The sequence below is a fragment of the Callospermophilus lateralis genome, chromosome 6, assembly GCF_048772815.1.
Source record: "Callospermophilus lateralis isolate mCalLat2 chromosome 6, mCalLat2.hap1, whole genome shotgun sequence".
Taxonomy (NCBI): Eukaryota; Metazoa; Chordata; class Mammalia; order Rodentia; family Sciuridae; genus Callospermophilus; species Callospermophilus lateralis.
The window spans coordinates 118,153,331-118,214,278 of NC_135310.1; the positions used below are offsets into that span (position 1 = coordinate 118,153,331).

Sequence of the window (60,948 nt, forward strand, 5' to 3'; positions counted from 1 at the left end):
TGGGCTGGGGTACTTAATGAGGGTGGGAGGAGGGACGCCTTGGGATAAGGATCACGATGAGCTCCTTACAGAGGAGGGAAATGGTGAGGGGCGCAGAGTCACAGGGTGAAAGGCTCCGCTCCGCTGTCTACAGGCAGTGGGATCCGTCTGATTCTCCACGCCTGGTTTTCCTAGTCTGCTAAGGACACAATAATTCCTGTGCTCCATGGTAGTAAAGCGGAAAGATAATGGCTGTGAATGCCTGGCAGGTGGTGTGCCTGTCATCAGAGAGTAGTAAAGTCCAGAGCCTCTGGAACCGATGGACCTGGAGATAAGGTGGAATAACAGATTGAAAGAGGAAAGCTGTGTCCAGGAGCCACACGCAGGGGGAGCCTGGAGCCTCCTGGGACAGAGGTGAGAGCAGGGCTGCAGAAGGAAGGAGGACCGCGGCAGCCAGGCCTGGGTGGCAGCTGAAGGAAGACCAGTTAGTGAAGCCATTGCCACAGAAGACTCCCGGGAGCCGGGAGGCTGGGTGGCTGGGCAGGGTGAGTCACAGTTGATGCTGCGATTTGGGGATTTGTGCCCGAAGGTAGGGAGGGGCAGGCAGCCTTTGTCAGATCTGGAGAAACTGGGGGTGGGGAGTGGGGGGTGGGGGTGATTTTACTTATAAGACTGTCCAAATTTGGCAGCCAGAGGTGTCAGGGATGGCTCCAGAGTGAGGGACAGGGACACTGCCATTAAGCGGGTGGAGAGGCAGGTGGAGGTGAGCACGAGGTCCCATTGAAGGCAAGATGGCTATGGACAAACATCTCTGCCGCAGTCTGGCTGGGCACAATTCAGGAGCCACTTGTCAAAAGAAACAAACTTTATTTTTAGAACCACACACTCCAAACAAAACAGCTCCTCAGGAAAAAACCCTCAGAGCCCAATTGCCACCACTGGCTTCCCACAAGCCACTCCCCCAACCACCAGCCTCTCCACCTCCCACAATCCTCCTGCTCTTGAGGCCGATTGGCTGGGTCGTGTGGGCGGAGCCAAAAAAGTCCCCCAATGAGCAGCTCTGTGGCCTGAAAGGGCAGGGAAACAGCCCAATGAGCATCACCGCAGAGGAGCCAATCAGCTAGATGTTGCTGGGGCAGCTGTGAGCCAATCATCAGCTGGCAGTCTGAAAGTTTGCTGGGGCCCCTTTGGCTGTGGCTCTCAACACATCTCCTTCCATGTCCTCCTGACAGTCCCAGTGAACCAGAAGCAAGGCCACCTGCTCTACCCGGGCTGCGGTGGCCTGTGTTCAACACTGCTGCAGGGAAGCATGGCCTCTTGCCAGCAAACCAGGAACCCACGACTGTACCCATGAGAAGGCCCCCGGGCTGTTAACCTGGACCCTCAGGGTTTCACGAGGGCTGCTGAGCAACAGGCCTCAGTGTGAGACCATTGAGAATGTTCAGCTCACTTCCCCTTGTTCCTGGTGTCACACTCAAAGCCCTCAGAACTTCGAGGGAATGGACATCGAGGAAGAATCACTTCCTGACACTTCTGCATTTGATTTGAAGAGTTGTGTTGTGATCTTCTCAGGTGTTTCTTAAAACCAAGTTTTCACTTCTCATATGACTCATCGGTCACATTCAAGAAACAAGACTGCTTATTGCATATAATTCCAACAAGACAACCCAAAATCAATGCACAGAGGCTGCAGCTGCCATAAATATGAGACTTATGCATAAGGTCTGCGAAGACTCGCGGGATTGCTCTTGGGAAGGAGGGTGTGTTTAGATTCCAGGTTGGCTTTTCAAAGATGGTACATCACCTCTGCTCACATCTTGAAAACAGAAATTTAGTGGAGAACCTGGTTGCTACTTGATACAAGAGTGTGAATGGCACAGCATCACCAATCAATATTATTAACAAAAATATTTAACCTGAATCTGAGGCTTAACTTCCTGTTCCCAATATATACCAAGTATGAAGGTACAAGTTAAATGCTTCTGGGTTCCAATAATTGGACAAATTGAGACTGTGGGGAGGACTGGCAGAAACCATGGCTGGCTACACAGCAGCTGCCTCCTGCCCACTTGTTCCTTGTCTGAATCTCTGTAGAGCAACTGAGAAGGCTGAGACCCAATTCCCCAGCCTCCTTTGCAGCTAAGGGTGCTGTTTTAGTCAGTTTTTTTCACTACTGTGACTAAAGGATCTAACCAGAACAAGGTAGAGGAGGAAAAGTTTATTTGAGGGCTCACAGTTTCAGAGGTCCATAAAAGGCTGGCTCCATTTCTCAAGGCTCTAAATGAAGCTAAACATCATGGCTGGAGAGTGTGGCACAGGGAAGCAGCTCATATCATGGTGATCAAGAAGCAGAGAGTCCAATGTCCTCCGATGATCCCAGCATCGATCAAGAACCATTCAAGAAGAATCAAGCTTGCATATGTGCTTGCTTTCTTGTTCCAACTTTTGGTCCATCCAAGCCATCATCCTAATGGTCAGTGCTGCCCACACTTAGGGAGGGTCTCCCTTTCAATTGGCTATCCCACGTGCCAATCATTCCTAGACATACCCTCATTGACACACCCATAAGCCTCTTAATCCTTGGTATCTCTTAATCCGATCAAGTTGACAATTCAAATTGACCATTACCAGTGCTGAAGAGATCCACTTTTAGGAGGAAACCTCTGGATGGTGCCTCAGGAAGATTTTCCTTATTTTCTCTTTCCTCCCCTATCTGAAAAATGAAATTCGGTTATCACAATTAATTGAATGGCCCTCTAAAACTGTGTAACTTGCCTTTTGAGGTGTGCAAATTAATTTTTGAATACTTGATCAACAAACATACAGGTGTATCCTCTGTGAGGTGCGAGTGTTCAAAAACTTTTCTAAAAGTCGGGAATTTTAAAATGTACAACTTAAGGGGCTGGGTCTGCAGCTCAGTGGCAAAGCGCCTACCTAGCATGCTGAGGCACTGGGTTCAATCCTCAGTACCATATAAAAATAAACAAATAAAATAAAGGCATTCTGTCCATCTACAACTACAAAATAAAAAAATTAAAAATGTACGACTTAAGGAGGGAGAGAGGGGCAAACTTTGGCCCTGTTGAGATCAGGACACAGCTTGCTGACTAAAATCGGAACATTTTACTACATTTTGACCAAATATTTATTTGGTTTTAAAGAAATGAAACATCACAGATGGAGGCAAAACCTCCTTGGAACTCTTTGCTGATCTCAATCTCACCTCTTCCTCCATGGGAAACCAGGTTCCAGATTAGTGAGTGAATCTTTCTCGTCCATGTTTTCACACTTTTCTTTTTCAAGTACAAGAGATGGAACCCAGTACCCACTGAGTCACATCCTCAGCCCATTTTATTTTTTTTAATTTTTCATACAGAGTCTTGCTAATTTGCTTAAGTTCTGGTTAACTTGCTGAGGCTGGCTTTGAATTTGTGATCTTCCTGTCTCAGCCTCCCAAGCTGCTGGGATTATAGGTATGTGCTACATGTTTTCATACTTTTATTACATGACTGTTTTATAGCAGCTCAGGAGGCTGAGACAGGAGGATCAAGAGTTTGAGCAACTTAGCAAGGTCCTAAGCAACTTAGTAAGACCTTGTCTCAAAAAAATAAAATAAAATAAAAAGGGCTGGGGTTGTTCTCAGTGGTTAGGTACCCCTGGGTTCAATCCCCAGTATCAAAAAAAAAAAAACATAAATATTTTATAAACAACATATAGTATTGTTTTATAAATATTTTTACATTCACAAAAACAGACTACATTGCATTTATTTTGCATCTCTGTTTTCATTTAGCCTTATGATATGTGGTTTGGTCTTTTTTCTGTAGTCCTGCCTTTTGAGACCCTGGGATAATATATTTATCATTCTCCTACTGATAGATGCTTGGGTTGTCTCCAATGCTTTGCTACAACCAACGACACCAGAGAGAACATATTTTGCACTGTATGGGAATTTCTCTGGTCCCAGTGTGGGTGTATCAGTTGTACCCCTGGGGTTTCAACTTACAGAGGTGACTGGGTTACACCACGGAGAGGCTAACGCCATTGATAAAACATCTTGTTGTTTACATTTTCACCAAGTTTGATCAGGAGGCAGAAGGGGTGAGCACAGCCCAGAAGAATCTGTTGAGGAAGGCCTGGAGGGGCAGAGAGCAGTTTAGGACTGGCTAGTGGGAATGACTGGGCGAGCTTAGGCCACAGGGGTTCTAGGGCAGAGGCAGAGGGTGATTGGTTAGTTTCCCAGGGGAGAACTTTGATTGGTTAGTTCATGGAGGGCTTGTCGTGAGCCCTTTGCCAGCTCCAAGAATTGGCAAGCCTTGGGAGGGGCAGTCTCTTCCCCAGTCTGGGAGGCCGCACGTGCCAGAGCATGCAGAACGCAGAATAAGAAACTCTAGTTCATATCCCGGCCCTTCGGTTTGACAGGGCGTTGCCCTGTGGCTGTCTACACTGGCTGCACCAGTTCCCCCGAGTGTCTAGCTGAGGTTGAATTGCCTCACTGCTCTTGATAATACTCGGTGAAAAACAATTTGCGAATCTGAGGGGTGTGAAACACTACCTCCTGGGTGTTTAATGTGTATTTCCCACAAATAACCATATTTGTGAGGCCAGGCATCATTCCACGTGGTCACTCTTATTTCATTCTGCTCTTCTTGTCGCTTGCTAACCTCTTCCCATTTGGGTGGGAAGCCAATTGGTCTTTGTTAATAACGTGTAAACTTTGAAACTGATATTGGCTCCATTCAATGCACTGCAAATATCCTCTCCCACTTTGTGGCTTCTCTTTTAACTTTGTGATGTTGTCTTCCGTGGTCCAAAACGTTTTAATTTTCATTTTTGCAATATTAGGAACTGAAACCAGGGCCTTGCACAAGCTAGGCAAGCACTCTACCACGGAGCTGTGTCCCCATCCCTTAAAGTTTTTTTTTTTTTTTTTTTTTTTTTTTAAATATTTTCTTAGTTGTAGTTGAACACAATATCTTTATTTTATTTATTTATTTTTATGTGATGCTGAGGATAGAACCCAGCACCTTGCACATGCTAGGCGAGTGCTCTACCGCTGAGCCCCAGCCCCAGCCCCTCCCCCAGCCCTTAAAGTTTTAAATTTTAATATAATAAAATATATCAGTCTTTTCTTTCATGGTTTATGGAAGGCATTAAGATGCTCTCCCGTATAAAATAAAATCCCAGTTACTTTAAATAATTTAACCATCAAAGTCTAAGCTATTTGTTCTGTCACCATAGGAAAGCAGCAGTTTGGTGGGCAATTTGGCACCGTTTATTTAAAAATCAATACTTGAAGGAATTTATACGGCAGAAACATTCACAGGAGCCCCCCCACACACCCCATCACCAAATGTATGCACAAGATTGTTAAATAACATCATTTGTAACAGCAAAGATCTAGAAGGAATCCGAGTTTCAGTGGAAAGCTGGTTAAATGAATTATGGAATAGCCGCATAATGTAATTTTCTGCTGCTACGGAAAAGAATAAGGCTGATTTGGATGTGCTCATAGGGAAAGTTCTCCAAGATGTATTGGTAAGTAGGGAAGGAAATAAAAGGACCCAAGCAGTAAGTATAATATGCTACCATTTATGTCTAAAAGGGAAACTTTTTTCCTTTATGTATATGCATGTAAAATTTCAAAAATAAAACTGCTGAGAGAAGGAGGCTACAAGAGGACAGGGCTTGAGGGTGGCGGGAAACCCATTTCCACTGCCAAAATCATGGGTGGTTTTCATTGTGGCTTGCATTCTGGCAAACAAAGAAGAACCTCTGGATGATCACATTCGCTATTGGTTCTGGCATTTGCAATAGTCGGGGGTGAAGGGGGCCTTTTGTTCCAACAGCTAAGAAGAAATTGAATCATTAGAAACAGGCGGGGGAGTGGGCGTCTCCTAGACAGTGTCATTACAGGTGCATTGTGGCCAGTCCCAAGGCATTAAGGGCAGGGCTGGTCGAGACCCTGCTGATGAGGTTTGGGCTTGCTGATGTCTGGGAAGGGCGGGAAGGGTGGACAGCCTCCCTCTGTGGAGTCGGAATGGGGGTTGTCTGTGACACAGAGGTGGGTAGGATGGAGTGGGGCACAGGGGGTCGTGGATTGAAGGTCTGAGCTGAGAGCATCCACCTGGGCCCTTGGGGTCCGGGCTGCCTCTAGGATGGGGGTCTCTTCGCAGTGTGTGGCTGTGTGGAGGGAAGAAGCTGTGCACCCCTCTCCCTGTGGAGGAGGAGAGCCCAACCTCGGAGGTTCTGGCCGGCAATTCTCCGGAGAGGAAGAAAAGTGGTGCTCAACCCGGGAAACTGCTCACCCAGTGAGTGAGCAGCAAGCCATCTGAGGTCACCCCGCTGACACTGAAGGAGGAAGAGGGACCGGGCGGCCTCATGGAGCAAAAACAAGACATGCAGTTGAGTCCTGCTGGCTTTTCCAGGGCAGCACAGGGTCACCAGTCAGGGAACTGGGCTGTCTGAGCTCAAGCCATAGCCGTGTGAGTGGCACACCTGGCAAGATAGTTAAATGCAAGTTTTTGCTATTAAAAAATGGGAGAATAATAATACCTCTGTAAAAGCACCTACTCATAGGGACTTGTCCTGGTACACATTAATTGTTAACTTGTTTTTACTTATTTATTTGTAAATTCAGCCCAGCTGGGGGCTTGGACAGTGGTATGATCAGCACATAGAGACTGAATCTGTGTCTGAGGTGGATGCACGTTAACCAAACCCACAAACCCAATAAATGAGCTGTCCGTAGTGTCGCTAAGTCCATTGAGATCCCTGCTCTGCAGAGCACAGACCGTGCTCAGAGGCCCCTTGCAGGACAGGATCACGTCTGCATTCTTGCTTATGTCCAGGGCCATTCCTGCTACTCGCCTCTAAGACGCATTGGTCCAGCAGGATCCCAGTTCATGAATATTTGCCGAATGAGAAAATGGTTACTGTGGTGCTCTTTGCAATGGCAAGACTGGAAACAATCTAAATGTGGAACAGCAGAGAGCATGTTATTAGATTGTGGTTCCATCACCTCACAAAACAGAAGAATCACGGCAAAGGACAATTAAAATGGTGATATAGGAAGGTGGAGAAATGCTTGTGATGTAATTTTAGAAAAACAGAAGAAATCAAAATGGTCGGGCCGTGAGATGGATCTCTGTTTATGACATTTTGAGTGATAAAGCAAAGTTCAGAGGAGGGTGTGTGATGTCACCATCTGTGTAAAAGAGAGCAAAGGATTTAAGAATCCACTTGCAGCTATAAGCATACGCCACCTCTGACAGATTCACAAAAGACCAAAAATGTTGGTGTCCTCTAGGCAGGGGACAGGGTGGTGACAGCAGGAAGACACATCCCTGACAATACTTCTGCCTTCTCAATGTTGAACCAAGCAGATGTGTTTCTGATTTTAAAATTAAATAATTTAAAATGCCTTCTGGTTTTAAAACAAATGTTTCTTTCTACTCTGTTCCTTAAGTCTAAGGGACATGTCCTGCCCCCACCCTCAAATTTTAAGGTTTCTTGCTGTCAATAGTCATTCTTAATAGGTTGCGGTAGTGTTTGGAGTTTTTCCTCCCCCTAAAACGCTTTTTCTAAATTGAGGCTGAGTCTTCAAATAGGTGGCATTTTATTTTTTTATTTTAATATTTATTTTTTAGTTTTCAGCAGACACAACATCTTTGTTTGTATGTGGTGCTGAGGATCGAAACCAGGCAGCACGCATACCAGGCAGCACGCATGCCAAGCGAGCGCGCTACCGCTTGAGCCACACCCCAGCCATGATCCGTGGTATTTTAGAATCAAGGAAACATCGTAGATAAAAAACAAAACAAAACAAAACAAAAAGTGGGCATGTGAAAACCACTGTGTGGGGCAACTGGGCCATCTTTCTTTTTCAAAATGATCTTCACTGTTATGTTTGTATCATTTCTTCAGTTTTTCCTTGAAATGTAACTTAGACCATTCTCAGGGGTCCATCAACAGTTTGGGAAGAGTTCCCTAGCCCCAGAGAACAGATGATTGGCAACGCAGTAACCCTATGAAAGTCCCCATTTCCTCAGCTTAGTTTAGCTTAAATAATTGACCCCAAAGGCCCTGGCTCTATGTTTTGTTGTGTTACAAGGAAAGACTCCATGACCTTGGGTTTTTCAAGAGATACCATCTTCTAGGAGTTGACTGACCCAAAATAAAGAAATACGTGGCCACCAGGGAGTCTGTTCCAGCCATTGGTTCACACCTGAGTTTGGTAGGAATTCTTACTCTGATGCACAAAACAAGTATTGAGTTGGAAATATTGGTTCAGACAAGAGGCTGCTAGTCAGATTGTCATGAGGGAAGCCCACCGAATATTGTGACCAAAAGGTAGCTTTGGAACATTGACTGTGGCTTCCAGAAGTTCAGACGGTTCTGCATAAGCTCTGTGGATAAAGGACCTATTGGTCAAAAGAATACAGTTCAGAAATATGCAGATGAAGTTGGCCCATGGTGGAGCATGCCCACAATCCAGTGACCTGCACATGGGAGGCTGAGACAGGAGGGCTGCAAATTCAAGGCTAGCCAGGACAACTCACCAAGGCCGTTTCTCAAAATTAAAAAAGAAAAAAAAGTAAAAGGTCTGGAAATGTAGCTCAGTGGTAGAGTGCTTGCCTAGCATCATGTGAGATGCCCTGGGTTTGATTCCCAGGAAAACACACACACACACACACACACACACACACACACACACACACAAGAGCTAGGGAAAGAAAGACAAGCCTTTGGAGAGTCACCATGCCATCCTCCATATTAAAGGCACTAAAAAGTTCTGTGTGGCAGTTTGCCTTTGTTTCTGGCTTATCCTTTCTCCTTTTTCCTGGTTAAACAAATCTTAATTCTGTTTACATTCTTGGGGCAGCTATGTCCTTTAGGGAAAGCAGGCCCTGGAACAAGGGAGATTAAAAAAGAGCAGATAAACACAATTCGGCCAATAAGAGAAGAAATCTGCTGGGGGATTATGAGAAAGTTGTCTTTGTTCTTTGAAAACAGACTCACAAAAATTCTGCATCCAGTGATGGCTGAGTAGCTCCCATTGGGCCAAAACCTCCCACATGACAAAATTATAAAATGCAATTATGAAAACACTTGAGAAAGATCCAAACAGCATGGATACTGGGGAGCAGTCAACACTTGGAGGAAGGGAATAGCACTGGGTGTTTGTTTTTATTTTCTTGGAGCTTTTTGCCTAAGGAAAGCCACCAGTAAAGGTTATGTGAATGTTTAAAACTTGGATATAAGCCCACAGAAGTCCTGGCATGAAAAACCAGAGGACAGAATTCTAGTGACTACAACGCTGGACAGTGAGACAGGAAACCCTGCAAAGATGAAGCCACAAACAGGTAACTCCAGATTCTGTGTCTAGACCCTGTACATCACTGAACCCCACCTGTGTGGTATAGACTCCAAGCAGCACAGCCAAGTCTAGAAGATCTAAATTAAGATTTCAGCTCCTATCCAACAGAGGGGAGGCAGCGTTTCCAGTTTGAGAATTCAGCCAAGTTAACTGTCTGATAAAACAAACACAAAAAGCAGTATATTCATTGGGAAAATGAAAGGAATCCAGAGTCCCTGCACTATATAGTCACAATGCTCAGGACACCATCCAGAGGTAGTTGACATGAAAAGAAACAGGAAAATGGGACCCACAGAAAAGAGAAGCAGAAGTCAATGGAAACCAAGTTCAAGATGGTCCAGATGTAAGAATTAAAGACAAAGACTTTAAAGCAACCATTATAACCATGTTCAAGAACATAAATGAAAGTATGTTCATAATGAATGAAAAGATAGGAAATCCAAGGGGAGAATCAGCAACTATAAAAAGATCACAATGGAAATTCTGGAACTAAGAATGTGACAACTGAAAAAAAGAAACCAACAAGAAAAAATAGCCCTTTTTTTCTTTGCCTTTACCACCATCAGGATGTGGTGCTTGTTTCACCACAGTTACCTTCTGGTCATGAGGACAGCTGGCCTAACAAGGCCCAGGTACTATGCCATACATGGCACAGCAAGACAATGAACAGGACCTGTGTCCTTAATGATGTCATCAAGCCACTAGATTAACTGCCCGAGGGACTTCTCTGCTACCAGATTTCTTGTATTGGGAGAAAAAGAAAATGTTTTTATTTAAGCCATTTCTGTTTGGGTTCTATGTTACTTATATAAGAAAGAAAGCATCATAACACTTATCCCAAAGTTCACTAAATGTATGTCACCACATCTTCTCCAAGTAATATCTATTGACACACCCAGCATTCTTAGTTCTGGTGTAGACCCTCATTTCTGTCTTCTAAATCTGCATCATTCAAGTTTATCACCTGTAGAACAGCAAAGGCTACAGTCTATTTTGACCAAATTGGTGACTTGAAGTCTGCTGGGAATGTATTACCAGAAAGTTCAGGTTTGCAAATTGTCGTTACTCAAAGTGTGATGTGGGCAGCATCAGCGTCTCAGCCCATCCCAGCCTACTGAATCAGGGTCTGCACTTCAGCAAGAGCCCGGTGGAGCTTGAGAAGACTCCTGAGAACTACAAGCGACAATACAGGTGTTAGCTGTGTGTCGCTAATTAACAAAAAACTTCTTAATCTGTTCTCAGAGACCTTCACAGAATCATTTCATTTGGTTTTCAGAGCAATACTGAGAGATTGTAAAAAATCCATTTATAGATGAGGAAATGAGATTCAGAGAAGTAAAATGACATTTACATGATTATGGAAAGACAGTGCTCTTCTTTGTTCTGATACTGTGTCGTGGTTTTCAGTGATTCAGACCTTCGGTGTCCAAACTGGGAGGTAAGTTCTTAGCACCCGATCTTCTTTTTGTATTCTCTGTTAGGACTGTGCCCTTCTGTCCCTGAGGAGCACATGAGCAGCCCCTTCTGTCTGCTCACCAAGGGCCTCAGCCCCTGTGACGGGCCAAGTTCACAACTATGTCTAATGATATACCTAATGATACAGCTAGTGACACAGTAAGTAGCCATATTTTAAATGTTTGCACTCAAAGTATATTTGGTATTGAATGCCTTTCCACTCAACAGATGAAAAATGTTGAAACAAAGTTAAAAGTGAAAATTGCAAGACAAGATTATCTGTGATGTACCAGCTATAAAAATTGGCCTCGGCTACATTAGGAAGGGTGAACCTGGACTAGTATGATCTTTTCCATCCATCCAGAGAGCCCAGCCATTCTTCAACTCTGGCCTCCTCCACCGGGCCTCCTTGACTCCACTGGGCCTCTTGACTCCACCCTCCTTTCCCTTCTCCCTGCTCCTACTGAACACTCTGATCCTTGGACAGGGCTGATTTTCTTTTAAGCACCTGTCCCTTCCACAGGGCCCCCCACATACATGCGTCGGTGTCTGGGTTTTACATATCTTTGTTCTGCGCTCCACAATGCCCAGCCCCTGTTCCAAATCACTCACCAGGCCCTTTGGTTCTGCTTCCCAGCTTTCCTCAGCTCTCCCGAACTCCCTGTCCCTTCAGGGCCTCTGACCAGGGCTTCCTTGTCTCCCTCAGGGACCCTGCACCATTGCAGCTATCAGTGCTGAATCTTTTACTTGCAGACGTAAGTAAAAGAAAACCCAACATGGAGTGGCTTGTGCTGTGAGGAAAGTCTACACTTTCTATTTAGGAAGCATCCTGTCTAGAAAGTCTTGGAGAAGACTTTCCCTCAGGGTTTGCCAGTTGGGAGGGGCTCATGTGTCCATGCCTTAGCTGCAGTGGAGGCTGGGACAGCCACCATAGCGGGACACAGACTCTTCCAGAAGAAGGGAGAGAGGTCAAGGGGCAGCTTCTACTGCAGATCCAACTCTATCTGCCTCAAACATCCCTGCCTTGGCACCGCCCCCCATGCCAGCCCTTTCATACATTCCTGACACTGCCACTATTCATTCATTTAATGAAGCACTCACTCATTACATTAGGTTCAGCCAGGTTATATTGCAGAAACAATTAATCTTCTGCAACCAAATAGTTTGACAATGATGTGTTTTTATGGCCAGGGCATCAACTGAACTTTCTGTGCCGTGGCAGCAGCAGAAAGAGAGCATAGAGATCTACAGTAACTCTTTAATGCCCCCACCTGAAATTGACATGTGTCAGTTCTGCTCACATCATACCGGCTAAAGCAAGTCACATGGCCACTCTGAACTTTAAAAAGGACACAGGCACACAATCATCTTTTGCTTAGGGCAGGCAGCAGTATCGGTCTCCAGATTCACCAAGCATTGATTGAGCATCTACTGTAAGCAAAGCTAGTGCTGGAAAAGTGCTAAAAGTCTTTCCAGTCTAGAAGGAGGAGTCTGCCATCTGCTTTGTGCCCTTGTGCTAACGTGAAGCCTTCCGATGGACCACTTCCTACATTTTTGTTGCAATAAAACAACAAGGATCTGGCTGTCTCCCTGAATAGACGACAAAATCTGAAAGATGTCTCATCCCTTCTCGCAAACCTAATGCTTAGAATAGTGCTTTGCACTAGTGGAAACTTAATGTTTGTTTGTTTGTTTGAGTGGTCCATGAGATAGGGTGAACTCACCTACCAGGAACAAGAAGCTGACCCTGATTTAAACAAATGTGGTTTGTATTTCCACAGAGTGAGAAATCCAGCAGCCACTACAGCTGGGCTTGTTGTCTGTTCAGCAAATTCATCCAGGACCCAGGCTCTTTCTAGCCTTAGGAGATCCTCAGCTTTTGGGTTTTTCTCCTTGTGATTGTGCCTCATGGTCATAAGACTGCTGCCCCAGCTCCAAATAGCATATTCACACTTAAGGTAAGAAGCAGCAGAAGAGGCTGCAAGGCCTTTCCTCCTGTGATTGTCCATTTTAGCAGGTAACAAAAATCTTCCCCGAAGCACCCACTAGCTTACATTTCATAGCCAAAACGTGGTTCACATGGCAGAAAAAGGCTGGGGGAGAAGACATCTGGGTTTCAATCTCTGTGTTATGCAATGGCAAAGAAGGGCCTGGGAATAGTTTTGGAGCCAACTGATGTATTCATCCCAAATGAAGAATATGTGCTCAGTAACTATCTGTGGAGGGTCTGATTCTTGTGATCTCATTCTTTATTTATTTTCAGTACCATATAAAGAGCTCTCTCATCGATGCAATGACTAACCAGTTTTGAACACATCTTGAGTTTGTGCTGGGCCCCGGGCCAAGCAAGTTACATGAATTTTCTCATTCTATCTTTGCAACTCTATGACAGACTTATTATTGATCTCTGATTTACATATGAAGAAATTAAATCCCAGAGTAGTTAAGCAACCTGTCTAACTTGCTCATTTACTAGCCGGTAAGTGATGAAACAGGGCTTTGAACATCAGTGATCTCAGTCCCAGAACCCGTGTTCCTATCCTAGACTTTCAGATCTAGAGGGGACCTCAGGACTCATCAGACCTTGCCCTTTATTTCCAGGGTGCTTAAACAGAGGGCCATGGAAAGAAGGTGACTCTGCTCAAGATGTGCTCAAAACTGGTTAGTCATTGCAACCTGCTAAAGGTCACACAGCAAGCCGAAGTCAGAGCCAGACCCTGAACTCAAGAGCCCTCACCCCTAGGTGATCCTTCGGTTCACACTGGCCTGCCTCTATCTGGACACCTCACACTAATCTACTAATCTTTGAGAAAAACAAAACGTCTAGCGTGGCATACTGTAGACAATTTGGTTTTTAAGAATTGAATTTGAGGGCTGGAGATATAGCTCAGTTGGTAGAACGCCTGCCTCGCATGTACAGGCCGTGGGTTCAATCCCCAGCACCACAAACACACACACAAAAAAAATGTATTTGACTTAAGGCTTGGCAAAGTAGTTGTCTTCTTTTTTTGGAGTCAAAAATTGGTGCCGGGGTACAGTGACACATGCTTATACTCTCAGAGGTTCTGGAGGCTGAAGCAGGAGGATCATAAGTTCAAAGCCAGCCTCAGCAACAGTGAGGCACTAAGCAAATCAGTGAGACCCTGCCTCCAAATAAATTTCAAAATAGGGCTGGGGATGTGGCTCAGTGGTTGAGTGCCCCTGAGTTCAGTCCCTGGTACAAAAAAAAAAAAAATTGGTGATAATTTGGTTCAAATTCTGTTACCCATCTCAGTGGAAACGCCAGTCTACATGACTTTTTTTCTGTTCTCAAGGAGTAAGAGGAAGAGTATAAGAACCTCAGCTGGAACATACTGAGATGACTTTGAGGCCCAGGCTCACGACCCAGAAACACTGTTCAGTCACATCCTGTTTGACAGAAGCCTTGGGGGAGTCTCTTGAGTAGAAAAGTGTGGCTTCAAGTCCTACTTCTGCCACCTGTTAGCTCTGAGATCCTAGGTCCTAGGCCCATTGTGGAAATTGAGGAGAACAAACATACAGAAGCACCTGGCACTAACTGGGACAGGGTCAGCGTTTGTCCCCTTCCACGGCTGCCTCCCTTGGGACTTCTAGGACGGATATGTAGCCAGCACCCAATTCCTCGAGCAGAACGCCTCATCCTGTGTCAGAGGAGGACGGGGGCCGGGGGCTGTAGCTCAGTGGTAGAGGGCTGGCCTAGCATGTGGGAAGCTCCGGGTACTTCCCTGCACCGCAAAATAAATAAATTAATTAAAGTTACAGAAGGATTGAATTCTTCCAGGCTGACTCCAACTGTCTGGAAGAGCCACTTGGTGTGGAATGTAAGACAGAGAGTAAAGACGCAGGTAGGGGCTCTGGAGCCCAGTGGGGTTTGGATTTAGGCTCTGTCACTTCCTATAGTGTGTGTGGGTATGTGACCTCTTGTGCCCCAATACAAGGGAGGTAACAGTGACGGTGCCCTCCTCTGGCGTTGGCACAGGATTCAACAAGGTGCCACATGTAGAGCACCAAGAACTGTGTTGCCACATCCCTTGGGTACCCTGGGGCTGGATTAGATCTGTCAACCTCTTCAGCAGCACATTTCAGTGTGAGCTGTGCTACACATTTTCTCTGTCTCTTTTAGGGGTGAGGATATTTGGGCAAATGACTGCATGTGGCAGCAGGGTGAGGCAGCATAGCTTGTGTCGAAGACACGATTGATTGCAGGGCAGGAGGCCTGGACTGAAGGCCAGCCTCTACCCCACAGCACCCCATCCAGGCTTCAGTTCTCTGCTTGCAAAATGCAGGGGTTGGAAGAGGTGATACGTTGGGTCACCCCTGGCTTTAGATTTAGGAGGTGACGGGGCAGGGGAGGGTGCCATCCAATCATCTTCTTAGAAACCTTAGGTAACTGAGACAGGAGGAAGCAACCATTTAGCAAAGGCAAATCATGTAATTTGGGTTCAAGAATGAAGAACACTCCCAAAATCATCTCCAAAGCCAAGAACAGCTAATTAGTCTCTTCTCCTTGGGCAAAGAGCTGGAGCCTGTCCTCCTCATCCTGGCACCACCCCCCACACACACAACCCTCCTCCAGCCTCTTGGATGGAAAGTGACTTCGCCTTCCACTTCTTTCCTGGTACTAGTGTAAACTTGGCTCGCAGAGCCTTCTCCACACTCAGAAAGAAATGCATTCAACAAATGTGCACCTCCTGCGTACCAGGTACTCCTCTAGGTGCTGAAAAGAGCAGTGGATATAGTCCTTGTCCTTGTGGAGCTCATGTGCTAGGGGGGCGGACAGAGGTAAGCAAAATAGGAAGTCAAATACACAGTGAACCCTAGTCAAATACATGCCATAAACCCAGTGGCTCAGGAAGCTGAGGCAGGAGGATTGCAAGCTTAGCAACTTAGTGAGGCCCTAGGCAACATCTCAAAATAAAAAGGGCTGGGAATGTTGCTCAGTGTTTAAGCACCATGGGTTCAATCTCTGGTAAAAACAAAACAAAACAAATCAACAAACAACAACAACAAACAAACAAAAAAAAAAAACCCTCTGGAGCTAGCAGACAGCAGGATCTAACTCGAAAGAGGTTTAACACTGGCTTCTTTGGACAGCTCCGGCTTGACTGAGGATGGAGTGGGGAGACGGGGAAAGCCGAGTACTGGAGGTCAAAGAAGCAGGTGGCCAGGGCCACACCCACTGGGGAGGTAAGTGGATAGAGAACCACTGAGGACCCAGGCAGGACTAACCACCATGAGGTGGCAGCTCAAAGTCACAGGGACACCAAGAGCACCACCCCAGGGGCTGGGATATAGTTCAGTTGGTAGAGTGCACGTGTGCAAGGCTTAGGTTCAATCCCCAGCACACACACTTCCCGCCCCCCCCCCATAAAAAACAAGGCAGAGCCCTGCAGGCGGGGAGCCTGGCCTGCCATGTGGGGCTGCGCTCCTGTGCAGCTCGGTTTTCCATCTGGGGAAAGCTCTTTCATTTTTATAATATCAGGCAGGAGAGAGCCGCCTGCGTCCTGAGACGATGCCTGGGCACCAACACGCTGAGAAACGCCGGGAAGGACCCTGTGGGCACCGGGATCTAAGCCAGAGGCTCAGAGCGCCAATGGTGCCTGTCGCACTCACGGCACTGAGCTGCAGGTGGCGGCTCCTTTTCTATGCGTGAGAACGAGAGGACTTTCTGGAATAATGGCAACTCGGCCACCAGAGCAGCGGTGATCTGTCAGCTGCCCTGCATCGAGGGCCGCGCGGGGACACGTCGAGGGGGGCTCCGCTCCTCCTGCGCCCTCACCCGCGCCCCACCCCGGGTGGCCCCTGCCGGTGGGAGGAGCGGAGGAGCTCAGAACACCCGCAGGGCTGCGCGGACCCCAAACGTTGCCATTGCCACCCCGTTCCATCTCTCTGATCTTTGTTGGCAGACAAACAGATTTCAAAGCCTGTGACTGAGGAATGACAAACAAGGCTGAGGAGCCGTCCTGCCTGGGCTGTTTGCTGCCCAGCTGCCACTGGGAGGCGGTGTGGCCCCAGGGCAGGGGCTGTGCCGCTCTGGAGGCCCTGGGATTCCTCCTCCGCCTCGAGGCCGGGGGGGGGGGGGGGGGGGGGGGGGGGGGGTCAGGTTATTCCGGAGCCTCGGCTTGCCCACCTGTAAAGTGGGCATGGTCATCCTTTCCAGGCTCATACAAGGCTGTTTGAGGACCAATTAAGGAAATGGTGACACATCAGGAAGGTGGGTGCTGCTCACCATGCTGAGTGACCTCCTACTGTGCTGGGCACACGGCTGGGGAGTGCCACCTGTCCCCTCCCTGCAGAGTCCAGAAGAAGGGACCTGAGCCCAGAGAGCCTCAGTGTGTAGGAGAAAGGACAGTCAGGGGAACACGTAGGGGAGTCCCTTTGTAGAAGGAAGAATCATTTTTCTGGTGAAGTCTATGGACAGATTTGGGGAGAAGGTAATGAATGGCACCAAGTGTGCCCAGCGGTTCCCCTTCCAGAGTATCCCGTAACAGACACACCTGCTCATGCAAATGACCTGAGTGCAAGGCTGTTCACCCAGAAGGGTGTGTAATTGTGCAGGTCAGAAGCCCCCAAATATCTGCTAGTTAGAGGGGGGTTGAATAAACAGGCTACATGAAGAATAAGGAAAAGATCTTTGTGAACCAATGTGGAAAGATTACCAAGAGATACTAAGTGAAGGAAAAAACTGGCCAAAACAGTATAAAAAAAGCAAGGAAGACTATCTATAGAACATACCTATTTATATGTGAGAGAATGTTCTAAAACTAGTTATCACAGACTAGCACCCTTAGTTGTCTCCAAGGAAGGAAAACTGGGAAATAGGGGTAGGAATATCATTGCAAATCCTTTGTGTCCTTTGATTTTAGGGCCATTTAAATGCAATATCTATGAAAGAGAGAGAGAATAAATAAAAAGGAGGAAGAGGGAGAGAGTGGGACTCCAGAATCAGACATAAGAATTCCAGCTGTTCACCCACAAGGGTGTGTAATTGTGCAGGTCCACCACTTCCCAGCTATGTGACCTTGCCCGAGTTACTTAACCTCTCTGAGACTCAGCCTGGGCCTGAAAGAGGCATGATAATATCATAATGCCTCCAATCTACCTGGTCTGTTGGGAGTTAGAGACTAAAGAGTTTCAAGCACTAAGTTGAACTTGATTGTTGTAGCAGTCATGGCTTCCCACTCTCCAGATCAGCTTCCAGACTCCCTGAAGGACATGCTGCTTAGTCACAGGCAATGTCACTGGCACCCAGCCCTTGGGAATCCCATGCTGCAGGTTACCAGGTCACAGCTGAGTTGGGAAGGGGCACTGGTCTGAGTCACGTGCCACCCCCCAACATACTCTCTCCCAGAGCAAACACCCCAGACTAGCTACTGAGCTCTCTGGTAGGGGGTCCAGTTCTGCTGAACCCCACAGCCCTTTGTCCTGGGCTGCACCTCCCCAGGCAGATGAAAACAGCAGTTGTCAAGTATGGCTGTCAAGTTCAGGTAGGAGCGGGCATCTGAACTGCTGGCACCATGGCGAAGCCTGGGCCCACCCTGGACCCCATTCTGCCCACGGAGCTCTCCAAGAGGGAGCCCCAGAGGCACTCAGGGCTCTAAGTCCCACATCCTTTACCCAATACATCTTCCCAGTTTCTCAGCGGCCCCCAAGCACATCCCAACCTTTCCACCCTCACTCTCCTGAGTCTGGCTGCCTGGTGTCTTGTCCAAGGATCCTCCCTTCCCAACCCATCAATGCCCTTTCTCATACTTGCCTCAGTGATGCCTGACTTGACAGAAGCAGCTCAAATATCCCCTCCCCGAGGAACCCTCCATCTGGGGCTCTGCTGGGCCTCCTCCAGAAGCCCTAGACCCTCGAGCTTCATCATGGCTTCCTAGAACTAGACCGGTCCTGGATGACAAGGGAGCCAGCGCATGAACAGAGTGGTTCAGTAACATTGGTCTGGTCCTCTCCCAGCCCCAGAAAAGTAAGTGCTGTTGTCCTTTTCATGGTGGGGAGAAGCTGAGACTCAGGGAGGGCAGAGAATTCAGCCAAGGTGGCACAGCACATAGGTGGGAGGCCAGGGTGTGTCCTACATTTGGTTGTTTCTGCGCATGTGCTGCCCCGGCCCCTTTGAGACTCATCATCTGAGAGAAAGGGGTGGGGGTGCAGGGCAAATGGGACAGGGTAGACCTGCAGAGAGCAGGTGGATGAGGCTCCGATCCTCGGCTCCAGGAACGAAGGAAATTTGCTGAAAATAAGCAGGCACAGGCCTTAGAAGAAAGCAAACTGTCTTCCATCTAAACTGCTCAAGAGGTTCCCCGTGTCTAGACCTGCCCACCCACACCTCCAGTGCAGATGCACTTTGTTCTCCACACCCTCAGTCACGTGCTGCCCAATGGTTAAAGATTGGAGGCCACTCGGTGTCCATTCATAAGGAATGGTGCAATCAGTCAGGAGAATGTCATATGATGGCACACTCTGCAGCCAAGATGGGAGGATGAAGTCCTCACGGCTCTGATCAGGAATCGTTGCCAACATGCATTTGAAGTAAAAGAAAATGCCAGGTGTGTAATTGGGGAAATGAAAACCAAATCTGCACTTAATGACAATTGACCTGAATTTGTCTGGCAGTTTTAAAAGGTGATTAAAGGGAACTCTTACTGCGGGCGAGTGTGTGGAAAGTCACCACCACTTTAGAAAACTGATTGGCAGCATCTACTGAAGTCACCTGTGCATTCATTCCCTAGGACCCTGCCCAGGACCCCGAGAAGTTCTGACTCAACCCTCACAAACACCAAGAGAGACAACTAGGCTCATGCACACCACAACTCCGCTAGAAATAAAAGCTCGAAAGAACTCAAATATGTTCCCACAAGATGATGGGAATGAACCCCAGTGTCTCCATACCATGGAATTCTGTGCAACAGTGAAGATGGGCTGGGCTGGGGCTCAGTGGTGGAGCGCTCGCCTGGCACGTGTGAGGCGCTGGGTTCCATCCTCAGCACCAAATACAAGTAAATAAATAAAACAAAGGCATTGCATCCATCCACAACTAAAAAAAAGAAAGAAAGAAAATGACCAGTCTGCAGCTTCCTCTCAGCACCTTGAGTCTGGGGACTACAGTCATGATTGGGATAAAAGTCAGAGAGGACTATTCAAAACCCCAAAAGGTTGAGGAAGTATGCAGTATGTATTTGCTGCATTTTATTATATTTATTATATACAGTGCTTATGTTTATTATATCTACTGTATACACTACTTTTTATGATTATTTGATTATAGTAAATACATATTTATTATAATATATTATAAATAAGTGTCAAGATTACAAAGGAAAAAGGCATAATAGGCATAAAACTGGGGAGGTGTTCAGGGGAAGACCAGTGGGGCTGGGGAAGGGCACAGAGAGCATTTTAAAGGCCAGGCTGGGCAACATAGGCTGTACAAGAAAAGGAAAGAAGGAGTAAAAGGAAGGAAGGAGAAAGAGAGGAAGAAAGAGAAAGGAAAAAAGAAGAAAGAAGGAAAGAGAAAGAGAAGAGAAACAAGGAAAGTTGGCCCTCTTTGTCTAAAACAGATTGCAGATACCAGGTGGGTTCACTGTATCATGGGTGTCTTTTAAATTTATATATATCTTATGGGCTGGGGTTGTGGCTCAGCGGTAGAGTGCTTGTCTAGCATGTATGAGGCCCTGAGTTCGATCCTCAGCACCACATAAAAATAAATACACAAAATAAAGGTATTGTGTCCAACTCAAAAAATATACATTAAAAAAAAAAAAAATAAATTTCTATATATCTTATAACTGTGATATCTGCTTAATACTTAATGAGACCAATGTTTAAAAATGAGGTTCAAAACTGTGTGTGCAATATGCCATAATACGTATACAAAACAGAGACGTGCACATGCGTATGCCTACACACACGCACACACGTTCTTATACTAAAGGATCTCTGGAAGGTTGCATCTGTGGCTGGCAAAATCCTCTGGCTGAGGACAGTGAGAGGAGTTTTGGAATTCTGAATCCTATAACAAATGGAAATAAAAAGTCATAAGGAGAGAAGATTGAGACAACGGGGAGGGCGAGACGGAGGGTGGAGGGGAGGCACCCAGTCCAGGTCCCAGGCTGGGGGCAGGAAAAGGGGAACTGGCCTTGTGGCTCTGGCTGCCGTTCCTGTGTATGTCCAGAGCCCTGTATCCAGCTCAGGAAAGCCTGTGGCCTCACCCGCCTCTGAGGACCCACCCCCTGCCCCCAGTCCTAGATGATACTCTTGAGCCTGAGGACAAGGCCAGCTTCAGATCGTTGCTCAAGTCAACCCTGGATCCACTGTCCTGTGTGTCCAGAGCTTGGCTCCCTCATGAGGCTGCCCAGTCTCTTCCCCTGACCCGCCTTCTTATCTCCAACGACCTTCCCCCCACCAGAGATCTGAGTGAGTCCTTTGAAGTCACTTCAGAGTCTTCTGCGCCTTCTCCTGCCTGACTCTGAACACTGTCAGCCAAGGGCACATGGGCCCTTCTCCTCTCCTTTTAATCCTCCCTCAAGGTCTGAGTGTCCTTGTCAATGGCCTCATGTAGACCTTTGTTCATCCAGGGTCACCAACCCTTTAAAGGGAAATGGACTCACTCTGACCAGGGTCTAGCCAGTGGGTCATGGCCTTGAGAGGTAAAAGCATGGAGTGCTAATGGTGGAACTGGGGACATCAGCCTGTGGGCAAGGAAGGATTTGGACATGATGTGCTGGGGGTAGACCGATGTGCTGGGGGTAGACTGAAGTGCTGGAGGCTGGTGTCCTTTGGAGCCCCGTGGGCAGAGGTGAGGAGGAGAGCCAGGGAAGGGCTGTATACTCTGAGCCAGGGACCGTCCAGCATGACTCACTTTGCAAAGAGCCAGTGCAGAGATGGCATGGTGCAAGGCGGGTGCCAAGGGTAGAGGGCAGCACAGTCGGGTGGGCACATGCGTCTGTAGACTGCACCGGCCCAGATCCCCTCCTCCCTAGTCCCTTCAGTTGGGGGTTCCCCAGTTGAAAACACCCTGGAGCAGGGTAGCACTTTAAAGGAAGAAGAATTGCTGCCTGCTGGAGCTCAGTGGAAACCATTCAACAACGAGGTCCAGAGCAAATGCCCTGGGCGAGGAGCCATGTATGACGTGGATGGGGAACACCTGTACTTGCGCCTCTGCTGCGGACCTGTGTCACTGGGGAGTGTAAACCAAACAACCAATGGAAATCCGGCAGAATGGACTAAAGCTAAACATGAATCTGCCCCACTCCTGGGGAAACGAGTGCTCATGTCCACCAAAGACACATACAAAAATGTTTCTAGCAATGTCGGCCGTAACAGCCCCCAAATGGAAACACCCCAGTGTCCATCAGCAGGAGAACACACAGACAGACTGCAGGGTGTCTGAACAATGAAATGCTGCTCAGAAATAGCAAAAAACAAACTAAAGCTACAGGCCAAACAGGAGGGAGAGCTCAGAATCATGATGCTGAGTGGAAGAAGCTAGACACAAGCAGCGCTTTCTGTGTGATGCCATTTACACCAAGTTCAAGAATAGGCAGTCACCTTTGGAGCAGGGGTACTGACTGGGAAGGGCCATGAGGAAACTTCTGGGGCCCTGGAAATATTCTGCATTTTGACCTGCACATGTATAAATTCATGGGACTGAAGGTAAAGTTACTTCAAAAAAAAAAAAAAAAAGCTTCAAAGTTTAGAGCCCAGTTGCTCCTGCTCCCAACCCACCCACTCAAGCCCCAGGTCTTGCCCTCGGAAGAGCATCGTGTCCACCTGAGAATGACCTTCCATTCTTGATGCTGGTGGCTGTACTAAAGGGCAGAGTGAGAGTTTCTTGAATCAGAGGATGATGTGGTCTTGTGATACCTCCTTGTTCATGGACTTTTGGAAATGGGGCACAATTTAGTCTAGGACTTATTCCCACGGAAATGTGCAAAGTTGTTGGGACAGAGATGTGTTGCAACCGTCTGATTTCCGATGCTATGGAGACTTCCGGTATTTTAACAAAATGAAGGAAAACAACGACAGGCAGTGTCTGGGGTGTATGGTTTTAGTAGAAGGCGAATGAGGAGGAGGCGCGTGTGGGCAGAGGAGGCTGGGAGGCTCGCATCCTAGTCATATGGAGAATGGGGCGATGATTTCTCAGCCACCAAGTACAAGAAACTAAAACACATGCTTACCCAGAGAAAACAAGAGACTCTCAGGAATCATGTTAAAATGGTTATTGCTGAGGATAGTTCTTACTTTCTCCTTAGTACTTTCTTTTTTTCTTTTTTCTGTCCACTTCAATTACCAGCTGAGGCCCTTGAAGGGGAAGGGCAAGCAGGACACCCCAAGTGCCAAGATGGAGCCAGCTCCCTGCTGCTCTGGCCCAGCACACACACACCTCCCTGGCCCCTGCAGTCATTTAGAAATTTCTACCCCTTGTTTTAAAGAAACTATTCCCTGCTCTTGACTCCGGTAAAGGCCAGATTGGCTGCAGTTGGCAGGACCAGAGATGCGCATGATTGATGCTTGTCCACAGGCATTGATGGAGGCCTGCAGCCCCGGGGCTCATGAAGGCCTCGCTGTCCATGTCCCCCTCAGCACCCTCTTGCATAGCCTGGCAGTCAAGGCTGAGCCAAGCCAGGTCAGGCAAGCCCTTCTGAGAGGCAAACTCACACTCAAGTGGTAAGGCCAACACAGTGACGGAAGTGGCCAAGCCAACCATGTTTGCTGTTGTTTTTATTTTTTTCTTTTAATATTTTTTTTAGTTGTCAATAGAACTTTTTTTAATTTTTTTTATATGTGGTGCTGAGAATCAAACCCAGGGCCTCACACACGCTAGGCAAGCGCTCTACCACTGAGCCACAATCCCAGCCCCCCACCCTCACCACGATTATCTGGCAAATGCTTTTAGTGATATTTTAATTTTTTTTTTTTTTTCTCCGTACCAGGAATTGAACCCAGGGGAGTTTTACCACTGAGCTACATTCCCCAGTCCTTTTTATTTTTTGAGACAGGGTGCTCAGGGTCTCGCTAAGTTGCTGAGGCTGGCCTTGAACTTGCAGTCCTCCTGCCCCAGCAGCCGGTCACTGGGGTTACAGGTGTAGGTGTGCACCATCACGCCCAGCTTCATGGTATTTTTAAACTTCTAAAACGGGATTCTCTGTTGCAAGTCAGACCTCCCCTGCTGCATGCTCCAAAGTTTAAATACCGTGTTAGACTTGAGTCCATGAAGTCCAATCACACCATGAACAGAACTTACTAAGGACATGTTTGTTCCCCTGGAAGGCTCTGAGGGGTGGGTCTGTGGAGTAGGTGATGCTGGGTTCTGGGCTCTGCTCGGGCACCACCTTTTCTTGCCTTGTGATGCTGAGCACACCTGGCTGTCTTCCCCCCCTCCCCACCTGTGGTATGATCCCTAGGGCTTGCCAATTCTCCACAGGGACCCCTGGGGACCAGGGCCCTCTGAGGATGCTGTCTCCATCCTCTCCCTGCCATCTATACACACAAGGGACTTTCCTCAAGTCTTTTGTCACCTCCGCTTTCCTTGGCCGTTCTGCTACCTGCCCACCTCCTCGTCATCCATTCCTTTTCTTGAACTCCAGGTCCAACTCCCACTTGCATACTAGAGGTTTTTCTCAGAAGCTCCATAGGCAACAAAATGCATCCTCCAACTCCCCAGGCTCCCTGATCCCCGCAGTTAACCAGCAACCCTGTCTCAAACACCTGTTTCTTTTCCTTTCTGATCATCTCTTCCCTGTTCAAGTCCTTAGCGGATGCTGCCACTTCCTGTGTACTGATGCCTTGCCCTGGGGGTCCTCCACTACACCAGTCTCAGAGAGGCTGAGATGTTGACTGTCATGCTTGAGGTCACACAGCCAGTGAGTGACAGGGTTTTTAAGCCTGATGCACTGCCTCACCACCTTACTGGCTTCCAGTCAAAAGGGGTTTTTAGTCAGTCACTAGTCAGTATATGCACAATTCCTTCCTTAGCCAGGACAAGTTGCTTCATCTATCTTTAGGTGTGCCTATTAAATCCCACCCACTTGGCCATTTTTCCTTATTTCTAAAATATTTTATAGGCTTCATAATTTCATTACACTATTTCATAATTCAAAATTCAATTCATAAATAAGGACTTTTTGACAATTTTTCAAGGCTTGAATTGCTTATTTCTTCTGAAAGTTTTCATTATTCTTCAACCAAAAAAGTCTCCCAAACTTCTCCAGGCTCCTGGGACTCTGGTACTGACCTCGTTCAGAGATTTCTGTGACATCTTATCATCAGGTTGTGAGAACCTTGAGACCCAGGGTCTTTGCAACACAAGGATCATCAGCACAAAGGAGGAACCTCTTCAGTGTTAAGCTGAACTGACTTTCACACATTAGTAACCTCAATATCAAGAATGTCACAGGCCTGGGTAGAAGATAGTCAGGAGACCCATGTCCTCTGCCACACTAGACAGGCACAGGCGCTGGGCAGGCCCAGAGAGGCGGTGGGATGGGAAAAGCAATTTGAGGCCCAGCAACCAAGCAGTTTGTTCCTGGGCATCTTCCTGCTGCTTCCGTTCTTCTCAATGCCCTTTCCAGAAAAGCTGTGGCCACAACCACCAAGAATGGGGAGCATGGTGTACAAGAAGCCACTGCAGCCTTGAAATGCTGTGGAGCCCACGGGGCTCTCTGGCCAGATCCTCCTCCCAGGACTCTGCCACCATTCCTTAGCTCATGGACCTTGGTCAAGCCTTTCACTCCTGCTGGCCTTGTTCCTTGTTTCTGTGAATTGGGGGCCAGGAAGGTTCAAGGATCCCTTCCAAATCTAAGAAGCGCTGGGCTCTGTCTGGTCAGCTGCCCATCTATAGAACAGACCAGCAATAATGGCAAAAGGAGAGAGCATCTTAAAAGTTTTGAGGTGCTGTGGGTGTCCGGATCGCCACTCCTCCCACTGAAGAGGAGCAGAGCTCCTACGGGAACATGGCCACAGAGAATCTGAGGTACAGGAAGGTGGGCTGGCCCTTCCGTGGGTCCCAGGTGGCACTATCTGGGAGGGAAACAAGGTCAGCACCCATCTTCATGCCTACCCAAAAGTTCAAGAGACAGAGCTCTCTCCAGCCAGGGGCCTGCAACAGCCAGACAACCCCATTCTTAAGGGCTCTGGCCTTCTGAGGAGCAACTGAGTAGGTCTTAGGAAGAGGGGCCCCCACTGACCACATCAAACACAGCAATTGCTGCCCATTAGAACATTTATTTCTCAGAGAGAAAATAAGTTTCCGACAGTCATATTATAGTAGGTAAAATTAACTTTTGTATTCTTTACAGGCATAGATTTTCTCTGTTTATTACCTCTCTTATACCATCTGTTATAAACAATTCTAGAAAGCAAATAAAGTCACTTTCTACAATAAATAGAGCATCATGTGCTTCACAGCAGACGCGACAGAGACACATAGGCCCCATGCCACAGCAGGATCTGAGCCGTTTCGCGTTCTAAAAGAGCATTTTTAAAAATGAGACTCAGAGAGACTGAAGGATTCAGAGGTTGAAAAATAGACTAAGAAAAGAAAGTGCTAGGGGAAGAGAAGAGAGAGACAGACATGGAGTGGGGGAGTGGGGAGAGAGCTCCAAGATCTTACAACACAGGTTTAGACAAAGGTCACAGAGTCCACAGTTGACCAACTACCTGGGGAGAGGGGACGCGTAGGCTCCTTTAAATAAACCACACTGTGTGGCCACACAATGGAGGACTCCAGTAATGGACAGTATAGGCCTGAATAATTTAGAACAGTATTTTACAATTATATACACCATGTCCTTCCCCAGCCATATGCTGAATTGTTTTTTGTTTTTTTGTTTTTATTGTACAAAATCCAAAATCCCATCCTTTATGTTATTGAGTTTAGTTGGTTCCCTTTTAAACTCTGGCTCATGTCCCAAATGTATAAGAAGTCGGTGTGTGGTTGGCTGTATTTTTAAAAAGTTGAGTGTGTACAAATGGCAGTGATCTCCCCAGTGACTTTGTTTTGTCCAAAACTCCCCTATGAAAAATTTAAAACAATTAAAAAGAACGTCAAGTTAAAAATCAACATGGCGGTCAGTGGCCTGCAAGCTGGCCTGCGACTTTGGTGCTTAAGAGGAGGAAAAAAGAAATGTCCAGAGAACAAACATAGAAGCCTCTGAAAGCTGCGTTGGTTTGTCAGTCAGCATTCCCCATTCACAGTTTTGTTTTGTTTTTTCCCTTCCATTTTTTGAGAAGGTGGTGGAGAGGAGGTTAAAGAGAAAGAGGGAAGGAGACAGGGGATGAAATTCAAGGGCTATGTTCCCTGGTTTGGGAGGAGGGAGCAGCAGAGCCATGGGGCAGAGCCATGGGGCAGAGTGCAGGCAGGGGGATGTGCGAGGGCAGCGCCATGCTGTCCACGGTGGTGAGAGCTTTAAGGCTGCAGTTACAGAACAAAAAAGCCCATGAGAAGGGAGGAGGGAGAGGGCACACCCAGCTGATGGGCACTGCTCCATCCCAACTGCCCATGGCATCTCAGGGGACAGATGGATACTCTCACAATCAGCCTGGTCTGCTGATAGGGGCCCACTCCAGCCTGGGCCCATGACACAGCAAGACAGGGAGAGGGCAGGAGGGCCACTTCATCCTGGGGCATGCTCAGATGGCCAGGCTCAGCCCTATTAGCAGCAGCAGAGGTCAGTGGGATGGGGAGGTGTGCTGGTGGGTGGGGTTCTCACGGGTGGGCTGGCCCCTGCCTGGACCCTGAGGGGCCTGGCAGAGACATCCACCCAGCATAGCAGCTGGCCAGGAAGGGAATGAGACTTTAAAGAAAAAGACAAGTTTGGTGATGTTTCTGTCAGTTTGGCACAAGAGAGAAAGGAAGGAAAGGAATAGGGAAAGAGAGTGAAGACAAGATAGGTTGAGAATGGGTTGGCGAGGGGGAGAAGGGGAGCTCGGTGGGATTCCCCAAGGGACCCTGGCGCATCCACAGCATCTCTGGGATCAGTGTCAGAACCTCGCCTGCCCTGAGGTGTAGTTAGCTGGGAAGGGGCTGGAGGAGCCAGGCAGCCCCTTGAGAAGGAGCCTAGCACCTCTCGGCTTCTGGGCCAGGTCCATCTCCTTGTTGGGCCCAAGCCCCACAGCTGTTTCTACTTCTAAGTGGTTCTTCAGTGGAATAGCCCTGATGGACCTCAGGTGGGAGTTTTTGGCACACAGCAGGCCCTCCAGGGAAACCATGTTATTGGTCAAAACTGAGGCCTTGCCCTAAGTGAGGACACAGTCCAATCCCTGGCCTGCCATGAGTGGGAACTGCCGGCCATACATCTGGCTAGGCAGAAGAGGCTTCTCTGTGCCCCATGGGACGGAGGCAGGCAGGGCAGCCAGAAGCAAACCCAGCCTCATCCTTACAGGTAGCTGGAGGTGACGAAGGAGTGGGGTCCCCGGACTCGGCTCAGGTGGATCATTGCACGGTCATAGGCCACCTGCACTGACTTGCGGATGCTGGTCTTGCGGCCTTCCAGCATCTTGAGCTTGTCCACAGTATCTTCTACACCCAAGGGAAGAACTTTGTCCCTTGGAAGCCACTGCCTGAAATACAAGCACAGTTAAAAAGCTGGGCTGTGATGGGTCCAGGGGCTCCTCTGGGCCCACTTGCCCAGAATAGGCAAGGCTGGAGAGAGGTTACAGGGCAGAGTAGGTTAGATTGGTACAAATTCATGCAAGAGCCACCAAGAACCAGGTGGGACAGGGCAGCAAGTATGCAGGGGTGGGAAGGAGAGTATAGGATCTGTTTGGCAGCCAGGTCCTTCCCTGGGCCCTCACTCTGCTCTGAGGGTTGTCAGGGCCCTAGAGCCATTAGAGGCCCATCTGCTGTCCCAGAGGGCAGGCTGAGTGACCCTGGAGGACTCTAATCCTCACATGCTTTGGGGAATTAGGGAGTTATGGCTAGGAAATGGAGCTGTGGTTGGGAAGTAGAGGCAATGCCAGGAATTTATGGACCTCCTTGGTGTCTACATTGTGTTTGTGTGTGTGTGTGTGTGTGTGTGTGTGTTATCCCCCTACCCCATCCCCACTTCCCTAGTTGGATCTAATGTGTGGCTGAGAGCACAGCCTTCAGATCTTGGTTTCTGTGTCAGTTCTGGTCAAGGTGTCTTTTATTTTTTGGTACTAGGGATTGAACCCAGGGCACTTAACCACTGAGCCACATCCCCAGTTCTTTTTTTTTGGTGGGGGGGCAGGTACCAAGGATTGAACTCAGAGGCACTCAACCACTGAGCCACACCCCCAGAACTATTTTGTATTTTATTTAGAGATAGGTCTCACTGAGTTTGCTTACTGCTTAGCTTTTGCTAAGGCTGGTTTTGAACTCACGATCCTTCTGCCTCAGCCTCCTAAGCCTCAGGATTACAGGTGTGTGCCACCGTGCTCAGCATCCCCAGTCTTTTTTATATTTTATTTAGAGACAGGGTCTCGCCAAGTTGCTTAGGGCATCACTAAGTTGCTGAAACTGGCTTTGAACTTGCAATCTTCCTGCCTCAGCCCCGGGAGTCATTGGTATTACAGGTGTGAGACAACATGCCCAGCGGGGGTATTGTCTGAGTCTCAGCCTCCTCATATAAAAAAATGAATTGTGAGGGGACTGGAATTTAAATGAGAATAAATGAGATCATGTTTGTAAAGCAATTAGCATAAGAACATGGAGTAAGCACTCAATAAACAGCAGCTATTGCTATCATTATTTTTACCAACCAGTTCCACCTCCTTGTTCTACAAAAGCAGAGGTGACAACACTCTCCTGCTAGTGTTAAGAAGAACCTTAAGGTGTTCATAAACCATGGCAAGTGATTCCCTTGTGGAGGGTTCACATCACCCAGATGTTCTCCAGGACGGAGATGCGTGTTCCCACAGCTACAGAGAGTGCTGGCAGCCAACAGGCTCTCAGCTGAGTCTCTCTCTCCAGGAACCATCCACCAAGGGAGCTGCCTGGCCCAAGGTCATGCCCTCTCCTGGGACAGCTGGCATTCAGGGACAAATTGGCATGAAGGTACAAAGACACAGTGCCAATTCCCAACAGCCCTCCCAAGCTCCTCAGAGGATGAGCTGAGGCCTCCATTTCAAGGTTTTTGCACTTTGATTTCTTCCTCTGCCCAGTGCTGTGTCCCTCACCCCACAGTTCTCTCTATAGTCTGCCTCCTGATGCAAAGCTTCACCTCGGAGTGCTTCCCAGAGAGTCCCATCTGTGACCCCCTCAGTTACTACTAATGCTAGTAGCCAGTTATCATTAACACAGCAATGCAGGACAGCTGCTGATAGGTAACGCCTCTCCCTTCACCTGATGGCCCCAAGTGGTGCCATCACTCACCAGGTGCGCTTGTTGTCAAAGAAGAGGACAAGGAAGAGCTTCTCTCCAGCCTCTGCCTGTTTCTGCTCTCCCAGCTTCAGCACGTCCAGTGGGGGGACAGGGATGGGGACACCATTGTGCAGGAGGCCCTCCCGGGGCATCTTGGGATCGATGATCTGGAGGCAGAAAGGAAAATGGGCACTCAGTGGGGGAGGATAGGCTGAACAGGAACCCCTGGTGCAGGACCAGTTGCCAAAACACCCTATACCTAAGCCATGCAAGGGCTCAGCTCTGCCCACAACTGAGGAATGGAGAGGCCAGCGTCATCCATGACCTGCAACACTTCAAAACAGAAACCATGACTCTGTCTAATCCTCCAGCTCTGCCCAATCAATCCAGATGACAGAACTTGTTTTATGGACTATCAGGCCTTGGAGTTGAAATAAGAAATGGGAAGTTCATGCAGGGATGGTACTGAATGGGGTATCTTTGATGTCCTGACCAGGTAGGTAAACCCCTTCTTCCCAATGTCCTTTACAAGGTAAGAGTAGAGGTCATTTCTCCCCTCAATTTCCCTTTAGAACCTTTGTAATTCACCTTGAATGCTCAAGGGAATTGCCTAGCACCATGGCTACCAAAAAGGCTCAGTATCAGCAAGTAGGACATCCTTTCAGTTCTATGGAAAAGAACCTGGTCACCCAACATCTTTTTTTTTTTTTTTTTGCAGTGCTGGGGATTGAACCCAGGGCGTTATGCATGCAAGCACTCTACCAACTGAGCTCTATCCCTAGCCCACCCAATACCTTCTTGCCCAACTATAACCCCTCCTGAGGTAAGGGTCAGATACACATCACACTTCCATGATAAAATCAGAAGAGGTTCAGTGTATAGGTAGAAGACTGAGCTTGGAGGGTCAGTGGAGAAGGGAGAATGAGATTGTTGGAAACAAGGATCACTGGTGGAACTAATGCTTGAGGCAGAAGCACCAGAGGTGCAGGAGCTGGGCCTGCCTCGTTCGGGTTTGTTTCCAGCACCTAGCATCCCCGGCCTAACTTAGAGCAGGTTCACAGCAAAATGCCCGGCAGCGTCAACAAAACAATAATTTTCTAGGCCTATGGAGCACTCTCAAAGTTTCCAAAGCTTCTAATTATTTACACATCATCTCATTTCAATCTCTTGCTGATGCTGGGAAGTCTGAAAGGTGTCACCTGACAGACAAAAAGACCAAGCAAGTAGATGTAGTTGGCTGAAGCCATGGCTGGGACGACAACCAGATACCTGGACAAGGCCTGGGCCTCTGCTGCCAGCAGCCTCCTGCACAGCTCGTTTCCAGAGGAGTGAGCTGATAGTCTCTGCGCACAAAGGCCAGAGAGACTTGGAAACTTATTGAGGAAGCAGTCTTCTCTAGAGACAGAGTAATCTTAATTCCTATACCATGTCCCAGGGGCCTCTTCTTCATAATAAATGGCTCTCATTATTTACCTTTGGGTGTCTGCCAACTTCCCTACATCCCTTTCAAGATAAGCAGCTGAAAGCAGGTGCTCTGTTTAAGAGTTTACTCCAAGGAAGAACCACCTCTACCCTACCCGCCAGCTGTGTAATTTGGTCAAAAGTCTACCTCCCTGCACGAGTCCCTTCTGGAACTGAAGCTAAGGGTCCTAATAAGAACAACTATACAAGCCCTTCTAAGCTTCCTCAATTACCAAAGGAGGCAGTGGGGCTACTATGGCATGCTGGTTCCTGAGAATAGATTGTGAAAAACTTTTTGAGGGCAAAAGCAAAGTAGGTAAGCCTGCCATCTGAGAATAGCTTTTATGTCCCAAAATAATAAATAATGGTCCATTCACTCAATGAATGCTATACAGATGTAAAACAAGATGGAAACAAAGCTTGTGATAAAATTTAACATTATACAATAAAGTGTACCTTCTCTATTATCACAACTACAATAAGTAAACAACAAATAAAAGTATATAAAATATTTAAGAGCAACATGTTAGAATGGTAGGGTTTATGTTGCTTTTTTTCTGTTTTCCCAAAACTTCTACATTTTAGCACACTAAAAAAAAAAAAAAAAAAAAAAAAAAAAAAAACCACATTTGTATAAAAGACAAGGAATTAAAATAAGATTAAAGTACAATATAATATGCAAATATGTACTGAAATGTGCACAGGAAAAAGACTGGGAAAGCATGCACCAAAATAAAAACACAGGTTGTGTTCAGATGGTGGCTGAATTTCTTTTTAAAAGACTAGTTTGGGACTAGGTCTTTTGCATGTGAGGCTTAAAACAAAAAACCATCAAACCTGCACAGCCGAAATAAATCATTTCCTTAATGACTTAAGCTGGGAGTGGGGGGTGGGGGCGGCCCTACAGTCTCACAGCTGGCAGAGCCCTAGGCTTGTGAAATCGGGAGCCCCTGGTCCAATGTCTACAGCTGCGAGACACAGGGTGGATCTTCCCAGCTGCCACTACTAGGAGAGAAGGAGGTAGGTAAGGCGGGTTCCCATTATGGCTGCAGCAAACTGTATAACCTCTTTGAGATAGTCTCCTTATCTGTCCAAACAGGATTGTGTTCCTGCCCTCTTTATCTTAAGATGCTGTTGTTAGGCTCAAAAGAAGCACAGATAGTAAAGGGCTTGGGGAAGCAAAAGCCCAGAGATGTGTGCACATGAGAGACTAGCAGGTGGCTCCCATCTTGGCTACAGAGCACTCAGGAAGTTTTTGAAAAAATTATCCATGCTTTAGTCTGGGTTTAAGAGAGTCTAATTTGGCGGTTGTAAGGTGGAGTTGACTCAGTGTATGTGCTGTTTTAAAATCCTCCCCACCCCCAAATGATTCTGACACGGCCCAAAGGTTTAGGATCAGTGGTATCTTCCAGAATCAGGTGGACTTTTCCTCCCCAACTGAGAAAGAGCTCTAAGAAATAAGACTCAAGGCGGTAAAAATGGAATTCTTAGCTACTGTACTATGGAAGAAATGGAAATTTTAGCTACTGTTGGTGGAAATATAAACTGGAACTCATTTTCAGGCAACTTGGGAACTTGTACCAGAATTGTACAGACTTTGCCCCAGGAAGGCATTCCTCAGAATTCATTGTAAAGAAATAACAAAGATACACAGAAAAGTAAAGATACAGTGATCTCTATTGCCAACTGTTTATCATGGTGAAAAATTCGAACAATCTAAATGGTCAACTAGGGACTGATTAAAATATGGTACATGAAAACAACTGAAGATGATACAGTCATTAAAGGTGATGCTGATGAAGAGTGTTTAATGGCATAAGAGCTGCATATTCACAGTATGCTTTTTAAGTGAAAGGGAGGTTAAAAACAGTATGCTTTCATATATATGCATATTTATGCATTTAAAAAAAGGCTGAGTGAGGTATACACCAATTTATCCCTGAATACAGGACTGTGGATGATTTTGAACTCAATGGCTCAGAACCAGGGCTTTGGCATCACACATTTTGATCCCTGGACTCAAATTCCAACACATATGCATAAGTAAATAAATAAATGCTATCAAAACCCTAAGAACCCTAATTTCTGTCTGCCTGTGCTTAGCCTATTTCATATGCTCCCAGCTGGAAGTCTTACTGGCCTGCTCCATCCAGGCAGGGGTAAAACTCCGCTTCCCTCTACAGTTACAGGCACCCTGACTCCCACCACACTCTGCTGGCTTGACCCACTCAGATAAGCCCCCAAGGCAAGGCAACAGGCGGAGGTAGGTGGGTGGTGTCTGGGGCAGACTCACCAAGGCAGGGTAGGAGGGGTAGCCTCGGCACTTGGCCCACACCAGCTCCAGGGGCTCCAGGTCTCCGCGGTCTTCAAAGGGCATCAGGAGGCTTCTGCCTGGGGGTGGGGGAGGGGAGGAGACAGCGCCCGAAGGGGACTTGGAATGGTGCCCCCAAAGCCCTGCCTGTGGCCTCCACTTGTCTGGGGCAGCCCAGAAATGAGTCAGCAACATCCCCTCCACCCTTCCTTTACCCTGCCCTTTCCTTAGGAGAAATTCTTAGTGGATCAGGGGTCGGCAAACTAGTTCTACAAACTGCCAAACAGTAAATATCTTAGGTACTTAAGGACTACATGGTCTCTGTCCCAAGTATTCAACTCTGCAGTTGTCCAATGAAAGCTACCACAGATGATCTGTGAGTGAATAAGTGTGGCTGTGTACCAATTTTTGTTCTGGACACTGAGATTTGAATTTCAAGTAATTTTCACATTATAAAATATTCTTCTTTTGATTTTCTTCTTAATAGTTTAAAAATGTAAAAACCATTCATAGCTCACAAGCCATATAAAAACAGGCAGAAGACTATAGTTTACCGACCTCTGAACTTGAACCCTAAGATGGTTTTCCCAGGGAAACCTGCTTCATCCCCAGGGTCTCAGGGAGAAGGGCAATACCCTAGCTTGGGCAGAAAGAGCCACATATCACTGTCTGGCCCCGCTAAGTAGGGAATCCTCATGATGGAAGCTTTGAGGGAAAAAGTATCTGGGAAGGACATTGCAGTAAAACCACTTGCAAAGTGAGTTCTTTTCTGACCAGGCCACACTGGGTCATCCAGGTCACCTGGCTGTGCAGCACTCAGCAGAGCCAAGTAGGTCTGCAGGTATTTCACATCTGTTTTTATCAGACTTTTCTCTGGGTGTCTGGCCCTAGGCAGGCACCCTATCTCCTCAGCTTACTTCATTCTACACTCGGGCCCCACCTAGCACACATGCACAGGTGCTTCACAAATGCTTCCAAACACCAGAGAAAGCTCTTTCTCTCCCCATATTTACAAACTGGGAACAAGGAGGCAATTGCACTCAACAAAGGAAAAGGGTCCAAAGCTCAACGTGGCTAATTATATTTCTAAGGAAATACTACACTCTCATTTACGGTTTAAAAAAAAAAAAAATGTACCCAAATAATGAGGTACTGTTTTGATTCTACTGAATCAACAGTAATAACAATGAAAAGATAAAAGACACTAGTGAAGAGGCAGTTTAAGTGGGAACTGGTACAGTGATACACTGCTGATACAACTACAATTCTTTTAGAATGTAATTTGGGGTTATGTCTCAGGAGCCATCAAAAAAGTATATGAACCATCTGCTCCTTGGCTACTTATTCTAAGAAAAATAACTTTAAAGATGAATAAAAGGATTCTGAACAAAAATGTTCACTACATTATATAATGTTAATGTATAATGTATGTTAAAAGTTGTAGATGTCTAACAATAGACCAGTTCATTATAATGCATTGATTATATTCAATACATTTTACAATAAGAGATATATAAAGATTATGTCAACATGAAAGAAGTATGAGATAATATTAAAAAAAATAACAGAAGACAAAAGTGTATATGTTTTGGATTAGCACTTTGTTAAAAACATGCCTAAAATAAACAGAAGGCAACACAGAGAAATGAAGACAATAGTGTTAAGATGATAGAAGTATGAGAGGTCAATTTCCTTTGGCATCATTTTAAGTATGTGGATTTTAAAAATAAGAATAAAATGTCACCACCAGAAGCACAAAGTGTGCCAATTCACTCTTGGTTTTGATATTTGATGCTACACAAATTCATCTAGACATGACCCTGCCTTCTGGGTGTTGACAGTCACAGAAAGTAATGAAACACGCGGGCATGCATTCATCAACACACATACCAGAAACTGATGCTAAGGGAAAAGGAAAGGGGCAGAGAAGTGCTGCAGAGACTGCATGGGGATGAACAAGGGTGAGCTCAGCCTGCTCTACCTGCTGCATCTGAGCCCCAGCCCAAGTTTCTCCTCTTGGCCAGGCCCTGCCCTTTAGTCCACTGATCCAAAGAGTAAGACCCATAAAACAACAGAGTTTTGTGAGATTCAGTGACACACTCTATCACTGATTAATGAGCATAGACAGGCAATATCCATCCAAATTACAAATGCATATTTCCTTCAACTCAACAATTTACTTCTATAGATATATCGCCCTGGATATAAAATGGTCTATACACACATAAGGATACTCAATGCAATACTGATTATAACAAATAAGTGAAAACAATCTACACTTCTACCTTTAGATGGCTAAGCAAATGAAGGCGCTCCATGTATTGGGAACAAGGCAACCAATACAAAGCACAGAGAGATCTCCAAGCTCTACTATTAGATGAAAAAGAGAAATGGTTTAGAGGAATATGTATACACTAGCTTCTTTGCTCATTCAAATAGACACACAAGTTTTGGCTTGTACATACATGGATTACCTCTGGAAAAACACAAAAGAAAATGCTAACAGATGTTCCAGGGAGGGGAGCACTGGCTGTCATTATATACCCTTTGGCACCTTCTCTCTCTTCTTTGGTACCATGGCATAGCATGCATTATATATACAAATTTAAGATGAAAAAAATGTTTAAAAGCACGAATGGCCTACAAGTGAGGGACACTTCCTTGGCCAGTGTCTGAGAGTTTGGGGAGCTCCAGGACTGGCTGCTTGATTCTGTGCCCCAGTGGTGAAGCTGCCTGAAGAGCTGGCTGCTCAGAAGACCTGCCCCCCACCCACCAGCACTGCCTCGACACCACTCCTCACCTGAACCACTGTAGTCGGTGTCTCCGTTCACACCTTCCAGGAAGGGCACTCGAGACAGGGCTGGCTTCCCACGACTGCGTTTGGGGGGCGTTAGACCACTGCATACAGAGTAAGGAGAGGGGTGAAGAGCAGTTTAGATGACTAACACACCCACTTCTGCTCTCCTATCTCTGACACAGTGGAGCTGCAGAAGCCCACAGGGAGGAAGTGTTCACAGACAGCTTCGCTAAAGCCCACACTGGTCCACAGCACTCTTCTGACCTCAAAGTTCCCACCAGGTTTTTGGGAACCACTGCTTCTATGTAGAAGGATTGAACACGAACAGAGAGGGCCCTGTCCAGGGACTTTGGACTTCATCCAGAGGACAGGTCACCCTAGTCTCTTGTCAGTCCTTTCACAGTCTCAGCAGCTTTGCCATGAGGGAGGGCCACTTCATATCTGCCCAGAATCCCTTGCTGTGTGGTTCACATGCTGCTTCTTTAGAAATCAGTTTATTTTAGAAGTACAAAAATTTGCCTCTTTTCCAAATTTTCTATAATGGACACATCTTACTTCTAGAATTAGAAAAGACATTTTTAAATGGAAAAAAAAAATCTACTTCTTACTTCCAAATGGTTTATGTGTGAAGTTTTTCTTGGATAGAGAGAAATTTTTTTTTTTAAACTAAAAAGTAGATTGACTTTTTTTTTTCAAACATGGCTTGTGCAAAGAGGTAAAATATATATCTATATTAGACAAAGACTAGAAGATAATAAGCAAAACTAAGAATAGCAATACCAGAACAATAGTATAATGGAGGCCACCCAGGAGTCAGTATTTTAAATAGCTCCCCATGCAATTCTAATGCACAACCAAGCTGAGAGCCTCTAGCAAGAATGATGTGGCAAGGGCTCTTTTTTCACCCAAATTTTAAAAAATATTACTGCTATATATTTTTTTCCAATAAAACAATGCTTAAAAGACAGGTCAACAATCTGAAGAAAAATATATGTATTTAGGAAATCCTGGTGGGAAGAGCAGCAGCCAGGGGTAGAAATGGTTAGAGAGCAGAGAGCTATTTTACTGAGTCAGAACTCTCATGATCTTATACTTTTTATACAATCCTCCTTTGGTACTAGGGATTGAACCAGGGGCACTCTGCCGCAGACCTACATCTCCAGCCCTTTTAACTTTATTTTGAGACGGGCTCGCTAAATTGCTGAGGCTGGTCTCCAACTTGCAATCCACCTGCCTCAGCCTCCCATAGTAACAAGGTTTTGCTTAACCAAAACCCATGAGGGCTAAAATCCTTTAGTAAACAGTAGTTACACCGGAATGTTTTTCTTCCTAGTCAAATTAGTAGCTTTTTTTTTTTTTTTTTTTTTTTTTTTGTTGGGGGGAACCCAGTTCACATTAAGGATTCAGTCCTTACCCTACAAAAATCTATCCATGGGCTTAGAGCCTTTACAGTCTTATACAAATGTTAAGTGCTAATAATTTTATTAGGAAAACCCCTCAAAGTTCATATCCTGAGTCTGGAAAGGCATCTTCAAATATGACAGGAGAGAGCACAGCAAAGGGGTTAAAATATTAAACTTGGAGCCAGGTTCTCTCTGTTCAAAACCCAGCTCTTCTCCTCATTAGTTGTGCAACCTCAAGTGAGTTATTTAACTTCTCTGAGGTTTGTGTTCCCTGTGTGATGTTATGGGGATTTAATGGTTTAATACACACAAACCACTCATTATAGCACATACCATGAAATGAATAAACAGCAGCTGTAGTCATGTGAAGGGCTGTAAATTTCAATGTCTTATTTAAAAAAGTATTCCAAACTACTAATTTTACACTATGGAATGATGAGCTCTGAGAAGGATGAGCTCAATATAATAGGACGCAATACTAACATGAGGCCTTGGGTTTCTGATTCCTAGAAACTGCAATGGCCTGCAAAGCAGCCCTCTGTTAAGGGACCTTCTGGAAGATAAGTCCATGAGAACAGATACCCCATCAGTGTCTAGAACAGGGTCTGGCATACAGTAGGTGTTCAATTATCAATAGGTGAATGAGTGATCTATTCAAAGAGGACACAGCCCCAACCTGCTAAGAAAACCACCAGAGAAGATCATCCCAGGGGTGGGTGGGGAAGAGGGAGTCAATGATGGGCTAGTGACCCGTTCTTTCAAGGTTACTTATAGTTCTGGGATTATGTGATTCCAGTCTAATAAGACCTTCTTTTCTGTACTTACTACCATAATGGAGGGAAAAGAAAAAAGAACTGCAGTTGGAGCCCCTCAATCTCCTATTTTAAGCCCGGAAATCCCACTGATAATCACTGAGTTAAAGAGGAAATGCCTTCCAAGAGCACTGTTCCTATATCAAGTCAGTGCCCCAAAGCAATTGGTGACATTGGTCTGGAGTTCCTCCTAGACCAGCAGGCTGAGCTGAGCCTGGCTTGCTCCTCATGACTCATAGCTGGGAAGAATGCCTTCACAAAAGGAGACCAGCACACCTTCCACCTTTAGTCAAGGGCTAGAAGGGAAGGTTGGATGACCTTGCTCCTTTTCCAACCTCAATGAACTAGGTTTCCAGGTACTTTAACTTTGAAGGAAGCCAGGAACTCTAACCTGGGCCCAGATTAGAAGCACCTTCTAAGATTCTGAACTCTCTGTTTCTGGTATTTCTCCTGGTATTTTATCTACTTCCCTTATCCATCTGGAGACTGCAACAAAGAGGGAGACAACTAGGGCAGTTTTGAGGCACTGTGGGAAGAAAAATCTCAAAGGAACCAAAGTGGGACACCAGTCTAGCACCAAAGGCTAAGTAGAGGTCCGGATGGTCCTCCCTGGAGCCCAGCAGCCAGGGTAGAGAAGGTACCTACCAAACTATACACAACCCTGCCTTGGAAGCACTGAAAACACAGACATCTAGTCTTCTGGTGCTGCCCTGGGACCTTTCCTCCCCAACTCTGAAACTCAGCAGCTGTGGTAAGACCAAGCCATCAGCCTTTAGGACTAGTCATTTTCTTTCTTTCTTTCTTTTTTAAATGGACACAATACCTTTATTGTATTTATTTTTATAAACAACCCAGTGCCTTACATGTGCTAGATAAGCTCTACCACTGAGCCACAACCCCAGCCCCAGAACTAGTCATTTTCTTTAGTGGCACCGAGGTTCTCTCAGTTTCTAAGAGTTTCATTGTTTCTGGGTTTTGCAGAACACAGAACACAGAGCAGAGGTTCAATAAACTCAGACCTCTGAAGAAACTTTTAAGGTTCTGGTCCCAAAAATCCTCCCTTCAGGTTAAAGAATGACAAAAGAGACCCATCCCTTCCCAGCTCAAGGATGACAGATGAGCTGGGGCTTTTATTTGAATAAAAAGCAATTTCAAATTTCCTATTTGCTCATTCCTTATTCCATACAGCGCCTCTAAAGAGGTAGTTGCTTGAAACCCCAACAGGCCTGGGGCAAAACTAAGTCTGTAACAAGCTGGGTTGCCTGGGGGTGTGTGTGTGCACACGTGCGAGTGCGCAGGGGTCTGGCTTAAACATTAGCTTCATTGGGCAATAGGAGATTCTGCTGTCCCCATCCTCTAGAGTCCAACTTCAGTCCCACAGACCGCATAAAGCATCAGAACCACACTCTTCTCTTAGAGCACATGGTAGAGTCAAGGATCACCCTATTTCTTAGGAGCACCCCGGCTCCGCCCCACCAAGTTAAAGACTAGAAGCCTCAGAAAGTAGTAGGGGTTAGAATCAAGATAAGTTCAAACCACTACTGAATGGAGAATAAAGGGAGAGGTGGTGGAGCTGCTGACAAAGTTTTGGGGACAAGTATCCTTACCTGCAAGCTTCAAATGCCAGTCCACCACTGAGACCCAAACTACATTCCGAGTCAGACCCGCTTTCAGTGTGTTTTCCAAAGCCATTGGTCACGCCTGCCAAGGACACACAGAGTGAGCCTGTGAGCACAGAAACTCCCAGCCCCTGACACATGCCACAGCATGAGGCAGCCACCTCGGGAGGGGTCAGTGAGGAGGGTGGAGAGGATGGCTGCTCTTCACTGTGGAAATGGGTCTTGGATGGTAGAGAGAACCTCACAGAAATAAAGGTTTGGGGAGAACACTCTTGGCTTGGGCAATAAGCTGACACTGCATTTTCCTTCCCCTTTAAGGAAAACAGCACACAGTTGACTTCTGCTATGTATCTGAATGACAATCCGAATGACAATTTGGATACAAAGGAAAACACTAAGACTTTCCCACCCTGGCAGGCTCACCCTGGATCTACTTCTAGTTTCAAACCTCAATTATCAGGGAGTCTCCTCTGTTTCTTGAGGAGCCCACCCACCTTGCCTCTTTAGATAAACATTCACACCCTGCACATCACACAGCTGGCAACAGCTTGCTTCATTCTGTGGACATGATGTCAGGAGGGGCTGAGGCGAGGATAAGAGCTCCGTGCCAACGGCCCCTGAGATATCTAGCAGATATATCAGGATTAAGAATGGGAGACTTTCCAGGAGATCTACAGCAGCCCAGATATTGCCAAGACAGAACTCGGGATTCTAGACTGGGCTCTGAAATATTGGGTCCCTTTTCCTTGTTAAGCCTTGGCCTTTCCTTTCGTGAAGATAATGCCTTCTTACTTGTAGAAGATGCTACTCAGCAAGATTTAGGGGTCTATTTACTGCAAGGAGCCTTCAGAAGCAGATGAGGATTGTCTGGTCATCTCAGGGGCATGATCTTGCTGTGAAGGCTTCCACTCTATCTATCCAATTTCTAACCACATTCCGGAGTCCTGCAACTGACACAGCTGGATCCAGATAGGCAAGGAGGTGAGCCAGGCACCTGATTTGAGAGGTGTAACAGACACCTTGGCCAGAAAACTGTGAGGCAAGTCACATCTGTAAGAGCAGGTATCTGAGCCAAGATGTCTATACCCTGACCTTATCTTGCCTCTAACATTAGGACCTCAATTTAAATCACCGAATCCAGCTGTGCCTCAGGTGCCTCACTTGTAAAGGATCAATACCTGTTGTTATGAAATTCAACTAAGGTTGTACATAAGTATTCCTGGGTGTCAGGCCACCCGGAATCATGGGACTGAAATGTATTTTCTCAGTATCTCCAGGCAGGGGGCCTCATCTGATTGGATGGTGCCGATGTCCAGACCTAGTTCCCAAGAGCAAGAGGTTTCATTTTTAGTGTACAATGTTCTCAGTGCTATTTGGCAGAGCCAGAAAGAGCAAAAAGATGACAATAACTGCTCTCAACTACTGAGTATATTAAGTGCTTTACACAGCTTATTTCCAATCCTGAGAGTCTTCCAAGATAAGTATCCTAGCTCCATATCAGAAAGAAGGAAACAGTTCAGAGAGGTTAGTTTCCCCAGGTTACACATCTGTAAGAAGCTGGAATATGAACTCAGGTACGCCTGACTCTGCTCTTGCCCCTACATACCAACGTTCTTCCCCAACACAGGGAAACTTAGGACAGATAGGAAGAAAAAATAATGTTGGAAACAAAACGTTAGGTTGGAAGGGAGAAAAGCAAGTGCTGGTTACACATTTCAAAGGTATCACATAAAAGAACATGAGAGCGACACAGGAACAAAAGACAAGAGCAGCCCCTCCCTGCCAGCAAGCTAGCCTTCACTATCCAAGACTAAACTACTTTACCCAGCATTCCTTGACCCTCCACGTCTAGGCCCACCTTACTCAAGTAGGCTCCCTCTAACTGTCCCTTAGAGACTGTCTTTCTCCTTATTTCCACACACCTGGGCCTAAGCCCTTCACCCCCATGTATTCGTTTCCATCCTACCCTCACCCCTTAAGGCCAGCTCAGACACCACCAGACTGGGAAGCCTTCCTAACTCTTTCACCTCCAATTACAACAGCTCTGGCGGTGCCACCTGTCACCCTACACTTAACCACATACTGTTGGGTTCTGTGATTTCTCTGAACCTTGGGAGACTACTTTGTTTCCCTACTGAACTGTAAATTCTTCCAGAGCTGGGAGTGAATCAGCTTATTGTCCCCACAGGGACCAGTTCATTCTGGACACGTAATAAGAATTTCTCAGTGATCTAGCCTCACAGCCTACCTCTGGGCCTCATTTCCTCCACCAACCTCTGCTGCAGCCACACTGGTTCCCTTGCTGTTCCTCAGACATGCAAGTATGTTCCCACCTCCAGGGCCAGTGCAGCTGCTAGTCTCTCTTTTGGGAATATTACTCCTCTGGATACACAAACAGGTCTTGCCTCAACTCCTTCAAATCTTTACTCAATTGTCACTTCCTCAGAAGATCTCCCTGGCCATCCTTTACAATACCACTCGCCTTCCCTATCCCCCTTCCCTGCTGGATTTTTCTTCAAAATTTCTAATACAGGATACCTCATTTTCTTTTGATTGATTTCCCTTATAAAAGAGGAGATTTTTATCTGTTTTGTTCACTGATTTTTTTCCCTCAGTCCCTAAGATAGTGCCTGATATAAATATCTGATGAACAAATTAAAATGAAGATAAAAACTACATTAGCATATACAAGCCTGCATCCCCTCAGGGCCAAGAAAAGCTCAGACATAACTTGGCCTTCTGAAATGCCACTCAAAGCCTGTTTCCCTGGGTTGCTACTCATGTTGGTCCCACTGTGAGCTATAGAGCCCTCCATGCTACTAATAGCATGCAGAGGCCTTAGGGAGATAGCCAACTAGGGAAGGTGCTGGCTGGCAAGGCAAAGCAGAAAAGCAACGAGAGAAGTCTCAGGCAGGGTCACCTGTCTCTTCCTCCTGCTGAGGGGACCTCTCCCCTTCGCTTTCACTACAGCTCCTGCTCCTTGGCCGCTTCCGGGAATGGTGCTCCTCTTCAATGCTGGCTGGAGAGTCAGGAGAGCCTGCCATACCATGGTCCTCACCATTCTCTGGAGCCCGGTCTGGGCTCCTCTGTAACTTAGCCCCATTCTTGGCCTTCTTGAAGAGGACTGATGTGCGGCGACCCACGCCACTTAGAGAGGCACCAGTAGGGGTGTCAGGAGCCATGACAGACAGTCTGTTGATGCCATTGTCACTGAGCAAGTGATGCAAGGGCTCACTCCCTAGCTGTAGAGATGATTTTTCCAAGAGCTCATCTTCTTCCACCTTTTTGGGCTTTGGGAATCGGCTTGGAGGTTTACTATCATTGATGGGTTTCAGAGTGGGGGGATCTGGGGGAGATTCTTGCTCAGACAAGGAAGGTGCAGGCCCAGTAGGCTCCAGGGTTGGTGGGGGAGGCAGTCTGGAGTCATCTGTTAGAGAAAAAGGGAACCTGCTTGAACATTTTAGAATGAGTCTGACCCTACAAGCCAGATACTGACACTGAAAACCAGGAACCAAAGGTATGGGGCTGGCAAATGTAGAAAGTTTCTTAAAAATTCCAATGCTCAGGTCCCACCCCAGAGCAACTAAACCCAAATCTCTAAAAAATGTGTTTTTTTTTTTTTTTAAAGCTTAACAGGTGAGTCTAAGAAGTGAGGGTTACAAACTGTTACTCTACACCTGAGAAAGCCACCTGCATAGTCAATACTTAGGTTAAGTCCCAGCTTGGCAGATCAGAGGTCTAAAATTCAAGTGTTTTCTGTCTGTCACTGATTTCCTTTCATATCACCCAGGTTAGATCAAGTAGAGCAGGCGGCAAGAATGAGTTTATGGATGTGGAAAATGAGAGCAAGTAAATCAAATCAGTGCTTCCCAAACATGTCTACTCACTTACCACCTTGCATCTTTTAAACATTGAGATTTTCAAGTCACAGCCCAGACTTCCCTTTCTGAACCTCTAGAAAGTGAGGCTGGGAATTTGTTTTTGTCTTTTAAACCCTAGGAGATGCTGTGGCATCTAGTCTATGGGGCATGACACTGCCCTGCCAGAGTCCAGAATGGGATTCAATGGCACGCACACGCCACACAGGGAGTTGTTAAGAGTCACATTGAACCCTCTAATGCCAAATGTGACCTTTCAGCCATCTTCCCATTCTCTGCCAACTTAAAATAAAATGGACCACTCCCTCTAATTTGGGCCCCTATTTATTGAAGATAAGTCCCAGTCTTTTGGACAGTGTGGGTAAAAGGCCCTCCCAAGCCCTAGGCTCAGATCCCAGGGCAGGTGTGAGAGAGACAATTCTATCCTCAGCAAAGGGGAAGGATTGGGAGCAACTTAGTTTATAGGGGAATCACTTCCCCAGCTGCCTTTTATAGCCAGATGCCTCTGCTTAGGAGGGGCCTGCAGACCTGACTCAAGAGCCCAAGCCATATGTAGGGTCATTACTGCTCTGCTATCTCCTCATACCCTCCTAACCTGCTTGAAGACTCTCTCTTCATGGTGGAAGAATCTAGACTGATATTTAGCTGAAATACACAATATGGTCATATCAAGCGCAAAATATTGTGATATTTCTCAATTTAGGTTAGTCAATAGCTACTGCTCCAACACCTGAAACTCCTAACTAAACCTCCCCCAAATCAAGCAACTAACCATCCACATCCAGGGCCCCCAGGAGCCCAGTCCCAAACAAAAGCCTACATCTACTATGACAGATAAATTTTGGTCTCTACAGGTTATTATATTTTGAATATCATCCCCTGAACATGATATGGAAGGGTGATTCCTCCATGGGCTTCTGCTTGCTCAGAGGGTCAGACCTAACCTGAAATTTCCAAAAAATTTCAGCTTAGATTATGCCCGTTCCATCCCTCCCACCCAACACACCAGCACCCTGCCTGCCTGTGACTCACTCTCACCTCTGTCCCCATCATCTTCTGGCTCCTCTTGCAGGGCCTGCTCCAACACAGCTGTATCCCCCGGGGGCCCTGCTGACAGCTCCCCATTGGACATTGTCTTGTTCAATGATGGCAGCTGTGGTGGTGGTGGTGGTTGTGCCAGCTTCTGCCGAAGGGCATTGATCTCCCGGCGCAGCAGGCGGACACGGCGGGTGCGGGCCCCACTGGACCGCATGGCACTCACCAGATCCAGTTTCTCCAGCAGCTCCTTCAGCTGCACCTCTGGAGACAAATGGGCCCGGTTCTCTGGGATGAGGATGTTGTCCACTGCCAGGGAGAAGAAAGGACAGAAGGTGCTGAAGAACCTGCCCAGCCCAGGACAAGGGAAAGGGGCTGAATCCCTCAGATGTGAAATGCTCTCCTGGAATGCCTGAGCCAGTGGCTTCCAGCAACATCACTGCCCAAAGGCAGCCACGGGGATAAAGTCAGAATGTGGGAATGGGCTCTGTGGAGCAGGCACGAGGCAGCTTGGCGAGGCAGCTTGGCAATGCACTGGCCTGAGTGACTGTTTGCTATTGCCATCAAGCAGCAGAGAGCAGGGGCAGGTGGAGTTGGAGGCTCAGCGGCAACGCTGTCTTTCTGGTCCTCCACCTGCACTGAATGATCCCCCCACACAGCAGCACTGTGCTGCCCTGTCCCATGCTCCAGTGCCACACAGAGGTGATCCAGGAGAGGAAGACTCCTGTGAGCTTCTCAAACAGACAGCAACACCTGATTTCCCTTTTCTACCACTCAAAAGGTATTCAGTGCACTGGTTAAACTTGACCCTGGGAACTGTTCTATTCACAAGCAGGACAGAACATGTACCTACCCCCAACTTTGCTTCTGGAGCCTACACTAGAGCCCCAAGGCCCACACTGACCCCTGGGTCTCTGGGCTCTGTCCCTGTGTTTTTTCCTGGTGCCTTCCCCCCTCACCCATCCAGGCTTCTCACCATCTTCCCAGGAGAAGCGGTAAAAGTCTTCCAATTTGGGTGATTCAGGCAGATGGGTGCCCCTCTCGGGGTCATAGCCGATGTTCTCTGCCTGCCGACGGGCATGCCGCAGAATGGCCCCTCCCAGGTCCCGTAGGCGGACAGCTGCTCGGTGGAAAATTGTGTCTTTAGCATTATACTTCATGCAGTTGGTAACTATAAGGTTAAAGTCCTCCTCAAACTCCTCCAAGGTGCGGTACAGGTGGGACTCCAGCTTCCGCCTCATAGTAGAAAAATCCATTGGCTTGGATATGAATTCCAGGTAATCTGGAACCTAAACATATAAAACCTGTACAATTACAACAACCATTTACTAGCCAAACAGGCACACCCTTCACCGGCACTCTTTGCCTCCCCAGTTTCTGATTTGGGCATACCAGGGGTTCATTCAGAGCCTTGGAGGCCTGGTCCACTCTGAGTTAATGCTGACCCTCACCATAGGCAAGTTTATTGGCTTTGCCAGATCACCACTCAGAGTAACATAAACCCTTTAGCACAGTGCTACCCACCCAGCCCCCAGCCTAGTTACACCCTATTTCCAGGAGGGGTTTGCTGCTTGGGATGTGACAGGAACTTGCCTCACTCAGGTTGACAGGTTCGGCAAAGATGTGTGCAGGATCCTTTTCCTGCAGCAAGTCCAGTGTGGTCCTCAGCAGCACATTGAATGGCATCAGCTCCAACTCCATGGCAGCTTGCTGGACCTTGACCTGTGTGGAAGGTGAGAAGCAATCAGAACATCCCCTGCAGTGAAACTTTTTTTTGACAACTTAACTTTCATCAATGATCTACAACAAATTTTCACAGAATAGTAAGCTGACCAGTGTATGAGGAGCTATCACCCTATCTTCAGCCTAGGAATAATGACATGACCAGTGGTATGATATGAAGGTGCCTCTCAAAAGTTCACATGTTGGAACCTTAATTTCCAGTGCAGGAGTTCTGGGGACATGGGACCTGACTGGAGGTTATTTATATATTACAGGATTCACCCTCATGAATGGACTGACACTGCTCTCATGAGAGTTCTCACAGGAGTGGGTTAGTTTCTGAGAGTGGCTTTGTCATGGAGGTGAGTTCTCCCACCTGTGCTCTCACCCCTTTACTTTTCTACCAAGAGATAATGCAGCACAACAGCCCTCACCAGTCCACCCTTGAACTTCCCAGCTTCCATCATGAGCTAGATAATGTATGTGTGATACACACACACACACACACACACACACACACACACCCACCCCATACATCTGTATTTATTTATGTATTTGGTACCAGGGATTGAACTCAGAGGTACTTTATCCTCTGAATTATATCCCCAACTCTTTATTTTGAGACAGAATCTCATTAATCTCATTAAATCTCATTAATCTCATAGGCTGAGGGCCTCACTAAGTTGCTGAGGCTGGCCTCAAACTTGCAATCCTCCTGCCTCAGCCTCCTGAGCTGCTGGGATTACAGGTATGCATCACCATGCCTGTTAAACTTTTCATTATAAATTATCTAGTCAGTGTATTCTATTTATAGCAGCAAATGAAGTAAAATAGCCACCATTTTGTAAATGTTTCCTATGTTTCAAACACCATACCAAAACTAATAATGGTAATAATTATTACTATTCTAATAGTTTATAATTTTATAACCCATACTAAGTAATAGGAATGCCCTAAACATTTTATAAAATATAAGTGAGTATATGAGGCAGGTAAAGGTTAGATATTTTACAAACAGGAAGCTGAGGCAGAGAGAAGCTACCTGGCCCAAGGTCATACAGCTAATAAGGGGTAGAATTAAGATTCAGTACAAGACAGTCTGCTTCTTGACCATTATGCCCCTCTACTTCTCTATTGTATTACCTCTGTTAATCACTATAACTCTGAAAGAGAAATTTTCATCTCTATTTTACAAATATGGAACCTGAGGTTTGGAGAAAGTTGATGGAGTCACAAATCTAAAGTCATCTGACTAAAGAAGAGCACAGATGGCATTTTAAAATAGGTCTGACTTAGTCCAAGAAGTACACTGATAAAATTAAATGTGCCGTGGACCAGAATTTTTTTTACCTAGAGTTGCAGTTACTGATCCCATTAGCACTAGAGTGTCTGGGTTGGACTGGGGTGACCAGGGCCTTCAGGCTCATCTCTCAAGTGGCAAACGACTTCATATATTTAAAGTGAAATGCTGTACAAATCTTACTTTCTATGTGTACCCTAATGTGAAATGGTTGGGAAGCCCACCTATTGGCCTCATCAAAACAAGCCGGACTGCTTTACCAGAGCCAGGGCCTCTTTCTCCCTCTCATTTCTCTGACCTGAGGCAGGAAGAAAAGTACAACTATGGGACCAAGCCTGGGATGGCACTTAAAGTCTGAATTCATGGAGAAGATCCTGAGATAGCCTCCATGGTCACCCATGCTAAATATGGTAAGAGCTGCCCAGAAGCTTAAGGAGAAACTCAGGCTATTGACCTGCTAGAGAAGAGCTGAATAGTGACATAGGGTTCAGAGAAAGAGAGTAAGGAGCATTTTTAACCCAGGCCTCTGAAGCACATGAGTAACGGCTGCTATTCCTGGACCAGAGAGAACAATTTTGGCTTGTCATCCATTCAGTTAATAGTATTTGCTCTCTGCCATGTGCACAGCCCTACAATAGATACTTTAGCAAGAAAAAGGGTATCAGTAACAACAACTACTGACACTTCTATAGTCCTTACTAGGTAAGCACTGTTCTAAGCTACTTTTTACATATACAAAGTCATCTAACCTCACAAAGACCTTATGATTTAGGCTCTATTATTACCCCCATATCACAGATGAAGAAATGAAGGTATTAAGAGATTAAGTACCTTGCTTAGTGTTACACAGGTAGTAATTAGCAGAGCCAGGATTTAAAACCAATCTAGTGTCATAGCCCATGATCCTAAACCCCTGTGCTATATCACCTACCTCACCATGCTCAGAGGAATAGAATTTCCTGGAATTGAGGTTGGGAAATTTAAATGATTCAAGACCATAGTGTTTAAGGGCCAAGTGAGAACCCTCAGCAACTCCCAGGCCAAAGGTTTTCAGTGATACCCATTAGAATGGCCTAAGAAGCTCTTCAAAATATTCAAGGTAGGCTTCCCACTGAAACATCCTGAATCAGAAACTCTAGGTATGCGCTCAGGCACGTGATATGAAACTTATGCTTGAGGCCACAAAGAGTTGAACCTCAAAACATAGAAGCCATCAGCAGCTCTATACCAAATACAGAGCAGGTAAACCTTGGAGCCCATACACCTGGGCAGGAAAGGAAGCAAGGGGTCTCCTAGTGCCACACTAAGATCGGGAGAAAGGGACCTTGACAAAGCACCCCATGGCTGGGGGTTCCTCCTTACCTGCTCCCGCTTGAGCTTTTCTCTCTTCCGAATCAGCTCAACTAGCAGCCGCGCCCGCTCCAAGTCATGCCGCAGCTTCTGCCAGTATTTCAGCTCTTCCTTCACTGCACTTGTCTTTTCGTCGTGTTCTCGCTGTAGGAAGCAAGAGGAGGAGCTGGGGGCCTTCTTCCTCCCCATAGTTCTCTCCCTATTCAAGCCCCACAGGCTTCAGGAGATAGCAGAACCTCACCTGAGAGCCTCCACTTCCCCCCTCTTGCCCTGTGCCTTCCTCCCGCCCTTCCCTGGCCTTATAACAAGATTCTCCATTAACAGCACAATAACCACTGCTGGGACTGCTTCTCCTGGTCCCTCAGGGATACCCGAGATCAGTTAGGGCCCTCAGGGCTAGAAAGAATTTCAGAAGAAAACTAATAGACACCTTAGGGGTGGAAAGAATCTCACCCTAGAGCTTCAATTTGGCTAGAAAACAAAGTCAAGTTCTTACTATTTGCTTGTACTAAGTGGCTTAAATAAAAATCTGTCAATTCTGTCCTAGAAGAGATGATAGTTGTTGGGAGAAGGAAAAGACCCAGTGTTTAAAACCAAAGCGCATAAGAGCATAAAGACAATAAAAACTGATAATGTAAAACTGCACATAAAATGCGGACAAGACAGAAAGTAGAGAAGTGGGGGTTAGTTAGGGAAAAATTTCCTTGGGAGTAGCCTGCAAGAGCTTTTGCATACAGTAGTAGACATAGATAGGCTAAGCAGCAAGGAAGGTCTCTTCTGGAACTGACAGGACCAGAGGGACAGAAATGTAGAGGTAGAATTAGTGATTCTGTGTTTAGTTGAGTAAAATGGGCTAGCCAGAAGAGAGTAGCTGGAGAACCACAAAAGCCAAAGAACCCAGGATCCAGCTGACAAGAAGCCTCAAATGCCAGGGTAAAGAACCTGGACTTGGCTTCCTTGGAGAGGGAGAGTATATTCTGGAAAAGGAAGTGATAGAATGGAAAAACAGTATATATGACCCCACCAATCGTAGAGCAAAGAATTAGAGGCTGGAGACACCTACAAAACTATTGTTGAAAAGAAAAGAAAACTATTGCTGAGACTGAGGGGGCATGGATAGGCAAGGTAGCATAAAATAAAGACAAAGGACTAAACTGATAAATCCCCCCAACAGCTTAAAGAATGATTAATTCTGACTCATTACAGGGTAAAAGTCAAAAGTAACTCTAAGGTGGAGAATTCTTGATATGAAGTCAGGAGGGGGAAGAGTTCCACGGCAAAAATGAGAAAATAAGTTTACTAAAAGGAAGGAAGATAATTCATTCAGGTTCCAGAATCTGAGTTACAGTAACTACCTACACATGGAAGGATCCCAAAGGGACTGAGGACAGAAAAAAGGAATGAGAATAGCAAAAAATCTGGAGATACTGACACAACAGTTATTTTCAATTATTTTTACTTGGACTTGCTCTCTAAGTAAATAAGCAGGCAGCAGAGGGAATATTACTGTTAAAGACTTAAAAAAGGGATCAGCAAAAGGTACAATCAGAGGGGTAGAAGAGATGGGAAATGATATCATGGAAAAGCTTAGACACAAAGACCCAAAAAGAAATACATCTTGGGGCTGGGGTTGTGGCTCAGTGGTAAGAGTGCTTGCCTAACATGTGTGAGGCACTGGCTTCGATTCTAAGCACCGCAAACAAATAAATAAAGGTCCCTCAACAACTAAACAAAAAATTTTTTTACAAAAAGAAAAAAGAAAAGAAAGAAATGCATCTTGATGGGTAGTATGGCGGGAATTTACGGAAAGACTTGCTGGAGGAGGTCACTGACATAAGGGAGAATTCAGGGAAGCAAATGGTCCAGAAGGCTCAAGAGGAACCAGACATAGGTTTGTTCTTCAAGAACTTAGTTACAAAAGGCAAACTAAGATCAAACAGAATGCACCAATAATGGCAAGGTTTCTTTCTTTTTTGGAACAACACTGTGGGATGATTTAAAGGCAGAAGTAATGAAGGATGTAAAGAGGGAGAGAAAACGGAAGATGTAAATACTGGAAGGAAAATCAGGAGCAAAAAAAAAAACATAAAATATGCACCAACCATAGTTGTTAATGGCTAAAGGCCACCACAATTGGGTGAGCTGTGCACTATAATAAGATCATAAGTTTTTTTATTTACTATGACACATTTTTTTGGCAGATGGCAGTATACTGTCTTGAGAAAAGGGCGTCTTTTTCAATGCAGCCACCCTGGCTCTTCTTCCTTTCTGTCCCATCTGGAGGGTTTCCCCACTATAGGGAAAGTTGAGCTGGCCCTACACTCTCCCCTAGAATTTGCTCCTAAGTCAAACCTCTACCATCCAGAAAGGGTTGCTGTTAGGTCTGAAGATATCTGTAGTGCTGAAGGTTATTTCCAGGATAGACTACCCAGCAGGGTGATCACCTGTATAAAAGGATCCACAGAGAACTCAGGGATAGGTGCCAGCCCCCCCCCCGCCCTCAAAATCTTCACTTTTCCTTCAGGCTCAACCTCCCTCCACCAGCCTCCAATCATCACTGCACCTACCTGTTCAGCGTTTCTTTGGGATTGCAAGTGAGAGTGCAGGCGCCGGATGAGGGGGACACCATTCCGTGCCTGCCGCTTCAACAGCCAGTAGTTGTGAAGCCGCTGCATAAACTGGTTTTTCCTCTGAAAGGAGAGACCACTACAGATCTTGTTCAACCTTGAGTAGAGGCACAGAGAAGTGAAAGATAGAGTCAGAGGGCAGCCCAGATTATAGCCCACACATCCTATCCAGAACCCGGTTCATTTCTGAGAGGAAGATAGAATAAAATAGCCAAATGCCTCACCTCAGAGAAAGCCTTGAAAAAGATAGCAAAGTTAAGCAGCTCAGATTCAGCAAGAGGTACTTTACTTGCTTTTCCACCTCCTGTGTCGCAGCCTTGATCCTCCAAAAGAACCTATTTCCTGTGATCCTGGACTCCTTCATTCCAAGTATTATCTGAGAAATGGGCCTGTACACTAAAACCTCCACCTTCCTATTAATAAAGGCAGCAAAAGAAACAGGAACTTAAATAAGCTATGGGCAATGTGGTCACTATTACTGCCTCACGTGGCTGAGGATCCCAGCTCACAATCAAGTAGGAAGGAAAAACCAGTAAGAATACATCAGGTTACTGCTTTCTGAGCCCAAATGCAACCCTTTAAGAGTTGTTTGATCTCTGATTTTCATTTTTAAAAATCAACAGCCTAAAAATGTCTAATTTTGAGCCAAATGGAGAAAAAAAAAATGGATCTAAAGATGTAAGATGGAGGATCTGAGGGAAAACCTAGCTAAACTACCCAAAAGAGAAGTCTTAAGGTCAGGGGTTAAGCCAGTAACACCTGGGGTGGAAGGAACCAGTAAGAACCTAAAATTTCTATGTTAAATGCCCACACTGTAGGAGGAGAAACACTATTTACGTCACAAAAGACAGAAAAGCAGCTTAGATATATCAATTGAAAAATAGTCAATGCAATTGATGCAGTTAATAAGATGGTGGATCTGAGCGAGATCTGAATCTATGATCTCTCTGCTCTACCATGGTGCATTCAAAATTGTTTCTCCACAGGGTAAGTCAGGTCTCAGTGCTCCTGTGTTATTTCCTGTTTTGTCTCTTCACCCCACTCCACTGAAAAGAAAATAAGTGTGGTTAATCAAGAAGGAGGAACCTTAGAAGGATGGGCATGTTGGGCAGGACATTGCTTACTTAGGTCTTGTTCATCTTCACAGTCAGACACTCCTGCCCCAAAGCCAAGCTTATAAAATCAAGACCTACACCTTTCCCCAAAGGACAGATCCCCACCAATGCCCATGCCAAGCACACCTGCCCAGAAGCAGGCAGCCCCCTCCCTCTACAACCTTTTGGCCATGGGGGGCCCCAACAGCATTTGTGCAAGTAGGGAAAAGAATAATAATAAAATAGCAGCAGCAGCAGTGACCACCATTTATTGAGTACTTACTATTTGCCAGACACTGTGCTAAGTGCTTTACTAATATTACCTCATTTAGTTTTCAGAATTCTATGTGACAGATTCATTTATAAATAAACTAAGACTTAGAGCTGTTAAGCAACATGTCGAGTCATATAAGTACTAAGTAACAGAAGGTCCGTCTGGCTCTTAGTCAGTGTAGCTGGTGCCTGGGAGAGGCTCTAGAAGAGCAGACAAGGCACCCAAAGAATCTAGCCCCAGGGCCTAATCACACTACAGACAGGGACAAAGCATGGATTTACTTACCTCAGGGAAGAGGTAGCCTAGAACAGCTCTATGCCTAGAATACACCCAGAATCACTGGAATTCTAACTTGGGCCATAGGTTGCAACAAGAGCATCCCTGCCTTGATCTCACTTTTATGTCTTCTTCCTCGTCTGCCAAGTCTGGTTAGGCAGATTTGTCCAACCAGAAATATGAATAGATTTCATACTTTTCATTCCCCACAATCTTCCAGTATTCCTTTCTCCCTAACCTTTTCATGGAGGTGACAGCACTGGCCTCGAGGTATCGTGAGCTACAGCTTGTAGTCCAAATCTGTCACTTTTCACCTGGTCCCATTTCTTAGAACAGGATGTGGCATGTAGTAAGTGCTCAATAAATATATCATTGAATGAATAAATATGTAAACAACTTTACCTCCCAGGGCCGTGGTTTCTTCATCTGGGGGTATGGGAGAAGGTGCAAGGACTACATTAGATGATAAATCTCCAACATTCCTTCCTGCTCTAATCCTGTTTACTTGCTAATGAATCACCCTTGAGATGAGCCCCTGCTGGAAAATCCTCCCTGTCTCTTGCTTTTCTACCAAGTTCCCACCTAACTGCTTCAACAAGTTAACTGAGATTTTAAAACAGGTACAATGATTTCTCTACAGCTTCAATGGGGGCCCAGGAGTTTTAGTTACACAGCTAAATTTTCCCCTAAATCTAAAGATTCTGAAAAGAAGGAATAAAATGTTCTTCCCACACAGCCACCCCCTCATACAAAGTCCCTGATACACCCAGGACAGAGTTTGCTGTACAGCAGACCTGTCAACCCCTTAGCAGAGTGGTTCCAAATTAGGAATACTTCTATTCACCCAGGGGTGTTTGGAAACTCGTGTGAGGTTTTCACAAAGATCAAGCAATTAACTGGATGGGATGAAACGCATTTACCAAGAGCAGGGATGCTAAACATTTAGAAATGTAAGGGACAGTTCTAACAATGAAGAATTATTCTGTCCAAAATGCCAATTAGTGCCCTGCTAAAAAATACTACCTTACATATCCCGTTACCCGTGTTTCTAAGTGTTTTGCTTTACCCGGAACCAAAGGAAACACATTACTCTGAAGATACAATCAAAATAAGCCGGATGAGCCAGAATCCAAAGGAGATATTTAAATTTGGGGCATAGAAAAAGACATCCACCAACCATATTTGAGGAAGCCTGGCCCAAAACCAAGACCAAACCAAGAAGAAAACATGAATCGTTAAAGAGCCCATCTGGGCAGGCTCACCTGTAAGAGGGTATCTGTGGGACAGTGACCATGGGGACAGTGGTGGTCCCCATGGTGGGTGTGTCTCGGCCTGCTTCCTCTGGCTCCTTCTTGATCTTTTGCTTCAAACTCATCTTGTTCTTCTTGGGCACTCCCTTCAGAGGGCCACCCACCCCACTTTGGCCTTCCTGCTCCTCCTCCTCCACTTCTTCCTCCTCTTCTTCCTCCCCACCACCCTCCTTCAGCCCATCCTCGTCCCCAGCCTCACTGAGGCTTCTGGGAGAGTCACCCTTCCTCCTGGCAGTGGCAGAACCTGGTGGAGAGTGGGCCTCACAGTAGGCGGTCTTACGCACAGTGAAGATGGTGCCATTGAGGCTGGTTTCTCGCATGGGCTCAATCTTCATGAAGAGCCCAGCCCGCTGTGCACATGTCACATGGAAGGCTGTGTAGCAGTTCACTTTATGGCACTGGATAGCTGCACCCAGCCCCTTCTGCTTGCAGATATAGCAGGTGAGTTTCCATCGGGCAGGTGGGATGTTGTCGATGCCCTCGATAGGCTCCAGGAAGACGGTGTTAGCAAAACAGACTTCTGGAATCCAGATGGCACACACTACATGGGCCCAATGCCCATCACTGGTCTGTTTGAAGGCACCACCCTTGTTGGGGCAGAGGACACAATCCACAGGCCGAGAGGGAGACTGTAGGCAGCAGCGGCATAACCACTGGCCCTCAGGGATATAGGGTACACCATAGCACTCCTGGTGTACGGCCAGATTACAGATGTCACAGAAGAGAATGACATTGCTATTATGACATTCATCGTCCAGGCATACACAGCAGAAGGCATCTTCATCAATGAGTGACTGTTGGGCCCCACTGCTACGACTCTCCAAGTATGACTCCTTCTCAAGCCGGTCTACCAGCAGCTCAAAGGTGTCTGCTGACACCAAACTGTACCCATCTACTCGCCGCTTTTCATTCACCATGTCCAGCCAGGCAAGGTCCTCCTCATCCATGTCATACTCTACCTCTGCATCCAGGTCTTCAGGTGGCTTCTCAATGTAGCGGTAATAGGCAGCAGGCAGTGGGGGTGCTTCAGGCTGGCTGCCTGGATCCACCACACGGAAGCTGGGCTGTGGGAGGTGGAAGTTAGTTCCAGATGCATGCTTAGAGCAGGATTCCTTCTTTTTGCCCTTGGATGAAGTTTTCTTGGACTTGCCTGGGAACTGAGGCTGCTCGCTGTTTTCTTTGTTACTATTGCATTCAGTGATATCCTGAGCAGTCAGTTCATCTTCAGTGATGATCTTAAGTGGGTCATAGATGCTGATACGATGCAGGCGTCCATCAATATCCACCTCAACAATACGCTGGGCCTGGGCATATGTCAGGGTCTCCCGGGTGGGTGAGCACTTGAGACTGTAGGGGGATGGGGAACGCCGGCCCTCGGCATTCTGCCGCGACTTCCGGCGAGGCTTCCTCATGGCACCTAGGAACCAAGGAGACTGGCCTAAGGAGAGAAGACCAGGAAACTGTGAGCTGGATATTCATGCATGTATGTATCCACTCACCCTTCCATCCAATCAAGTGGCCACTGGGAGGACTAGCTGTTCCCTTAGTCTGAACACTCTGCCCCTGAGGCATCCACAGGACTTCACCTCCTTCAGGCCTTTCAACAAACATCATTTCTCAGTGAGACCTTCTCATTACTCTGTACACCACTGCAAATACCTTTTCTCCACCAGCTATGGACCTTTTATCCTGCTTTATTTTCTCCTATAACACACTCCATCTTCTACCATGCAATGTAATTTACCTATATATAATGTTTTTTATTTGCTTCCTTCTGCTAAAATGTAAGTTCCAAAGGGTTGGGAATTTATGCCTGTCTTCACTGCTATATCCCCAGTGCCTGGAGTGATGCCCACCTCCTAAGTAATCCTTCAATCAGGATTAGACGAATGTATTCAGTGAACGAAAGGAGAAATGATCCCTGTCTTCAAGGTGCTATGTCTGAAGGGAAGGGAAAGAAAACAGATCCTTACAATATGACACATGGAAACAGCTAATGTTCAAATGGTCTATGTAAGGTTGTGGGACACTAACTGTGAAAAAAGAGAGGGTGCTTAAGACTTCAGAAAGAGAAAACAGGATGGCCACAGTGGTACACATTGGTAGTCTCAGCTACCTGCATAGGTGGAAGGATCACTTGAGCCCAAGAGTTTAAGGCCTGCTGGACAACATTGCAAGATCCTGTCTCAAAGAAAATAAAACAAGAACAGCATCCATTTTTGAGCTCTATACCTGAACACTACGTCCCATTAGTGGATTGAAAACTCACAGGTCTAGAGCCCTCTCCCAATCCATCTTACCATGATCAAAAGCCCTATCTGGGGCTGGGGATGTGGCTCAAGCGGTAGCGCGCTCGCCTGGCATGCGTGCGGCTCGGGTTCGATCCTCAGCACCACATACAAAGATGTTGTGTCCGCCAATAACTAAAACTAAAAAATAAATATTAAAAAAAAAAAAAAAAGCCCTATCTGGGCAGGGGTTGTGGCTCAGCAGTAAAGCACTCCCCTAGCATGGGTGAGGCCCTGGGTTCAATCCTCAGTATCACATAAAAATAAAATAAAATAAAGGTATTGTGTCCAACTACAACTAAAAAATAAATATTTTTTTAAAAGCCCTATCTCTCCCCCCCAACACACTTTTTTTAAGTGGTACTGGGGATTGAACCCAGGGCCTTACACATATTAGACAAGCACCCTACATCTGAGGGGCATCCCTAGCCCTTTTTAATTTTATTTTGAGACAGGATCTAAGTTGCACAGCCCATGCAGTCTCCCTGCCTCAGCCTCCTAAGTAGCTGAGATTAATGGGCATGTGCCTGCATGCCCAGCTCCAGAAGTCCTATCTCTTCTTTCAGGGTGAAGGCATCTAAAAGGCTTATCACATATGGTCAAAGGCTTCAAACTACAGTATGCAGGGCATTTCCTGCAAATGGAAGCAACTAGGATAATTGGCTAATAATATATTTCCAAGCAGAAACCCTGCAAGTTCTGGGAGTAGCACCAAAATATTTTTACAGTTGTAAGTGTCCTGTGTGAGTTCCTCAGTGGAACCAAGACCAAGGTGACTGGGACAATTATCTGAGGTAAATTCCCAGTACTTTGTTACCTCATACTTACATCTAGTCTACCCTTGTGAAACAAAGAGAAAGCTCTATAAAGTTTTCCACAACATTCTCAAGATGGAGGGAACTAGGGTAAGTGGTTATCAAAGCCATTACTATCAGAAAGACTTTGGGGATATGGTGTCCCACAATATGGGCACAGATTTGGAAAGATATGAACAGAGAAAGAGCTTTCAAGGGGAAAAACCAATTTCATCATCTTGGTTGCAGCACCAACCATCTTTACAAAGCGGGTGGTGATAATAATTTAACACACTTTTACTAATCACAAAACCCGTTTCCTTTTGGTATTGCTCACAACCACCTTGGATGACATAGAGATAGTATTTTTTTCCATCTTGTGCAGCTCAGAAGGGTGTCACTCAACCCAGAGCCAGTAAGGTGGTCTGGTACAAAAAGAGGTTCTGGAGCAATCGAGGTTCTAATCTTGGCCCTAGGGACTCAGAATAAGTATTCTAGCTCCATACTTCATCAGTAATGAGGCTAATAACATCTACCTCTTAAGGGCTGCTGTTTGTTAATAAAGTATTATCAACATCCTTATTTAAAAGGCCTTCTAATCCCAAAGTAACTGAAACAAACAACCTGCCTGAGGAACGGCAGGCACACACCCCATTTGGAAGCTCAAGGAAACAGAATCATCACAGCAATTCTGTTCAGGTTCCAGATACCCTTGGCCACGAGATTCCTTCCAAATACCAAGTTCCCAGAGGCAGGCCAGGCCAGCAGATATGCTTCATTACTACCACCCCCACAAGGCAAGGAAGCCCCTAGGAGAGACAGACCTATGCCTCCATAGTTCACAGAGCCCTCCCTTCAGCAAGCCCTGCACAGTCTTCCCACCTGCCACCTCCTCCGCAGCTCAGTAATCTCTCAACCAACCAGCAAGTATCTATGCAGACCTCTTCTGTCCCACCCAAGCCTCTAGACGCCGGGAGGCAAACCCTACAGGAGGAAGGGCTGCAGCTGAGGAAATCGAAATGAGCTTCGCCCACAAGGCGCTGACAGTCGCTTTTTTTTGGCGGGAGTTTTTCAACCTACACAGCTCTTTCCACATACAAACCTATAAAATACCCCCAACATCTCCCCGAGATGTTCTCAGCAGCCCCTGGTCCCCTACTCGCCCACCCCACCCAGATCCCCCAAAGAACCAGGAGTTTCTGCAATTAGACGGAATCTCCTGCACTCTACACAAGACACTCCTGAGACGAGGGGAGACCCCAGTCGAGGCTACTGCCCCTTTAAGGGACGCCTCTTTCAGAAGAATCTTGACCCCTCAGAGAAGAATAAAGGAGGGAAATAACATCTCCTCCCCAGAGGGGAGAGAGAGGGCTAGGGCATCAGAGACATACTGACGCGGAGTCGGACCCTCAGAGAAAGCGAGCGCCAGCGAACGAGCGGGGCAGAGAGCAGAGCGCCTATTGGCCGCCTGCCCTGCCCGTCAGGGGGAACTGGAGGGCCAAGGGAAGCACAGGGGGCGGAATTCTCCTCTGGTCTGGCCAATTGGAGAGCGTGGCGGAGGCGGGGCTTGGCAGCTTAGCTTCTAGGGCCGGGGGGAGACAAGATGGCGGGTGCGGGAGGGGGTCCTTGCTTTTCAGCTCCCCCACTCGCCCGCCTTCTCCTTCTCCGCCGCCGCCCTCGCTCCAAGGGAGATCTTTCGCGCCGCCCCCGCCCCGCTTGGGAAGCCTCCCGCTTCCCGGTTTCCACCCCCCAGCGAAGTCCCCGGTCCCCGTAGGCCCTGCTGCTCCCGCCCCCGCTCCGTCCGGCCCCGCTGCCGCCCCCATTACCTCAGCCGCCGGCCCGGCCCCACCGTTCGGGGCCCCTGGGCGCGGGCGGGACGGCTGCCGAGCAGGTCGGCTCGGCCCTGGGAGCGGAGCGCGGCCTCCTCCCGCGCCAGCCTCCGCGGCCTCCGCCGTGCCCCCTCCCGGCGCGCGCTGGGGCCCCGGCCCGGCCGCCGCCACTGCCGCCGCTCCCGGGGGAGGAGGGGGAATGGAGCCGCCGCCGCCGCCGCTGCCGCCACGGAGCCCGGCCGAGGGGAGGGAGGGATCAGCCCCCAGGCAGGATCCGCCCCTCCGGCCTCCCCCCGCCACCTCCACCCCTTCCCTCGCTCCCTCCCTGGCTCCGCGGGCTCTCCCGCTGAACAGGAGCGAGAGCGCGAAAGGGGGAAACGGGAAAAAATCCCCCCGCCCGTGCCCGGCGCGGCTGCGGCCGGAGCTGCGCGGCGAGGAGCGCGGAGCCGCCGCCGCCACGGGGCACCGTCCCCAGCTCGGCCTCACGGTGGCGGTGCGGACGCGGCGGGGGCACCGAACAGAAACCGGGTCTGCGCCCGCCGCAGCCCCGACTCACCCCGGCCCTGCCCTCGGCGGGATGAGCCCGACCGGAGAGCTGAGACGTTCGGGTCTA

At 46.9% G+C, this 60,948-nt stretch overlaps 1 protein-coding gene across 4 annotated transcripts; it reads right to left on the minus strand.

Moving 5' to 3' along the window:
* Positions 1–26,047: 26,047 nt before the first annotated feature.
* Positions 26,048–60,464, minus strand: Brpf3 (bromodomain and PHD finger containing 3). 4 transcript variants are annotated; one of them, XM_076858828.1, is made up of 13 exons: positions 60,333–60,464; positions 55,377–56,862; positions 52,411–52,567; positions 49,856–49,987; positions 47,065–47,193; positions 46,448–46,760; positions 45,475–45,780; positions 43,479–43,985; positions 40,547–40,640; positions 36,728–36,825; positions 33,910–34,007; positions 30,168–30,322; positions 26,048–28,393 (listed from the first exon to the last, which is right to left on the minus strand). In XM_076858828.1, exons 2-13 carry the CDS (start codon positions 56,834–56,836, stop codon positions 28,210–28,212), a joined length of 3,633 nt encoding a protein of 1,210 aa, XP_076714943.1. In that variant the 5' UTR covers positions 56,837–56,862; positions 60,333–60,464; the 3' UTR covers positions 26,048–28,209. The 4 variants fall into 4 exon arrangements, with proteins under 4 accessions (XP_076714943.1, XP_076714944.1, XP_076714945.1 ...); XM_076858829.1 differs by lacking the exon at positions 60,333–60,464 and adding an exon at positions 57,281–57,291; XM_076858830.1 differs by lacking the exon at positions 33,910–34,007 and having other exon boundaries at positions 28,311–28,393.
* Between the last annotated feature and the right edge of the window lie 484 nt (positions 60,465–60,948).

Bases quoted from the DNA above. Each gene is read 5' to 3' on its own strand.
- Brpf3 (XM_076858828.1), bottom strand. From the start codon at position 56,836: ATGAGGAAGCCTCGCCGGAAGTCGCGGCAGAATGCCGAGGGCCGGCGT. The intron at 43,986-45,474 runs GTGAGAGTGAGT...TTTCTCTAACAG, and splicing joins AGAAGATGATGGGGACAGAG to ATGACTCCAGACTGCCTCCC. The intron at 34,008-36,727 runs GTGAGGAGTGGT...CCCCACCCCCAG, and splicing joins CACCGACTACAGTGGTTCAG to GCAGAAGCCTCCTGATGCCC.